Source organism: Corapipo altera, unplaced genomic scaffold, assembly GCF_003945725.1.
Source record: "Corapipo altera isolate COAL_440 unplaced genomic scaffold, ASM394572v1 22b, whole genome shotgun sequence".
NCBI classification, from domain to species: domain Eukaryota; kingdom Metazoa; phylum Chordata; class Aves; order Passeriformes; family Pipridae; genus Corapipo; species Corapipo altera.
The window spans coordinates 7976862-8048950 of NW_020884876.1; the positions used below are offsets into that span (position 1 = coordinate 7976862).

The 72089-nt window shown below is 42.2% G+C and overlaps 2 protein-coding genes across 6 annotated transcripts in view; one reads left to right on the forward strand and one right to left on the reverse strand.

The window, feature by feature from the left end:
• The first annotated feature begins 3034 nt into the window (after positions 1–3034).
• ENPP6 (ectonucleotide pyrophosphatase/phosphodiesterase 6) lies at positions 3035–33199 on the forward strand. The gene is made up of 8 exons (XM_027636004.1): positions 3035–3290; positions 13755–13934; positions 19946–20057; positions 24303–24444; positions 25450–25629; positions 27911–28048; positions 32016–32139; positions 32943–33199. Exons 1-8 carry the CDS (start codon positions 3035–3037, stop codon positions 33164–33166), a joined length of 1356 nt encoding a protein of 451 aa, XP_027491805.1. The 3' UTR covers positions 33167–33199.
• Positions 33200–48998: 15799 nt separating this feature from the next.
• The window catches only part of STOX2 (storkhead box 2), a 146921-nt gene continuing 123830 nt past the window's right edge, over positions 48999–72089 (reverse strand). For 4 of the 5 annotated variants that reach the window (XM_027635698.1, XM_027635699.1, XM_027635701.1 and 1 more), the window contains 3 exons: positions 68271–68423; positions 59122–61387; positions 48999–54720 (listed from right to left, as the gene is read on the reverse strand). In XM_027635698.1, the coding sequence (XP_027491499.1) occupies positions 54525–54720; positions 59122–61387; positions 68271–68423 (2615 nt within the window). In that variant the 3' untranslated portion in view covers positions 48999–54524. Of the gene's footprint in view, positions 54721–59121; positions 61388–68270; positions 68424–69254; positions 69277–72089 lie in introns of those variants that run through there. The other variant, XM_027635702.1, reaches the window with a different exon arrangement.

Genomic DNA, 72089 nt, shown 5'->3' on the forward strand with positions numbered 1-72089 from the left:
CTTGCACCAATTGTCCCTCATGTCACTGTGCCATTTCAGGTAGAGCTTTCTTTTAGGAGAGAGCTAGAAGATTGCAACCCTTTTGAAAGGAAGGCACTATTTCTTAATGACATGAAATGTTAAGAAGACATATATTTTGTACCATCTCATGATGGAAGCCTGATTTCTTGGCCTAACCACCTCAATCAACTGATCATCCTTTCAAGGTGGGAGTCCATTTTGGACACTTTATTGTCTCTCCTTTATTATCCCATTCCTTCATGGGCAGCAGCTGTTGTTTCTGCTGAGCCCTGCCGGTAAGCCCAGAAGCCACCCACTAAAAGACAAGACAAGTCATCAATGTGAATGTCCTCATGGGTTTGCCAAGAGGTCTACCATAATATTTCTCTCCGCATTTTTGGACATGTTTCTGAATTCATTCAACATAAGTACGGACATAAAAATTACCACAGTGGCTTGACCAAGACATGACATTACAGGTGGCTCCAAGCCCATAACATACATTTTTTGCTTTACTGAAAATCCACTGTAAGCACTGGTAGAAGTGCTGTCTCTGAGCACAGATTCTGCAGGGCCATGTCTCATTCTTCAAGTCCAGAGAGGAGCAGCAGGAGGAGGACGTGCATATTCCCTTCAGGAGGCGGATGACGTGGCAGATCCTCAGCTGAGACCCGGCTGAGTCTGGAGACAGCCGAGCAAAGTGGTGACTCTGCATAGGTGTGACACACAGCACGTGCTGTCCCTCAGGCAGGCAGCTGCCCACACCACTGCCCAGGCTGTCACGTCGCCCAGCAGCCTGGCGTGCAGCTGCAGCCTCATCCCCTGTTTGCAGGGCAATAGCAGCCTTGCACAGGCTGGGACGCCCTCAGAACACAGACCGGCTGCCTGGGTCACGCAGCCTTGTGGCCTTCCCTCTCGTGGCAGGACTTGAGTGTTTTCCTTCAAAGTTCAGGCTAGAGCATGCCAGTACCGCCTGGCTCTCCCAGGCAATGTCTGCTCAAGGCACCAGGACCTGTTATCATCCCAGCAGACTGAGGACCACAGTCCAGATGTCCTTCCAGGCATGGAGCTTTACGGATGGCCCCAGGGCTCAGCTGTCTCTGACACGAGGTGCAGCATGGCTGTGTGACCCTGGGTTGGTTTTGCTGAGAAAATTGTTGCTACACTGTGAGAAAATACGTGAACTAAAGCCAAGCAAGATAAGAAAAGTCAAAACACAGAATTAAAGTTGTCAAGATGATGATAGCTAGCAATGCAAGGCTTCAAAAATAAATGCTATGTGAAGAGGGATAAAGCCCTGAGGGGCTAGTTCCCTATGTTGCTCTAAAGATCCTTGGGCTGGAGCTCAGAAATGCTCCAAGTCCTTGTCTCAGGTGTAACTCTTATGTGAGGGTATGTCTCAAGTGCTGGGCTCCAAGATGGGAGTAGAAAAAAAAATAGGGGAAGAAAAGAGTAACTGGGTGAGTCATAGACAGGGAGATGTCCATGCGGAATGAATGTAGTCCAGTGGAAGAGGTGTGAGAAATTTTACTGAGAAAATTAACACAAGCACAGGCAGCTGAAGGGCCTGAGCAGTTCTGCTCAGCTGCAGGCTCCCACTTCATCCTCTTCCACCTGCCTGGAATTACTCCCTCCTACAGAAAATCCCAGCACACCTTCCCTTGGCAGGGTACCTTGTTTTTTGAGCTGGAAGCCCCTTGGGAGAAGGGCAGGGACGGCACCTCTCCAGCCATATCCTGGGAGCAGTGACCTGCAGGCAGCAGCTTTGGCTCATGGGCACTAGCACACAGTACAGCACTGTGCAAAAGGCAAGCCAGGACATGAGGGGGTTTGCACAGGGGTGAGTAAGTGTTTGGGGCAAAGGGGGCTGAAAGCCATCTTGCTGAGATTGCATCAGCCTGGTGTTTGGTAACAGGCAACTGGACATGCTGGATGTGCAACTGGGAGCTTTGGAAGGAGCAAACAGAAGTTCAGACATCCACAACGGGGTGGTGGCCAGCTATCGCAACCTTCCCCAGGTGTAAACATCTGCAAAGGTCATTTCCCACTGTGTGTGAGACAACATTATGAATACTATGAAATTATTTTATTTGGGAAAAACAAAATCCATTAGTGAGTTAATATGCAATTATGGTGTACAACAGGTGCTGGCATTGCATTAGAGGTATAGTCAGGTTCCTGTGAAGGAGAAGAACCTCACAGTGACTTGTGACTAAAATGTGACCAGTTTTTCATTTTTAATATGAATTTGGGCATCATCCAGCATTTAATATCTAAATAATATCAACAACCATAAATGTATCATTTTTCTACTAGTGCATCGGGAGCTGGATTAGTCTCAGTGCAGCACAGAGGAAGCAGAGAGGACAGGGTCCTTTGCAGGGACTCGCGTCCTTGCAGAGGTGAGCTTGCTCAGCTGGTGCTCTGCGGTACCGCCATGCCATTGAAACACTGGACCTCAACTCATATACGGCACTTCCCAGCTGGAGAGATGCTTTGCCTTAATCTCAGCCTGAGTTTCTACCCCAAACCACCGCCGGAGATAGGAGAAGAGTGCGCACGTTCACGTTGCTAGAGAAGTAACACTCTCTTTTAAAGAAAGCAGCCCTTCTTTGTGAGACCTCCGCAAGCCGCAGCCCCGAAGCGGAGCTGTGTGTCCGCGGAGCGGGCTCCGCTCTGTGCCGGCAGCGCTGGGAGGGTGGCCGGGCGCCGCGGCCCCTCCTCGCCAGGGTCACGGGCAATGTGCCCTCGCTCGCCTTCCTCGGGTGTGTCAGCCCAGTGTCCCGAGAGCCTCCAGTTACTTTTGTGCCTGTGTTTTCCCCATCCTTGCGAAGCATTTTTTCCTGCAGCTGGGGAAGTATCGAGCTCTTCGCTCAGCTCGAGGTTAATCATCTGCTTGCAATTACTCTGTGACCTCCCACGCCCGCGGCGCGGGGCAGCGCTGTAGCTTTAACACGGGCGCTGGAAGCGGGACAGGGACAGCAGTGCCAGGTCCGGCCCCGGAGCTGCCGCAGATCCCTCTCTGCTGCCTGCCATGGGGAGCCACAGCCTCCTCGCCGCCCTCCTGGCCGCTGCCCTCGCCGCCCTCCTGCCGCTTCCCGCCGCCCCCTCGGCCCACCGCAAGCTCCTGGTATTCTTGCTCGACGGCTTTCGCTTCGACTACATCGATGACAGCGAGCTGGAGGGTCTGCCGGGCTTTCGGGACATTGTGAACATGGGGGTGAAGGTGGATTACATGACCCCAGACTTCCCCAGCCTCTCCTACCCAAATTACTACACGCTGATGACGGGTGAGTACTTGGATTTCTGTGCTGTGATGCTCCTCGGAGCTGCTAGCTCCCTGTGCCGAAGCAGGGGCAGCTCCCGTGACTTTTTCCTCCAAAGAAGATGTAAAAATGCCCCAAGTCGTGCTTTTAGTTGGGAGATTAAAAGCGCTGTGGCATTACAGCCCAGTATGGCTTTTCTGAAACCTGCCCCAAACTTGGAAATGCCGCTTGGAGCTGATTTTTGAAGTTCCTCTCTGCTAATCCACGGTGTTGCTGGGTCCCTACCTGCTGCCACTGCAGCAGCACCACCAGCTGGGGTTTCCTGGTGGGAGCACTGGTGGGGGCTACTGCATATATATAGAACATAAAAATAAGTGGGAAATGCATGGAAAATGAATCCAGAGCCTGCTCAAGGACTTTTCAGTTAATAAAAAATGTGTATAAACTCAGTGTGCCTACAAGAAGAACTGAGTCCCAGTCAGTAGGTCTGTTTTGGGAAGTTCAGCATTACATTTCTGTTTAAACTTAGTAGACTTTCTTTTCACAAGTTCCTGTCTTAACTTTGCGCTATGTCATCATATCTGTAATAATCTGAAATACCCAAATACAAAAACATTAAGGATTTTTGCTTTTGCTCCCCTGTAGTTTTTCTGAATGCCCAGGAGGGGCTTTCAGAAAATTGAGAGCACAGTTATAGTTTTCATGATGCTGATTTGCTTTTAAGTGGAGAACACATGATTACATGATTACAGTGACACAAGGAAGCTGCACAGAGTACAGCTGGGCCAATTTCATCAGAGTCAAACACGCAGGAAACAACAGTTAAGTGAAAAAAATTAAAAACAGTTTTTTTCTGGAGTTTCTGATTGGATTCTACTCTGGAGTTATTTAACAAACAAGAACTCCTACCTAATAAGGAGGAGTGAGAAAATCTATCCTCTCCTAAGATATGTGGCATCTTCCACTGTCCTTGGAACAATGCAGTGCCCAGTGATCCATATACTGCTTGCTGGGAAAGCAAATAGATGCCATTGTAAAACAGATATTTGACATCAGTTGTGCCCAACTAGTTTTAGAGATGCTTAACCCCTTCCTCCCTTTCTCTCAAGAGAAACACCTTTCTCTTGCTCATCTCTGAACAGAAAAGAGTGCAAAACCACCACAAGTTTTTGGCTTTTTTTTTCTTTCATGACTTGGTGCAAATATATGTATGAAGAATAAATGTCATGACTGAAAATAGAGATGTTGTTCCACTCCAGACCATGTTCTTTAGGTGTACATAGGCAAACCAGCCTAACACTTCATGGGTGCAAAAAAGTCTTTGGATGGAGCTGTTAAAGAGAAGAGGGAAAGTGAGTGACACATTTCACTCCTTACCACATTTAGAAATATGTCCTTTTAAGTGTGTATGAATGGAGTGAAGTCTATAATCAGTCTCTTCAGGAGCTTTGAAAACATCCTACTTTGTGCTCAAAAAGGAGTTTTGTTTTAGGTAATGAAATACCACTAGTAGACTTCACATTTTTAAGGTGCCAGAGTTCTACACCCCAGCCTGAAGCAATGAGATAATCTGTGAGATCAGCTTTAACTCTTCTTGCAAGTCTTCCAGACTTTATGATGAGGATATCAATGCAAATATAACTTCATTGCACATAGCAATTCACCTTCCTATCATGTGAGCCACAGTAGCGTTAAATAGGCCAGGAACCAACAGAGGACAAAGTTTAGGTAATAAACATGCCCAAAGGAAGGCTCAAGAGTGCCCTTAAGCCCTCAGAGTGTTAGTGGACCCCACAGTTCTGTCCTGGCATGACAGCAGGGTAAGTCCCATGGTTTGCACTGTTCTTACCCTTTGGGGCCATGGTGCTGTCTCCACAGAAAGGAGAGGTTGGGCTGGGAGTTTGGGGCACGCAGCAGATGTAGTGTTAAGCAGTGTCCAGTCTGTGCATGTTCTGTTTACAAAGTTGGGACAGCTTTTGGAGAAAATGCAGCATGACAGGGTGACATGAGCATCATGCCATAGTGACCTGCTTAGGGCCTGGCAAACTGCCATCTCCCTTTTGCTGCTGTACGAGCATGGGAAAGCTTGCACTGCGTTACACCAGCTATGCATCTCCTCTGCTGGGGAGAGACACAACTGTAACTGGTTTTGTTTGCATTTGTGACTGGGATGTCTAGAAGTTGAATGCTGCCATAATTTCATCTGGGAAATTAGGGACAAACTATTTTTCATGTCTTGTCCTACATTGCTGCTTCACGAGCTGTTTAGAAATTCACATTACAACCTCCAAAATGTTGTACTTAACATTTGTGAATGTGGCTTCAAAGTATATTGACTTCTTGCAGCTAAGTCAGCTTAAGATATTTCTGGCCCCACTAGCACATTTCTACCCCTAGCTTGTTCATTATATCCCACCTTTTTTTTTTTTTTTTTTTTTTGTAAATACTTCTGTCCCTTTTTTCTCTGCTCATTTGCAAGGCCTTTAAATTAAGGAGCGTACATGGTTGCCAGGTCTAGGACAGTGTGTGCATGAAAATGCTGCAGTTGGCATGTCTGTCTTGCCTTTATTCATTCTTGTGAACAAGGCCTCTCCTTTCTACCTACTGCCCTTACCCCACATCTGTGACTCTGGAAAAGTTTAGTTGATACTGAGGGAAGCTCTTCTTCATTTTGGTGGCTTTGGAGGAGGACACTGGACTCTGCTCCTCAAATATAATCACTCTTGAGACAGGTCAGTCTCCTCAAACATGAACTCACCTCTTGCTCCTGCTCAGACCTGCAGGCAGAGGTTATGGATGTCAGCAGCATCCGTAGCATCCGTCCCTCTGCCTCTGAGTGCAGATGCCAAACTGCACACTTCAGCCCTGCCAGAGCACAGCTTTCCTCTGGAATGGGCAACTAGCAAGCGATGGCATGCAGCACAGCTGCCCAATTATCTGCAGGATCTTCAAGTCATTATATTTTACTTTACCACTGATTTCAAGAGGGCAGCCTTACTGAATTTAACATTCATGGAAATGGCAAGCGTACTCAGATTTTCAAAGCTATAACCAAATAGATGCAACTGTAACTGTTGACCAAAAGCCCTGTATCTAAAAGCAAATACTTAGTGTATGCTAATGAGAAGCACACCCTGTTTTGCTGAGGCAAGGTGCTTGGTGAAGCGTTGATGCAGCGGGATGAATAGGGCCCAACCTGGGTAAACAATTAGGATAAATTTTGGAAGGGAAGCATAGGAGGGAGGTGACTTGCCTGTGGTCATGCAGTGCTGCAGGGTGATGGCAGAGCTCTTCATGGGTCCCCCTCCTACTTATGTCTGCTGCTGCTGTTAAGATACGAGAAGATACTTGCTGGAGCTTCACGAAGTGACACAGAAGGCCTCAGAGCAAAGCTGAGGGCCTGTGTAGTATAGAGATCTTTTCCCTTTCTCCACACCTACAACAATTATGAGAAAGAAAACCAGAGCACAGAATTAAGAAAAATGCTAATGGTTTACTTTCTTTATGTAAAGTCACTCAATGATTCAGAGCTTGAGATGAAGCTCCAGTCTTCCTGCAAGCCAGGTAAATGGCATCATAACCTGCTATCTGCTTGAAGAAGCACCAAACAAAAGCTAAGTCACTGCTGGTCCAAAGGGATCTCACTGACATTCAAGCAGAGAAGTTGTTTTGTTACAAAAATCTAGTGCTGTGCAAGGTAGCCCAAGGATGTGTTGGCTCAAAATCTGAATCTTTGAAAAGCAATCTTCTCTAACGACTTCATTCATTCTCAGCTTTGGCTTCCACAATGGCATAAAGGCTTGTTCTTGGGTGGTTGAGTTGCTTTCTGAGCTGCTAGACTGAATCCTACCTGGTGTCCTAGCTCTACGTGGTGCAGTTATGACATTGCAGTTGTTGGCCTGCAAGACACAAAATGGAGAATTAGGTAAAAGATGTTGCTGATGACAAGAAAGAGCTTTTGCAGGGCTCTTCATGGTCTTGGCAAGGGAGGGAAGAAAGAGTCCAAATATGTGTATCCCAGAAAGCTCCCTTAATCACACCATGTGCTGTTTGTTTTGCAAAGGAAGGAATTAAGACCACAAGCCACTAGGGTTGTTATCCTGTGGAGAGCTTTTAATTTTTCTCTTTCCCTGCTGTGGCCTGGCACTGCAGGGAGCTCTCACACTAAGCTCAGTGGAAAGTCTGAGGTCTCCCCTGCAGCAGCTGCAAGCATGAGTTATTGCTTCAGAGCCTTTCATGCCATATCTGTCAAGCAAAACTGCGCACAGTGAGGGTTTGGGTCTCCCTCACCTGCCAACCCACAGTTGTTGGAGGGGTGCTGGAGGACTGCCTGTAGCCCAGCTCTCCTGAAGTCCCACCCAGCTCAGGGCACACAGGGCCCCCTCCCATTTCCAGCCAGCATAAACATGGGCAGACAGTATCATATCTGAGGTGGAAACCCAGAGGGGATTTGTTTTCCAAGATCCTAACAAGAAATGAAGTCTTTCTGGCAGGTCCTCCATGAGGATGTGCCAGCTGCCTGGTCAGCTGTGCAGCCCCACGTCCAAGAGCTGTATTTCACTTGGCCTCCATGAAGAGCAGAGGGAGTCCCTGATTTGCAGAGGTGGGGGGGAACTTCTTGGAAGAGGAGCAAGAAAGGGGCCTCTATATCCCTCTTTGGACAGAACCTGATCTTAAGTAAGTGGCAGAGGGGCTGTGAGGTCCCATGAAGTTTGTGGGGTGGAGAAGGAGGTTGAATAGAGGACATTTCAGTCTCCTGCACACAAAGTGAGGGCTGTGGCCTTTGCAGGGCTGATCCAGACTTGCTGTAACACAGTGATGGCAGTTTGGGGCTTCTTTAAAATACCGGGGTGGTGGGTGGTGCTTTCTCAGTCACTGCCGCTCATTCCTGCATCTGCCATCACCTCCTCCTCTGGGTGCCACGAGGGAAAGGGGCAACATGGCAGAGGTCACAGGGATGCTTGACATCAAGGTCTACTCTGCCAGACTGAAGGTTTCACCCATTTCATGTGTCCTCCCTCCACTCCTCACTCTCGATGTTGGCATACTTGACTGCTGAGGGGCTTTGGTGGATGATGCTGAAGGTTAATAAATAGCCAGTTTACTTCTGTTTTCCCCTGAGCACAGCAAATCAACACACACCGCCCTTCATTTATTCCACGTTTTCTGGTAGCAAATATTCTTTGGGCTCCCACCCCTGGAATCCTCTGGAGTCTGGCTGGTTCTAGTGGATGCCCCTTTTCTACTGCCCATTTAATGGTATCCAGATTCCAGCCTAGTCCAGAGGAGGATGCTGACAGTTTCTGTTTAGCAGTTAAGCAAGTTCTTAACTACATAAACAATACTTGTATGTTGTTTGAGGCATAAAAAATGAAAGGATAGGAGTACAACAGGGAAGTTTATTATTGCTACACATGAACTGGAACTACCTCTACTTCACTGTCCAAGCTTAGAAAAAAACCAGAAGGACATAAAGCGCATAATGAGTGACAAGGGAATAGGATTTTTTTCCTTTTGTTCCTCTTTAAACAATTACAGATGCCAGCAGCAGCAAGGATTTAGAAGGTTCTGTTCATGACATACAGTTTTGAAATCAAGTCCCTTCTTTTTCTTGTATTCATTAGCTTTCCATTTCAAAAACTGTGTGTTGGGAAGCGAAAGAGCATGAAGAAGTCTGTGGTAATACTATTAACTGGCAGGGAAGGGGTAGGGCAAGGCAGGCAAGGGCAGGCTGGAGAAGACAGTGGGAACCATGAGGATTTTAATTTTCACATTCTTCCTCTCACTTTGTTTACTCAACGCCTGCAGAAAGGCTGTAATGCCAAGCACCAAGATTTTTCTCTTCCACCTATAGAAAAAATATTTGTTTGCTTTCTACCAGTTAGAAAAATGGAAACACTTCCAAAGTGGAGAACAGAACAGTTTTCTCTAACACAAGTTCACATGCTAGGAATTGAAATATGGAGTTTTTTCCTTCTTACTAGCTACAGCCTCACAGCACACAACTAGTGTGCCTACTACCAGATATTAGTGGCAGTGAGTGGACATTCACGTATCAAGGTATTTCTTTGCCCAGAGCGAAGTCACAGCTGACTGACAGAAAACTGCCAGAGGCTCATACTCTAATGGTGCAGGCAGCAGCTTTGCCCACTGTTTTGTTCTGGCCTTCTGTAGGCTTGGAACTGTGGTGCCCTCGAGTCGTACCCAGCTGTGGGTGGTCGGAGGTCCCAGAGTGGTCCCTCAGCCCACCACTGTCAGTGGAGGGTTCAGGAGGGGAACTGACAGCTTGAAGCCCCTGCTCCTGAGGGACAAAAGATCTGACTTCTCACACAAGAGGGCATCTGCAAAACCTCAGCTGGATGTTTTATAAGCAATTTTTGTGCACCCCAGCCCTGGCCCCATGATGAAAGCACTGAATTGAGAGTTTCATACTCTTACTAAATTAATCTCCTTCAGGGGAAAAAATTAATGCTGTGTATAGCAGAGATTTTTCTATGCCTTTTGATGTGATCCTACTTGGATTGCAAAGTCTTGCCTGATGCAGGCTAAGGTGTTTATGCTTTGGCTCTGTCTGGTATTGGAGGTCATAAAATATTGGAAAGTCTTTGCCAGCAAGCTCTTTTGCGAACTTGAATTGCCTGTGTGCATCTTGCAAGTACTGCTTTCACTTGGGGATCTGCAGATGGCAGGGCCACTTTACCCAGGCCAGTGCTCCCCCTGAACTTCTCATGAGCCCTGGTCTTCTCCAGGCCACGTAAGGTTTCGCATGTGGGTTTTGTTTTTTCCTGTGGTTTTTCTTTTCAAAGCAGAGCAGATGAGACCCATCAGGGGAACAGCAGAGTAGGGCATATATCAAAGCTCAGCCCTTGGGGACAGCAAGACCATGGTATCTGCTCCAGAACAGGAATATGGTGCTGGTGACTTTATAGTCCTGCTCTCTTCCTCTTTATGGCAGGCAGCCATATAAGCAGAGCAATTCCCAGGACAAGTCATCCACTGTTTGCATGGAGGAACTTAATTCTTTCCCAGCCTGTATAGCCTCATGCTATACATGCCTATGCTTGTATCTGCCCTCCTGACCACTGACCACAGAGTGAGGACATCATGCTGGGACATGAGAGAAAAGGTGTCACCATAGTGGCAAGGTATGTATATAATATCAGAGAGTACATTTAGCTACATTCAGCTACATTTAGTACTGATGTCATCATCAGATTCCAGTACCTTTGCTGTGTTGGCTAATACACACACCATGAGTTCTCTGATAAATCTCATTTGCTCAGTGCAGAGATAATTTACCTCTGTTTTGTTGCCCGATGCACCTAAGTATAGCATTGCACGTCTGTCACACAGGGCCCCTCTTGTAAAGAAAAGATTGAGTGTCTCAGAAGTGCATTTTCTCTTGTAATTTACACACAGGTGGTCACTTTATGATGTTTCGTGCCTACTTGACATGCAGTAATCTTGACATGCAGTCAGTGAAAGACCACCAAAGAAAGCAAATGCTGCAGGAGCACATGCTCTGGTTTCCAGATGTCACATACAGCCAATGTAGGGTGCACAGCACTCAGAGTTACTGTGCTGCTGTTTTGCGTGGCCAAATGGCTGTGTGTTTTGTTGGTTTTTTTAAATTTCATCTTTGTTTTGCAGAGATTCATTTGAATGCTGACAAAAGTGCCTGGAGACATGGGAATGTGATTTAGACAAATGCTGTAAGAAGTGTAGTGTTCAAGTAAGCTGTAGCACGCAGACTTGTAAATGCTTTTGCTGGCTCTCTTCCAGAAGGATACAGCAGTTATCATATTGCTGGGAACTACACCCTCTTTGTTTTCCTATACTGCTTGTGGAAGGGGTAATTTTTACTACAATTGCAGTGTGTTTTAATAATGACATCTGTATGCTGAAACTGCTTTTTGCCCTGATTCTGTTTGAAACTCTTAAGATAATGTTTGATTACAGAAGAAAGCTGCTGTAATGGAAGAAATAAAAAATTCGGCATTTTATGGTGACTCTCAAACACCATGATGCCATTTTGATAATAATCCAAAAGAAGCTCACCAAAGGTAATTTTCTTAGGCTGGAGAAAACAAGTTAAAACAGGGGATGTAAAGAACTAGGATTGTACAGGTGACCCAAAAGAAACTTGAGAAGTGATCTTAATTCTTCTTAATTAAGAAGAATGAATCAATTATTAATTAATTAATTAATTGGCGGGGGCAGAAATGCTTGTTATTGGAGGGCTTTTTAATCTAGTGAGCAAGGCTCAGAATAGCCATGGCTGAAGATTAACAAAGGTCAAAAATAAAATTAGAGACCAGGCATACTTTTTGAACAGCATTTACTGATGATACATATCGGGATGTGCAACTCAAGGAAGAGATTGATTAGTTGATTATTGATGATTATTGACCAAAGAGTTCTGGGGTCTTTCTGGGACACGGGCCTCAGGTAAGCAGATGTGAATGGCATTAAATGGTCATCTCCTTTGATCTGTCTGCTCATCTGATTTTATTTTCTGGCCCTGTGAACCAGGGATATCTGCAATGAAAATTGATGCCTTGCAGTCTTCTATACCTCTTTTTCAATATTAAAAAGAAAGACTTGTAGTCCATAGAAAGTCGAAGTCATCTAATGTGGAGATCAGAACACTGTCCTCTGTATTAGTGCAAACCATTAATTAAACTTCCCAACAATACTACAAAGAACAATCTCCAATTTCTTCCTTAAAGACAGGGGACAAAGAGATAGGAGACCTTAAGTCCTACAGGATCACTGGCAGCTAGAGCTCGTTGATTCTATGTGAAGACTACACTGTAATCATACAGATACCTAATCTGTAGGTCTCATGCAGATACAGCTTCAGTACTGAACTACAAGTTTCCCAGGCTGGCACAAGTTGCCTGCCTGCAATTTATTAAGTTGATAGATGCTTAGGAATACATCAACTTTAAGAAGCTGAGGTTGCCCTCTAAGTTTAAGGCTGCGTTTTTGATGCAATATAGAGACTTCCTTCTATCTCTTTTGAGACAGCAAGGAGAGCACTTGGCAGCCTGAAGAGGACAGATTACTGCCCATCCAATCCACCAGTTCTCCTGTATTAAACCTGTTTGGCTTAATATCATAAATAGCGACTGCCACAAACTGGGACTGCTTTTCTCCTCTGGGAACGAGGAAATGTTTTGCATAATTGAAATACTTTGTAGTAGAGAAGGAGAGTTCAAAATTCATTTCAAGGTCACATGTACCCAAAGTATACAGAGTCCTCTGCTTGAAATGAAGCCTTTTCAAAACAAGCATACCAAGGTTATTTCAGTTCTGATCACCATGCTCAGGCTCACAATAATCAAAGCCTGTTATCTGGATCCCTGCAATAACATGATTCACCAGCTAATGATGACAGTGTCTAACACATGCTTCAGTTGTTGCTTTTTAAGATATGGAAATCAGGAACTTCCAGTACAACTTAGTCTTCAACGTTTCTTTTCCCATTTCTGTTAATTCATCTGCAGAATAATTCTTAAAATATAGTCTCTTCTGACAATGACAGGAAGTAGGAGGCATCTCTCAGTTATTATACACTAGTTTCTTGTAATACAAAGTTGCCCAAGGGCCCCTAAGATACAGTAAGAGGGCTGAACATGCCTGATGAAATGATTGCTGTGCCCATAACCAAGAACAAAGCATGATCATTACAAAAAAAATAAAATATAATGATAATGGAAAAATAAATGTAACATAGAAAAGTTTTTGCCTAGTTTTCGCTTGTTTGCAGAAAAACAATGTGTCCTATGGAAAAAGGAAGGAGAAATGCAAGTTTCCCGAACTTCATTCAATGTTTTTAGATTGTGTTCTTATCCTCTCCTGGTCATAGCCTGCTTCCCACAGCCCTCTGATTCTGAGTGCTGGTGGGTACCTTAAAATGGCCTCAGACTTGGTAGGTGCTGCGTGTATCGGAGGAGTCAGGTGGCCCCCGCGCGTGTTACTGCTGACGTGGTTGGTGTGCTTGGGCTGGGTGCAGGATGGTGAGCAGGCCATGGGTGCGGGGTTTGTTTCTTCTGGCCTCAGCTGTCTAAAATTTGGCCGCCTGAAATTAAGAAAATGCTGTGATCTTTCACTACCGTTAACAGAGAGCAATATGCACTTCCAGATATCTGAGACGCCTGTCTTGGGGTGGCATGATTTGTTTTCTAGACATGCCTCTTCTTATCCACTGACTGTGAAGGCAACACAGGGGGCTGACAAGTTTCAGCAACTAATTTTTAGGTGGCTGAACTGTGAGATATAGCAAGCTAACTAGAGCACCTCAATAAAAGGTAGCAGTCAAGGAGATTGTATGAGCAGTTGCAAGGTAAGAGATCCCTGAGTTCAAGTCAGATCTTTTCAGCTGATTTGCTGGATGATCCAGTAGTAGCAGCAGTGGTGCTGGTGGCATCCTTCTGCTGCAGAACACCAATCTGATTGTGCTGGTTTTTTTGTCCATCCCAAAAGGTCGCCACTGTGAGGTCCATCAGATGACTGGAAACTACATGTGGGACCAGAAGGCAAATGTATCTTTTGATATTGGTGTGAATAAAGAAAGCTTGATGCCTCTCTGGTGGAATGGATCTGAGCCTTTGTGGGTCACAATGACGAAAGCTAAAAAGAACGTTTCCATGTACTATTGGCCCGGTAAGTATGTGAAAAATTGCTGCCATTTTAACAGTGCATCTTTACATCTGAGCACTCCATATTCTTTAGGAATGGCTCTCTAACACAGTCCTGGAATACAGACAAGAATGTTGAGTGCTTTGCTAACCACTCATATAAATGAATTATCTTTTCTTGGGTCATGATAATTTGTATATGCTTACAAAGGAAAAGACTGAAGTGTCACTGGAGGCAGCTTTCCACTAAACGTTACCTTCAGGAGGGCACTGGCTTGTAGAGCATCCCCTCCTCCAACGACTGCTCATTCCTTTTGCCTGCCTGTAGCTTCTGCTGTGCTGAATGGTTGCTCCATGAATGGTTCATGGTCCAATTAAAGTTAAATGGTAACCAGTCTCCCACAATGCTTGTTTGGTTTTAATCTGGAAATTAGTATCTGAGAGCTGAAGATGATCTGTTCTGTGGGGACAACAAAATCCGGCTGAAACCAAAGCATCCTTGTCCTCTTGTCCTCCTTCATTGTTGATTGAGTTGAGGTCCCAGTTGCTCTGAGTCTGAGTCATTCTTTTAGAGGGACTTGGCCTTCCTGTTCCTCATTTTTTAGATATTGGGCAGTTGAAATGACTAGAGATGTATAAAAATGAGTCCTTTTTAACAAAAAGAGGTATCTCCTTAGACTATCCATTTAGGAACTCACATGGAAATAAATGTTCCAGCTCTGCAACCAGACCAAATGCCTTGCAAAGTACTGAGATTCTCAACTTTTTTACCTTTTAACTCTGCTACTTATACTAATCAGTATGCAGATATCCTCATATGTGCAAGTGCAGGCTAGAGGACCACGGAGCTGTTAGAAGAGCTGTCCTGGATACAGCCAGTGCCAGTAGGGCAGTGGCACTGGGCTCCGTGGGCTCCCGGACTGCTCGTCTCTGCATCCCGGTGCACATGTGCCTGGCCACAGTCTGTCCGTGCAATGTGGCTAATGGTGTTCCAGATAAAAAGTCCACAGTTCTAAGGAATGGGAAGAAAGATCAAACCAAGATGGAAAACATTGAAAAGCCATCTAGAGCGTTTCTATAGTAGTGAAGAGCAAAAAGACCTGAGGGTGACAATATTGCCTTATGGACTCGGAGGCAGTCAGGGTGACTGACATATAATGGTTTGGATCAGCCCTGAAAAAAATGCTGCTTGTTACTGAAGATCACCCAAGTGACCTAACAGCAATGCAAATAGTAGTTATACAAGAATGTAGGAATTCTTCTAAAAATTTACAAAAGACTTCTTTCTATAGACTATTCATTTTTACCCACTAATATAGTTGCTCTCAATAGGTATAATTATGTACTGAATAGATGTAACAGGCTACAGAGAGATGCTGAAATAAAAAACCCAACAGTATCTCTTTCCATTAAATGCCTTTGGACTTTACCTAGCTCCTACATGTTGCCCTTTGAGAAGTGTTTCCCAGGGAGAAGACATAGGAGATGTATATGTATGTATCCTTGCATACATATGTATACCCTTCACTCTTCTCTGCCTGCTATTTCCAGTTGAAAATTGCAACAATAGAGCCTCCCTTTTCCCAGTGCTTATGCTGCCAAGTGTATGCATTGACTCTTACGACACAGAGGGGGAATTTTTTGTGGATCTAGTATTTTAGCTGTGGACTGTGACATGTACATCTGTCTCTCCTTAATTATTTATCTGTGATGAGTGACCTTTGGCAAAGCCATCAGTGCCTCAGTTCAGCAAACAATTAAGGACATGCTTATTTTAAGAGTATTCATGGTCTCAGAGGACACATATACCATACAAAGTCAGGCACAGGGCAGGAAGTGGGGTGAAATGTAGAACTATTGAACTAAAACACAGGGTTGTTGGGCTGCAGTAGGACTCCAGGTGTATATGGGGTAAACAGAAGTCACTCCAAATGCAGTAGCATTTATTACATTTCCCCTATACAAGTTTTTAAACTGTTTTCTAGTTCCATAGTAAGGACAAAGTCCTTTATAAAAATTCTAGATCTATCATTTTAAAACTTTAATTCTTAACAAGACATTTGACTTGGAAGCACTACTAAACAAAATGAAAATAATAAAAAAAAAGATTTAATAACCAAGGCAAGTAGAGGTCCCACAGACATTTGCACTACATATAATCTGCTGTTAGTGATTATCTTTCCAGCCTGAGGATATACTTCTGCTTAGTAATGAATCTTACAAATATGATAAAGAACCAAACAGGAAAAGTTTCAGAAACTCTTCATAAGAACAGCAGTATAGAGCCAAATTCAACACACTTTGTTCTGGAAGATGCTATTTTCTCTTTAGCCAGCATTGAAGACAAATGAAATCAATCAACCATAGCAGAAATGCCAGCGAGTTGATTCCCAGGATTAACTTACACCACTGCCATTTCCTCCTCAGGGCCAGTTCCAAGCTTTGCAGTCTGAATGCAAAATCTGCTGCTTCATATTCTTCCCTACATTCCTCTCTCATGTGTAGTCAGTGCGTAAAGAAGTAAAATCCAGACCCCAGCAAACAGGAACACAGAGCAGGAGGGCTGTCGGATGCAAATGACCATCCATCACAACTTTATCTGTGAGCCCAGTGTAAACCCAGCAAAGACAACTCATGGGCAGAACTCATCTGGGATCTCGTGATGCTGGAACAGAGGAGCCAAAATATCACCATACCAGGGGTCCCAAACACCAGTTCTGACAAAATGTAAGACCTGGGCTTGTAAGGACATTTTTCTCCTTTCTTCACAATCTACATGAGGTGAAATTCTCAGGCTCATGCCCAGGTTGCCCGTCTGAAGCACTGCTGCTCCAGTGGATGGAGAATGCCCAGAGGAGTGCAAGAGCATCCCAGCAGTCTTGGCAAAGTCAAAGCTTTGGAGTGATCCTCAGCCCACTGGATTGTGTCACCATAGGTGCTCAAACTCCTTTATTTTCCAGCAGCCTGTGCTAACTGCGTATGCAGCTGCTTCAGCTGAAGTGCAGTGACATCTTCTCTAAACACTGAAATGAAAGAGGGAAAAAAAGGCTCTGAACTCAACTTTTGCCATTTAAACACAACATTTACCAGATCATACAGCTCATCTGGAAAGTTTTCAAAACTTGTTATGACATGAAGTGTCCAACTCTTAAACAAATGTTTAGAAATGCAATTTAAAGCTGGCAGAGGTTCAGGTCTCCATGTCAGATAGATAAAGAGGAGCCTATATATCACTCTGAAAGAAGTCCTTATTCCTGCTCCAGTAGTTCAAGTTTTTAAATAAAGGTTTAGTGTCACACAAAACTGTGAAAAAGGTATCTAACATCTTCATAAATATAGCTTAACTATTTCTAGTTTAAACAAGAAAAAACATTCCCTTTTTCTGTCTCCAAATCTGTTTAAATTTCCTTTCCCATAATATTTAAATGAGAAGATTTACCATCTGTCCTGGCCTCTACCAAAATGAAATCTAAATATTAAAGGGTCTTCGTGGCCAGTATTTTGGAATTGTAACAAGCCTTAACATCAAAAATCCAAATTTAAGTTCTGTTTATCATAGAGGCTAAAAAGAAACAGGAAGCTCTTCATATTTAAGCAGCCTGAATTTTCAGTGGTACTGCCAACGAACTGCATACTTGAAGACCAATATTTAGTGGCCAAAATTATTTCTAATTGTTGCTATGTCTGTAGTCTTTTATGTCATGCTCATCACCTGACAATCTAGAAATAGCAAAGATATCGCAACAGCTAAAATATCCCAGATCCCCAAGAGGTTAATGCTTCCAGTTATCCTGTGAGTAGTTCTGAGGGATGTTATGTGAGAAAATTACAATCTGATGTCAGTATCTGAAGAAGAAAAAAGAGGCAAAGTGGTGGTATTAGTCACTGGCTATGAGCCGTCCTACACCTGAACAAAAATACTAGGTGGTCCCAACATCTTTCCAAGTGCATCCTTAACTTCTTGCCTGGCTTTAGAGCCAATCTGTTCCCAGACTCAAGTGTCAGACAATTGGCTCCAAAGTTCCAGTTCAGTCCTGAAATACTAGTAAAGCCCACAGAGGACTACTGCATCACTTTTAGCATCTGAGTTAGCTGTAAGCCCATGTTTTGCTGCTGGTAGCACCCAAGACATCCTGCAAAAGACCGAAGCTGCATGCCCTCAGGGCAGGGGGCTCCGTGGATATGACTTCAGGAAATTTATGGAATACATTTTTTTATGATTTGGTTAGGTAGCAGCTGGGACCTGTCTCTGTTGCACAACATAATGTCTTGGGGGTGCTGTGTGCAGATGTATTGAAGTTTTACTGTGGGATGGTCAAGTAATCTACAGGCTCTTCAACCAGGCTGCAGATTAGTTTCATGGTGGATTGTGGTGGAGAGATAAACAGTAAAGTATCTTCATACAGAAAGGGGAGGATTAGATCACATATGTTTGGGGCAACGGGAAGAATTAAAAGCAAGCATCATCACACAGACCCACAATTTTAATATAAATAAAATTTAGATAGAAGTTTAAGATTATGCAGATGTGTTTTAACAGGAAAATAAATTATTTTACTACATTTTATGTTTATTATTGCAAATAATTAATCATAATAGATGGAGTCCCTTAAAACACGCAAACTGTGTGGAGACATAGGAGTTGTTGCCACAGGTGAAGAGACTAAATCTCCCATGTGTGCTAGGGCTCTAACTTTTGGAAAGGGTAATTTCCATCTAATTTGTCTGGCTTTCTGCAAATCAGTGAAGATTTTTAAAAAAACTTCCTAAGCTTAAATATTTAAGTTTTTCTAATCTTTCAGTACTTTTCAGTACTCCTAAACAGTCACAATCAGAAGTCTCTTAACCAGCTTAGCCTGCAAGTGGTGTGCCTTTTCCTTGTGTCCCAGCTCTGGACCTCGGCAATGTAAACTCATGTGGGCTGAATTGCAAGACACTGTAAAATTCTTTTTATTGAGCATCCCAGTAAGCAAACCACTGTAAATCATCTCTTATAGTAGTTCTGCTTAGTGTAGTGCCCTTTCTGTACTTAAACCTCCTGTGCAACCTTCTACCACCCCAAACAATGAGTCAACTTATGACAGTCCTTAATGCCTATTCCTTTCATCCCAAAGAGAAGCAGAGGAACCCAGATGTAGACAGATTCAGGCTTTGGCTTAGAGTTGCCTTTTGACCTGACTGTGTTGCTGTATACAGAGACAACATTGCAAAAGATCTCTTTTTTATTTTCTTCCTTGTGCCCAAGGAATACACCGGAAAATGCCTAACAGTGATGGGAGGACTCGAGGGCTCTGGAATAATAATTTACCTGAATCCAGTGTTTCTGAAAGCACACTTCTTTTAAATATTAATGTTATTCTGCAGCATAGTAACTGGAGAGCAAAAGGGCAAAGAAACCTCACAAAAAACATGTTTTTCTATGTTCAGGGCCATGTTCTCCTGTAGGATTTGTTGCTGTAAATTTTTAGGCCACAAAACAGACTGTATTTTCCAAGGAAGGCTGCAAGTTACCAAGAGAGTTAATTGGTTTATGCTGTTTTAATAAGACCTCCTGGGAAACAGATTTAATAGTGGAGTGCCAGTATCACATAATAAAATATGGTTTGTAAAGGATATTACAACATAAGATACAGCGTGTCTAACTGGAAAGCATTTGCTGAATTTTTAGGGAACAATATCTAAATCTATTATGTTGGAAACCTGGAAATGAGGCTATGTGGCCACAGTAGTTAAAATGAAAACAAGCTAGCAATTTAAATGGAAACAGTCTGCCACAAGGGAATCAAGAGTTTTATTGTGGGAAGGTCACACAGAGACCTTCCTTTTACAGAGGGAAATTAAAGGATCCAATGTACAGTTTGCTACAAGCACTCATCAAACCAGCCTCTCTCCCCTTTTCCCTTCCCAACCACACGGTTTCCTGCAGGGAATGTGTAAGGTAAGTAATCTTGGAGGGAATTTACAAACCTGAACTCGGACCGAAAGGTGTGGTGATCAAGGTGAAACAGCAGAGTTTACCACATTTTTTGCTCATAGGTTGTGAGGTCGAAATCCTTGGAGTCAGACCAAGTTACTGCCGCGAATACTTCAGTGTCCCAACAGACAAAAACTTTGCGGATGCCATCAGTGATGCCCTCGAGACCTTGTGGTATGTCACTAGGTTTTTGCAGTATGGGGTTTCCTCTCTCAAGGACAAGTATTGGGGCTTACTATCTGGGATATTTTCAGGATTGGCTCCCAGGTACGAAGATGGTGCTGAGGCTGCTTTACAGTACTGTCACAGAAATACCACCATCACCACAGAAACAGGCCCTTACATTAAGATTGGAGGGAAAGATGTGCTCTTTTGCTGTGTAGGTTACAACAAAGAGGAGACATCCTGACTTACTACTTTTAGTTTATTGTTTCAAGCAGCTTCAGAATGAGTCTCTTCATTGCAAGAGCAGACTGCAGTGCTTGGATTTAGAGAGGGAATTTGGAAATTCTGAAATTTGGCTTTGGTCACTTGTTTACAAGACTGATGCTTTGGCTTCTTCTGCATTTTAGAACATCGCAGGCACAATATTTTTGGAGTGGGCATTCATTTTGTGCAATATGAGGATATAACAGAGTAAAATAGAATAGTTCAGTTGGACAGGGCCTACAACAACCATCTAGCCCAGCTGATGGGCATATATATCTCAGGCAACTCCTAGAAAAAATGTATGCCCCACACGCAGCTTTCAAGTTTCACTATCTCTCATTCAAACATTAACAAGGGACAATTCCACATAGGCTGTAAAATCAGGGAAGATTGCACCACCACATGCAGAACCAATGCCTTACCTTAGCTATAACTAGGCTTCCTCTTTGAAAACCTTGTTGGTTCCATAATTTATCCAATCCTAGGAAACATTTCTGTTTTACTACTTGTAAACTGCCATAGCGATTTGAATCCGAAAAGTTTTGTATTCACATGCTGAGTGTTGATTGTTTTTGAAATCAAGTCTCCAAAATTATGAGAGTGCTGCTGGAGATGTTGCTCCCAGTTGCACACTGAATCCTGCTGCTCAGAAATCACGGTGTTGTTTGCATCATGGGGCTTAGACAGAAACTGCCTGAGACCACATGAGATGTTTTATCTTGAAATGATTTGGCTTAGATTTACAGAAAGTTATCTGCATGTGATATGAGGAGGTCATATATGACATAGGAGGCTTTCTGGAGCTTCTGCAATGCTTTTAATTTAGTGAATAAAAAAAGGAATGGAAAACTGAATACAGACATCCGCTCTGACTTACCCAGAATTACTGTAGAAAGCTTTTTGGTCTGGTATCAGTTACACTTGACTCCCTGCCTGGTTTCTGTGCAGCACAGTGCGTAGGGCTGCTCAGGGTGGTTTGCAGCTTTGTAATGGTTAAAACAAGGCACAAACGGTTAAAAGGTCCAGTGCTTTAAGGTGTTCTTTTGGGTAGCTGGATCCCCTTGAAAACATCTCAATAGCTAATTCACCCTAAGCTACAAGGCTGCCCACTGCTATCTTTGGTGGAAAAGAAGAAAAGGGCAGGAACACAGCAGTGTCGGTGGAACAAATCACAAGAGATGAAAATTCTTCAAGAAAAGAGCAAATCCCTGCCATGATGCCTGCCAGAAATACCAACTAAAGCCTGCTGAAGTGCCCAAAACCTACAGATCATCCCCGAGCTGCATGAGGTCCTGTCTCTGGTATCCCTTTACACACCCCTTCTTGAATTTCTGCCTAAGTTCCTTTTCTTTAAACTATGTACCTTGTCTCCAGCAAGGCAGGAAAGAGCAAAAAAGGATGATCATAGATAAAACTTGGTTCAAATATTGCAAGGACTTAAAATAAGAAGGGAGAGTAGAGAACAAACAGGTGTAAAAAAACTAGGTAGGTTTCCTTATTCTTTCTCTCATTCATCCTCTTTGTTTATTCCTTTAAGATTTAGGAAAAAAAATTCTGTGCTGTTGGGCCAGCCCATAAGAAGTAAAGCCTCTGAAATGCCTTTACTGTAGGTATACTCAGTTAGCAGATATTAGCATGTCTGATAGTAGAGTCTTCAGCTTGTCATTTACATCTTTTGCAAGTGCTTTTTACCCTTGAAGCTGTTCAAAGGCTGGCAAATCCAGTGTTTCCTTTCCACACACCAACTAATTGGAAAAGCCCATTAGGCTGAGACTGGCATTAGCTATATGTGGGAAAACAGCCTGTGGCGAGGGCAGTCTGTTGCCTGTAGCAGTGCCTTGCTCAGTTGCCCCAAGGGCAGGTATTAGTAGTTAATGAAGTGCACTTTGGCTCCCACCATTAGCAAACCTTACAGAGACTCCAGGATAGAGAGAGTAAGCCCTTTAATATGGCATAGCAACCTAGAGGTTAACTTGGGTTTGAGCACAGGAATTCTGACCCATCTTAACTTCACTGAAGTTGAAAGTTTTAGCAATCGCCTCTGCAGGGACAGAAATACCTAACTCATCAGGGAACCACTGAGCTCTTCTTGCAACCAAAGCAAACTATCCTTCAGGAATATTCTCCAGTCTCTTCAAACAGGTGCTTTAAGACCACTATTTAGACAAAAAATATTCAAAACTAAGTCAAGCATCTCTTTTTGACAAGTGAAACTAAAACCTTCCTTGTGTCTTTTCCACAGTTATAACTTAAGGGCTGTTGTGATCTACCTACTTTCCTGGACAGGTGTCATGAAGTTTGCACAATACTTGCAAAGTGTGCTGGTAAAATACAAACCCCTTTTTGGTATTGCCATCAATGCCATCCAACTTTCTTCAGCAAGCTTTCCTTAGTCATTTACTTGGAAACTTACTGGTGATGGAAGAAGACAGGACGAGCACATAGTTAGACAGATTATTTCTCCCACGCAAGCCATGATCAGAGATGCCTAGTTTTGTTAGAAGAACAGGCAAAAATGGACACAAAGTCAAATTAGGTCTTAGAAGCTCTGGATGTGCTGTACCAAGTCCTGCAAACTGCAAGCTTAATTGGAGCTTGTCCCATTGAAGTAATTGAGTATTCTTCCTTATAGCACTGAGCCCTCACTGAGAAATCTCGCCATAGCCTAAATGAGAGCACTTGTTTTATGCAATAAATCTCCTTCTTGGCTTCTGTCTTGATCAAAATGATCACTACAGATGAGAAGACATAAAGTAGTCTAAGTAGCTCATTAATATAGGCACTGCAGCAGAAGAAAACTATTTCAGTAGGTTCAATGAGTGTGTATGCAAAAGGGAAATTAGAGGGTTAAATTTTAGAAATAATTTATGCCCAATACAGATGGAAAGTAATGCTTAAAATCAAACTGGGAGAGGGCTGCTTCATTTGAATTATTTTAAAATCTTTAAGAATGAGAAACAATACTATTTTGCAGGGCCAGCAGTGCACAGTAGAGACCTTCAGCTTCTTACAGGACTGCTCCTCTGAGGCCTTCCTCAAACTGAAAAATGCAAATTACAGACCCTAATTCAGTCAGTCAGTTCCTCACTTCTGATTTTTCCTCTTCTCTCTTGCTCATTACACCAGACTACTCGAGTGTCTTTAATCAGAGAAGCTGGACCTGTCAGGACATGACGCAAAGTCTTTTTGCAGGGATCTTGGTCTCAATGAGAGCACGTATTATGGATAGCACACTCTGTCATATATTAAGTACAGCAGAAAAAGACTGGGTTTGAACTTCATGAGCATAAGTTTGTGATTTTATCCACACAACTGTTCTCAGAGAGCTTTACAGTGGTCATGAAAATGTAATTAAACACTGATATATGTGTCATCTCCACTAATTAGGCTGAGGGCATTCAGTGCAGAAATCTGTGATCAGCTAAACTTGTGCAATGCTGAGATTACTTCAGAGATTACCTTTGTTTCCCTTTGGTCATATTCCTGAATAAAACCCCCATCCAAAATTTAATCGCAATTCCTACTGCTCAGTATTTTGCAAGAAAGAGCACATCCTGAGTTGACCTCGGTGATTTGGAAGACCTCATGCAGAAGAAAGCCAGAAGTGCCAAACTTTAATTAAAGTATGTTTGTCTGGTAATTCCCACAATCCTTTTAATAAGGGCACTGAGCACAGAAATCAGTGTTTCTTTGTCATTAAAGGGAAAGCTGCCTTCTTAATTCAAAGAGGTTAGTAGAGGGCTGCCAGGCCAGCCTGTGCTTGCACATAGCAGTCTCTACTACCACCTCTGAGAGGAGTCTAAGGCAAGCTCAGGAGACTTTGGGTGTGAATAATGAGCCCAGCTGTGCAACAGTAGGTAGGACAGCACAGGCTGGAAGCAGAAAACGGGGTTCTGTGGTTCTACGTGCTGGTGAAGGCAATAACGCCGGCAGTCAGGAGGTTTCCATGTGTGCCGGCCTCTCACTCCTTCCCCTCCCTCCCACCTCCAGCAACGGCAGCGCTGAGATGGCCGCGGTGTACTACGAGCGCATTGATGTGGAAGGCCACCACTACGGCCCTTTGTCCCAGCAGCGGAAGAACGCTTTGAAGGAGGTGGACAAAGCCTTGAGCAACATGATCTCACTCATCAAAGTGAGTGGCATCCAAGACCCCAGCTCCTGAGTGCCTTTGGAAAGGTTTTTAAAACTGCTCTTTGTGGCATTGCCAAGAGCCTATTTAATACCTGTCACTGAATGCATTGGCTGTAAACTTTTATTTCCTGAGAAACAGGTTACTGAGATCATGTGGAAGTCAAGGTACCATTCCCTGGATTATTGTTTTCACTGATGGCATTATAACCTGCTTGGTGGATTTACACCAATAGCCCCAGGAAGCCACAAACCAATATACAGTTTATAACTGGTGTTGCCGGCTAAACTTTATTGTAGGCAAACGAATCAAAACCGTGTGCTTCCTAAGGTTTGTGGAATCAGACAATTAACTTATATAGCAGTTTTTATGGTACTAATCAGAACTCCTTACTTTAAACTCAGTTTTAAAAAACATCATCTAAATGAATTTTCAGCAAGAAAAGGATGCCAAGCTTTTGGGTAAATGGCAATTCTGTGAATCTTTAACAATGATAAATGCATGTTGGAGTTTTTTATGTGTTTCGGTGAGGAAAGGAATATGGATCTCCAATTTCACTAAATTATCAAAGTTCTAATTCTAAGTGTTTATGTTTTCAAGGGGAAGAGAGAAACACCCCTGCCACAGGTAGTATCATGGCAAAGTTACTCTTCCCCATCTGTTTTGGCCAATAGATTAAGAATAGTTCAGTAAAATCCTGTCTAAGACCAACTGGGACAACTGCTTTGTCGGTCTGGGATGTATCATCTGGTTTAGCAGGGGGGTGGATTTATTTTGGAAAAACTCTTTGGTGCTAACCTCTCAGACTCTTCCAGAGCAGCAAGTGAGAGTGGGTTTCCATCATTACAGGTGGTGGCAAAGCACATTGCAGGGCATTTGCAGATGTGCTCCTTCTGGCGAACTTCCACTAAATTGGTGGAGGCCAGACGAGGATTTAAATTTTCAAGTGGGCACAGACAGTGCAAAGCTCTTACCAGCCATAACTGCTGTCATGCACTTGCTTTACAGAGCAAAGGCCTTCAGAATGAAGTCAATGTCCTCCTCTTCTCCAACCATGGGATGACAGACATCTCCTGGGCAGACAAAGTGATTGAGCTGAACAAATATATCAATATGAGCGATACTATACAAATGAAGGACCGAGGTCCTGTTGTGAGCCTCTGGCCAGCTCCAGAGAAGCATGCAGAGGTAAGTACAGTTTGGTCGTACTAGTCTTTGTGTTTCCTCAGTTTTTTTGCCAATTGTGACTTCTCATAACATCCAAATCTGGCTCTCAGAGATGTGTATAAAAATCAGCCTGAGGCTCTTATCAGGAGTCAGACTTGGAGCCTGTGACGCTCTTGTGCCGCTGGTTTCTGAAGGAAAGTCACACTAGGCAAATTAGAAAGCATGAACTTTCATCATTGTATGGCAAGGACATGTGCTTTCAAACCCCACCACTATGTGCTTTTGATAAACAGCTAAAAGATTTTAGCTCAAAATCCATTTTTAGGATTTTATATATATATCAGTCAATTTATTGACACCCTAGCTGTGATTTTCAAATGATCTGGCATTCATACTCCAGTAAACTCCCATAGAGTTTGAGGAATTAACTCCATTAGACCAGAATTACAAAAAATAATTTTTTTACAATATTTTCCTTTGAAGAATTTTTGGCGAAGCATGTTGGATTGAATTAACTATAAAAGTCCAAGGTTGGAACTGTATGATTTTGAGGGATAAATTAAAACAATAGAGAAAAAATTGGAAATTACTTGAAAAGAATGAGAATGCAGTATCTGTAACTAACAGACTAGTACATTATAGTCTAACCAGAAACCAATGCATGAGAAGTCATCACTGCTGTCCTCAGAATATATATATGTATGAATGTACAAAATGGGCAGGCCGTGCCCATTTGAATAATCTTGTTTTCTATATTATATTTCTATATTATATTTTAGCCAGTTCCAGTATATTGTAGCTTGCAAAATTTTTAAAAAGAGAATATTTGCACCCAGTCTCTCCAGGAACTGTGTAGCTGTGGTATTGTGAACATTTCAAATTGGTGCCAGGACTGAAAGTTGTCTTAGAGGCATGCATAAGCAATTCACTCAAAGTGAATCTCAGGGGTTCACAGCATTGATATATGCTCTCCTTGGTCTTAACCCAGAGCTTCTGATTTTTGTAGGCCAGACCTTCAAACAAGGGCAAGTTGCAACTTCACACAGACATGGGGTTTCATCTGACAAAGTTTTTAAGCACATGCTTCTCTCTTATTAAACAGCCAAATACCTCTAAGGAGAATAAAGTGCAATGCCTCTACACTATGGTTTTGTTTTCTTCCTTCCTTCCTTTCTTTCTAGCACTTCTTACTGGACTACTGCTTTTTAAGTGAAATCAAGTTGGTTTTCAGTTTCCCAATAGAGCTTCAAAGAGCTATGTTTAGGAATTAAGAGTGTATCATAACATGGTGATTATCACCTTTAAGAATTATCCCATTTCGAAGAAGTACTGGTGAAACACCAGGATCACTCTAGTCCTGGTCATGAGAGGGTCTGGCTGGATTTCACCATCACACCCTGGTGCTGTCCTTATGGTCACTGCATATTGATGCACATCTCTGGCACACATAGGCACACAAGGGTGACTTAGCTAAAAGGCTAGTGAAGAACCTTTCATTCTTTGCAGAATTGAGCTAATTATTCCTGAAAATTTTTTATATTTAAGCAAAAGAACAATATAGAGTTTGAGGACTCCAATAATGGCCTTTTTTATGGCATATGAACATCTCCTTCAGGCATTTAAAATACTTTTTCTGAACAATTTGGGGTTTAACCACACTTGTGTGATTATATTCAAGACAGTATGATTAATATTAATAAACCACTTGTATATCATTGTGCAGATTCAAGCTGCAGGCATTGGCTAATTAATCTCATGGCATCCTTATGAAGCAGATAACTAAACAATATCAATCCCTTTGTTAGGAACTGACTGGTTAAGTGCAAGAAGCACAGATGAGGTGATATTAATTCTTCACTCAAGCGCACAAAAAGAGAATGAATGGCAGAGGATAAAGAAAATATTCCTTTTCCACATCTGTACACAATCCACATGGTGCCTTTGAGCATCTTTCACCACTTTACTCTCACCACTGTCTCCAGTGATGGTGTGGTTCCTCCTGGTCTATTTCTGTAGGCTGGTGTACTTACATGCATACATGTGTGTATCATAAATATATATAATACCTGAATTCACGCATTACTATGTGTTTCTGATCCAAGTTTTCAGAATCTCCTAAACTACATAAGTAGGTTTTGTCCAGCCATCATTTTTGGACAGGCAGAGTCCTGGTTTGAATGTGCTAATGGTTAGCCATTAAAGGGGGTTAGCCATTTTGCAAATTCAGATGTTTCAATGTACCCATTGGTGCATATATGTTCTTTACAGACATATGACGTCCTAACATTTGTTTTCTTTGCAGATATATCAAAAATTGAAAGCCGTGGAACACATGGATGTTTATAACATACAGGATATTCCAAACAGGTTTTTCTACAAAAAAGGAAAATTTGTGTCTCCACTAACCCTTGTGGCCGAGGAAGGATGGTTCATAGTAGAGGTAAAGTATAGAAGCAAAATACATTGACATGAATGTCAAAAGGTGCAATGTATGAAAACAGTCAGAAAATTGTACAATTCTGTGCTGATCATTGAGTTCAACGGGCTGACTGCAGAACTGCTGCTTAAAGGGGCTTAAAGGTTCTGCAGCTATCCTATAGGTAGACAGTTAAATAGTCAAGACGGTGTTTTTTCTTCTGTTGTCATAACACAGAAGTAGTCCTTGTATTTCACATTCCAGTTCTGTTGCTTTACTCTTCTTCTCCCTGCCATCTACCTTAATTTCAGATACAAAAAGAGTGTTTCCATTTCAAGTCCTTACTGTCCCTCCATTCAGCAGTACCTGTAGCAGCCTTTCATTCTGCCTGGCTTCCTACCCACTAGACTAAAAAAGCGCCATTTCTCACAAGCCCTCCAGTCTCAAAAGGGTCAGACTAAAGGGTCTCCTCCTCAGAGAAGCCCTGTCCACACTCTGAAAATCTGAGAATTTCTTAAGCAAAGAATTCACATGTGAAGAGATTTTTCATAGTAACTTATTTTCTTACTATAATTTGCTGTTGTTGTTATTTTGTATTTGTAACACTACTGGGCATCTCCACATTACAAATACTAACAGTAAGTTGGCAGAACCAAGATGTCCTGGGTTTTTTTAATGTCCCAGCATAGTCATTGCACATTGTTGCCTTGCAGATTACTGTAACTCAGCTGAGCATCTTCTTCCATGACTTTCAGAGCTACTGCTCACCAAGCTTTGCTCAGGACATTTCACACCACCACATTTCTCACTAGCCAGATTGAATTTAGGATAATAATTTCTACAGCTGAATAAAAATGCACCTCTAAAAAAACCCAGTGGCATTTGAGTATGTATTGATGAGCACATTTCTGGTTAAAAAAAAAAAAAAGCCAGAGTTAAGATTTAGACATGTAAAGTAGGAATCTGAAACAATTTCACCAAAATGATTTAAAAAAATTACAACTAAACTCTTCTGTACAAAAGTTCAAAACAGAACATTTTTACATATTCTGTAGAAAATAAAAAAGGTACTTAAAAAAGTCATTGAAACTCTGACAAACCTTAATAACAGTGCAGCAAACACTGCTGCTATGGTAATTATTTCTGTCTCTCTGCCCATTCCTTCCCATTGTTTCTGATTTTCAAGAGTGTCCTCTCATTAATACAGTCAGATTTTCCTTCTCTTCAGTACATTTTCGTTATCCATGAATGGGATATGAAAATGAAAGTTTCCTGTCATTTTTAAAGCAATAATTGAGCCTTCTGTTGTGCTTCCTGCTCAAACCACTGAAGAGAGGATGTTCAGCTCTTCCCTGTCATGCTCAAGGGGTGTTTTAACTCTCTGTTGGTTAGTGGATAGCTATAAGGTGTTTGAAAAGGAGATTTTTTGGTTGTTGTTTTTTGAAAGGGATAAAGAGGATGTATCTGGAAAATTGTTGTTTCTCCCAGCAAGGAGCTGGGGATCTATAACTTCTAAGTAGGTAAACTAGAACTAAAGCCCATCTACATTTCAGTTAAAGCAGGATGAGGAGGGATTTCACACACCTCTGGCTATATCGAAGCCTTGTTCCCTCCACATGAGTGAGTGGTCCCCATCCTTTGAGCAGAATTTTCCCCAGCTACTCTCCTATGTGCAACACTGGTGTTAGCCCTCAGGCCTGTGTGCTTGCTCTGTACCTATCCCAGTGTACTTTCCCAAGATTTAGGGAGCAATTGCAGTACATTTTCTAAACATTCACATGCAGGGAAAAGTCCACTCTCAGCAGTCCCAGACTTGCCTGTTTCATCTTTGAGGAGCAGCACTAGCCCAGGCTTAGGCTTAGCATGAAAAATTATGTCTCAGCTCAGTCCACCATCCCATTTGTATTTGTCAAGCAGGCACTTCAGGGTGCTGTCAGTGCCCTGGCCCCAAAGAAACCCCAGGATTTTATGAGATTTGCTGTAAGGCAGAGCCTCATGCTCTAGAAGGGCAGCGTTGGGGTGCTTGCACAGCCCTGTCTCTCAAGCTACTGCTGTTAGTGGCTCCATTTCATGAGCTCTCACTTCAGCTGCAGTTGTGAAAGCAAGTAGTATGTTTTCTGGCCCAATTAGCAGCAAAAATGATGGAAATGACTGTGCCTTTGACTGCACAGTCAGTTGTGAGTGGGTATCTCTTGCTGCCTGGGAGAGTTATGGAAAGGCACACATACCTCCTGGATTTAACATTCCTGGGGAAGCAACAGCGTCCAGGACATCTGACAGGACCATGGAGGGGTGTGGCTTCATTGATGTCATGATACTGCCAAAGAACCGCTGAAAATTTGACGTGGCTTGACTTGTCTGAAGCTGGTGCTAGCAAATGCTGTACAGGTCACCTGATGGTGAGCAGCACAGGTAGTCTCCAGGAACTGCGGTAAACAGAGCCACAGCGTAAGGAGGTGCTATGGTAGGAAGAGAGGAAGGCTTGCTCTGAGCTCTGTCAGGGAAATAAATGGGGGAAATAGATGGGGACAAGAAAAGAAATTTGTCAACTGAAATAGTTTAATTTAATCTGTAAGAGATTACCAAGAGAGATTGTGGAATCTCCCTCATTGGAGATATTCAAGGACTGTCAGCAGACAATTCTGTGCAATGTGCTCTAGGATGACCCTGCTTGAGCAGGGAGGTTGGACCACATGATCTACTGTGGTCCTTTCCAACCTGACCCATTCTGTAGTATTTTGGAATTATCTGGTACATCTCCTGAATACTGCATGTGAAGAAACACGAGGGATAAAGGGATACTCTGGGGGTTCCCCTAGAGAGTAGTTGACCTCTTAGTCATAACTACTGCTGTCCTCACTGCACAGTCAGTTTTCTTTCTGGAGGAGGAAGATGAAAATCAGACAAAATCAATGTTTGTGAAAGGAAAGACATCCTCGGTTAATCTACTTCATCATCTGCAGGGGTTATGGCACCACTTGCCCAGGGTGGTAATGTGGGAAACTCTTCTGGGGCATCTTCTGTACTTCTGTGCCTGGGTATGAAGCCCAGACCTCGTTGCTTTAGAAAACTGTGTAGATCCTTCTCTGTAACCATCAGAGAAATTAATGTCAAGGGTCTGATGAATATCTTAGTAAAATTCCTGCCATAGTTTTGGGGCTATCTGGAATGCTGCATCTGCTGCCATCCCTAAGGAGCATGGGACGGGAGAAACTTGTGGACAGGGTTGGTCCAGCATTTTGATCAGCCCCTAGGGACTACTGCTCTGACAGGTATGACACTATTGTAGATAGTCTGGTAAGAGCTGTTCATATGAAACAGGAGAAAGTAAGGAAGGAATTTAAAAGTACTACTTAAGTGCAATATGGGCAAGGAAGAACAAGACTTATAATGACAAATTAGTAAAGCATAGATCCACTGAGCAAGGAAAGAAAACAGAGTGATCTAGGTCAGGGAGAGAGGGACTGTCTCAGGTCAGAGCCAGTGTTCCCTGAAACAAACCTGATTTCTTCAATACTAAAACAAGTAGGGAGAAGAAGTAATAATTAGAAAATATATAGTAGGGGTAATACTTGTATTGTTTAGGCTGACTAATCAAGTGGAGCAAAAATGGCTTATTTTTCTAAGGTGCCAGTGGCATATGGGACAGAACAACACACCAGCAAATCCACAGCATGGTGCTGGGTGGGAGAGTGGCACTGCTAGCACGAGTGGGGAGAGGGACACCACCTTGCTTACACATGTCACATACGGCTGTGGTACTTTGGGCCTGTGGCAGAAATTTAGATGAGTTGTCCTCCCCTCTCAGTGCAGAGATGGCTACTCACTGAGGCAGCTAAGCCAGGGGTCACCCCTCCTGGGGAATGAGCTCCCGTGCAGCCAACAGCACGGGGGTGGTCCTGATGGGTCCTGAGACACAGCATAGCACCCCCCAGCACCCCAGCACAGCCTGGCAGGCAGGCACTAACCACGCTCTGCTGTTGTCACCCAGAGCAGGGACAAGCTGCCCTTCTGGGAAAACGGGACGGGCAAGAAGGAGGCCTGGCAGAATGGCTGGCATGGCTACGACAATGAGCTCATGGACATGAGAGGCTTCTTCCTTGCATATGGACCAGGTACAATGCCATCATCCCTGGTGTTCCACTTCCCCTGCAGCACCATGGTTCCTACCCCTGCAGCCCTGCAGCCCCTGGCACATCAGGACCCTGATGTGGCACTCTGTGACGCCTAAAAATTACAAATAGATGGCAGGATTTCCTCACTGCAGAAGGTTTCTAGCTCTGTTTTTTAGCTGGAGAAACAGGGCAGAGAGATATGAAGGGATTTAGTCAGCCTCCTTCTGATGTCCCAGCACAGTAACTCTGTCCCTTTGCTCTTTTTTCCTAAATTTTGGCCTAAATTTTTAATTCCATTTGAAACACACAAATTCTTCTTCTGTTGGAGGATTTGGACTCAATAACGCAGAGCACTTTATTTGGGAAGGCTGCAGCATACCTCACCCACCTGTCTGACGAGCAGACACAAGCCTCCTGGTTTCCACTTCATCTGGACCTTTAAACACTGCAAAGCACCAGGGTGCAACCACAGACAGGAGTGAAAACAAAGCAGAATGTGCAATAGAATTATGTCAGGCTATTAAATCTACCAAGCACACCCAGTAAAGTAGCTCCTTAAAAGTTTGGGTTTTTTTTGGTTTTCAGAATAAAATTGGACTAGAAGTAAAAAATAATGCACAAAAATTTTTAAAATGTTTTTGCTGAGTTATGTTATCCTACAGCTATAAATTGTATAGTGTGCCACATCCCAGCCGGCTGGGAAAGTCCCAGGAAAGGCATAGGAGCCCTTGCCCTGCAGCGCCCCATATTTCAAGCACTGAGCCATAAGCTGTATGATGTCAACTCCTCTCTTTTGCCTGCAGATTTCCGATCCAACTACCGAGCACCACCCATCAGATCCGTGGATGTTTACAACATCATGTGCAGCCTGGCAGGAATACAGCCACTGCCCAACAATGGCTCCTGGTCCAGGGTGGAGTGCATGCTCCGAAACACAGCCCCCTTGGCACCACTCCCCCCGTGCAGCAGCTGTGCCCTGGCACTAGCTGTGCTCTCCCTGTTCGCCAAGCAGATCTCCTTACTGTGATCCCTGAACAATGTCAGTCAGTGTCACCAGCAACTCCATTCTTCTCTGATTTTTTTTTAAAGTTCTTCATTTGAATAATAGCTTCATTAATAGAGTGCTGTCCCCCACTCCTCCATTGTGCTCCACCAGGCATGAATCTGACCCATCCTGCATTTACAGCAGTTGTAACATGAACATGTTCCAAACAACATGCTACAAACACAGCCAGGGAAGTTGGTGTTGTTTCTCTAGATTTACAGCTCTGGCAATGAGAGCAGAATCCTGGCTGGCTATCCACAGTATTTTCTGGCGGGTGCACATGGGGATCTCTGAGCATCAAACACATCTCACACAGCATCTTTCTCTGAGGTGCTCACCCTGGCTCCTGGTACTGAGAAGCTCAGGAGTAGAGACTGACCATCTCTGCATTTAACTGCGTTCTTCCTGCTTCACTCCTTCATCTCCAGCTCCATCACCAGCAGGGCCCCATCTTCTTACAGTGCCAGCCAAACCCTGTCTATACTGACCCATTCAAAGTGCCAAGAGCTTTGGTGAGTTACCACAGTGCTAAGAAAGGTGGGCCGGCAAGAGAGCAGTGAGAGCATCCTATTTCTCTCAACCTTTCCTTCTTCATTCTCCCCAGTGTGAGTCCTGGCTGTGCATAGAATCATAGAATCAGCTGGGTTGGAAGGGACTGCTGAGATCATCAAGTCCAACCCTTGATCCACTACTGCTGCGGTTACTAGGCCATGGCACTAAGTGCCACATCCAGTCTCATCTTAAAAACCTCCAGGGACGGAGAATCCACTACTTCCCTGGGCAACCCATTCCAATGTCTGATCACCCTCTCTGTAAAGAAATTCTTTCTAATATCTAACCTAAACCTCCCCTGGCACAACTTGAGACCATGCCCTCTTGTCTTGCTGATAGCTGCCTGGGAAAAGAGACCAACCCCCACCTGGCTACAACCTCCTTTCAGGTAGTTGTAGAGAGTGATGAGGTCTCCCCTGAGCCTCCTCTTCTCCAGGCTGAACAGCCCCAGCTCCCTCAGCCTCTGCTCATAGGACTTGTGCTTGAGTCCCTTCACCAGCCTCGTTGCCCTCCTCTGGACCTGCTCCAGGACCTCAATATCCTTCCAGAATATGCTTCCAAGGCCTGGCTTTCCTCATGGGCCACAGCAGTGGGGAGGGCTGAGAAAGGGGAGAGCAACAGAAGTCCTCCACCTCAAACAGTGGGAAAACGAAGAGGCATCTGGACACGCAAGGGTTGGGAGCAAGTAGGATGAAGAAGCCTTGAATTTAACAGTCTCTTTGCTTTTCCTGGTGAAGATAATACGATCTGCTCAGGTTTTGGTGTTTGTACTCAATTGCGTTTCTGAAGGTTTTCTGAAACTTGCTGCTTTTCTACCAGCTCTTGCTCTCTACACCTCTGCCGGGTGACCAGCATATTCCTCTTTATTCTGCAGCAGGGAAAGAGGTCTACACTGATAGGTGTCCCACCCTCCCAGCTAATCCTAGCAGTTATTTCCTCCACAGGCTATCAAGCACAAACAAAGTTGTAACAGTAAAGTTAGATTAAATAGCAGGAGATGATAGAGCTGTTGCCAGAAGTGCCTTTGGGAGTGCCCACTGCTTTATCTGATATACCTCTGGACTGGGAACTTTCAGCAACAAACTGCCTTTGGAAGGATTTAGGTCCCTCTCCATATGAAACAAACCTCTAGGACTTACTACTCTTATGGATCCAGAGTCAGGCATGATCCAGGTATGTGTGGTACAGCACATTTAAGAGTGAATGATTACACCATGGAAAAAAACCCAAACACCAAATTAAACTTCACAAAGACTTCTGTAATAGCTGTAAAGATTTATGTAATGTGTTTTTAAAGCTCAAGTGAACCATCAAATCAATTGGGAAAAAAAAGGGGAGAAAATCAGTCTTTGTTATTAGACTGTTGAGTATAAAAGACAGTTTAGTGCTTTCAAAACATTTGCAGTAGCTGTAAAACAAGCACCTATTGTTCAGAGTTCCCTGTTGCTCTTTAATGGACCATGCTCAGTGAAATCACTGGAGCACATTTTTAAAACAAGAAAAAAAAATCAGCATATCAGCATGCAAGATAACCAAATTACCAAGTTTTGTTTGAAAATCAACAGGCTAGATGCCATCAGTGCCTGCTAATCCCTCCACAGCCTGCCATTTTAACTCTTACCAGTGAACAGAACCCAAGGTCTTCTTACAGAAAAGAAGTTTCTGAAGGTATAAGGGCATATTCAGCTTCTCAGTTATACAAGCAGAAATTGGAAATAACAAATTGGGTCCATTGAGGTGAGCCATGACACATGAAACCAACATTGATCCTTGGGAGCACTTTGTGTAACTAATTTTTGTCAGTGTCCACATGCAAGTACTGAAGAGTAAATTTTCTAATTGCAATATGATTTGTTCGGCCTTAATGCAAGCATTGTGTGTATGGTAAAAGATACTTGGTCTGCAAAAGGGAAATTGATAGTAGACCTCCAAGAAGCTCATTAGTTTCAGGAGAACTACAGCTCATTATTTTTTGAAAAGTGCATCTTTCTTCCTCAGAAATGTTGTACCTCTGAATCAGTTCACATTCTCATTCAAAAATCAAGTGTCTTATCTCTCGCCTATTTTTCTGTATACTATGCAATGGAAGTGGGTGTATTTTAAAACCTATTTCTGAATGATGTTTTTATACAGTGACTGATTGTGAATGAGTGAATAATCCTAAGAATGGTGTTGGGAAAAAAATGCATCTTTTTGTAAATACTGTAGGATTTTTGAAAAAAAACACAAAAAACACACACAACAAAAAAAAAACCCCAAAACCTGCCCCATAACACCTTGCCTGTCTTGTCTTCGCTGCATCAAAGTGTGATAAACAGTGTTTGAAGCTTGTGCTGATTAATTATCAGAAAGATGAATGTAAACATTGTTTAGAAATGGCAAAGTTGTCAGCATGTAAATTAAGGACATTAAATACATCACATAAGATACTGTAGCTTGTATACGCAGTCCTTTTTTCCAGATCTACTTCAGTATTTAATCTTTTGAACATCCATCCAGGGACATGTAATTCACACTAGCCAATGGACACGACAAAACATTTTGCTCTGCTAAGAAGAGAGGTGAGCCCTGGATGCTCTCTCTAGGCCCACTTCTCCAAGCCCGCTGTGTTACCATCACATCAGCTGCTTGCACAGAAATCAAGTGCATTGTCACTGGTTCAGGCTTTCCAGAGCCCCCACTTCCCAGCAGGGGATGGTGCAAATGGCAATAAGACCTTGAAAACCAACACTACGGGTCTCGAGGACCAGGGACCCTACCCACCCTTTAAGCTTCACAAACCAACAATGTTCAGTGGAGAGACTAATTTAATAGAAATAAGTCTCCAAACCTACTCAGTGGAATTTAGCTTGTTTTCCTTATGCTAACTGACCACAGGGGCAGGGAGTAGATGCTGAGGAGAATCAGTTCAGGTATGCCAATGAGTCCTTTAATTCTCAGCAGGGCTCCCTTCAAACCAGCAGCACTGGCAAGGTCTGCCAGAGATACTCCCCTCGTGTTCCATGAGCATGGGTCCTGTGAGCAGGAGGATGCTGAGGGCTTGCCTGCACGGAGACAGCATGGGAATCAGCCTCAGTCAGCTCCCTGTAACAGTGCCAAAAATGGCAATTTCACACCTAAATAAACTAAGCCATTTTATCAGTGAGCTTGGTGGCCATGTAAATGGCATAGCTGGCCAAGGCTTAGTAGGTGGGCCCTCCAGCATCCCTCAGGATGTAGCCCACATTGTCTGCACAGACTGCAGCCTCATGGAGACTTTCCTGTTGGCCCAGACACGGGCCTGAGCCCTCCATAATTATGGGGACTTCACAACTAAGGGGTGAATGAAAAGATTTTGTGGTGTTGGTCACCTTACTTGTCTCCTAACAGCTAAGTCAAAACATCTGTCAGATGTTAAACCCCACACCTCGGGGGGAGATGCAGACCAAATGAGCTCTGGGCACTGGGAATTGAAAGGCATTGGAAAAGCCCCTTTTGTAACATTTCCCCACCTCATTTTCCCTGTGGGGCTGTGGAGAGAGGGCAGGCGACAGCAAATCCAAAGAGAATTTTAAAAGAAAACATAGCCTAATGAAGGGAAAAATTTTAAACCCTCCATTTTAGCATAAGGAGGGTTTAAGGGCTGTTCTGAAAGACAACTTTCACCTACATGGAAAAACATTTTTTCTTCAGGTATTGAAACACATTTAAGTTAAGGGAAGGTTATTGGGGAGTGCCCAAAAATAAGAACATTTCAGAGTTACAGTTGACTGGGCAGTGTAATTCTTAAACTTTATACAGATGTTTACAGCTCTATGGATTATTCTGATAACATTTCAAATACATGGAAGTTGCCATGGACTTGCAAACCAGTATGATGGTATCCCAAATCTGGCAGATCTGTATCAATGACACCAGTTCCACTCTGCCAGGCCAATTTCATCTGGAAACCACCATGAGCTGCCAGCAGGCCTGTCCTGGTCTCTCTCTACCCCAGCCAGGCATCTGCCTGAAGGCTGCCCAGGATGCAGGGAATGCTTTGCTGCAGCCGCACCACTGCACCAAGGCCACTGCTACTGCCCTGACTGGCCAGAACTTGCTACCTGTGGGGTCTGAAGATACACTCCAGGGTAGAAGACACCCACCAGCAGCAGCCCTGGAACACCCCTACGTGCTCCATCAGCTTGGCAGGCTGGGGCAGGCTAGGGACAGGTGGCGGCGGGTGGGGGGAAAGGCCTGACAGGCCCTGGGAGTGGAGATCACGGATCCACAGAATGGGTCAGGTTGGAAGGGACCACAGTGGGTCATGTGGTCCAACCTCCCTGCTCAAGCAGGGTCATCCCAGAGCATGTGGCACAGGATTGTGTCCAGATCATTCTTGAACATCTCCAGTGAGGGAGACTCCATAACCTCTCTGGGCAACCTGTTCCAGTGCTCAGTTCCCTGCACAGTAAAGAAGTTCCTCCTCATGTTCAGGTGGAGCTTCCTGTGCATCAGTTTCTGCCCATTGCCTCTTTTCCTATTGCTTGGCACCACCAAGAAGAGCCTGGATCCATCCTCTTGACATCTTCCCTTCAGATACTTATAGACATTGATGAGGTCCCCTCTTAGTCATCTCTTCTCGAGGCTGAACAGGCCCAGCTCCCTCAGCCTTTCCGTGTAAGAGAGATGCTCCAGTCCCTTGACCAACTTTGTCGCCCTCCACTGGACCTGCTCCAGGAGCTCCATGTCTCTCTCTTGTGCTGAGGATCCCAGAACTAGACACAGATCTCCTCTCACGCTGCTTTTACGGCCTCTCTTGCCCTCTGCAGGGCGAAGGCTGCGAGGGCTCAGCCCCCAAGGGCGGCGGGCCCTGCCCGGCCCGGACGGAGCAGCCCCGGGCCCCTCCCGGCGGGCCCGGCCCGGCCGCGCCCCCTGCCGGCTGACCGGCAAACCGCGGATCTGGGATAAAAGTAATCCCTACTTTAACGAGGATAGGAAGGATCGGGACTTTTCCTTCATTCTGTGTGTCTCATGGCAGCTTTTCCTCTTTCTCCCCTTTGACTCTCTCTGTTGCCCTTTGCTCTATGGCCGATTCCTCCTCGTGCAGTGCCCCAAACCCACTGCCTCCATGTAGCAACCTGAGCAAACCTCCCGCCTCCTCCTGCCCTCGTTTCCACAGGAGGATGAGAGGGCTCGGTAAGACCCACGCGTATACGTGGCCCTTAATGACCCGTGAGAGGAACTACCTGGATCTGCTCCCCACTGTCAGGACTTGGGCTGCACCTCGAGCTACCTATGTTGTCGTTAAAGCCTGATCTCACCAGTGGGAAACAGAAAATGTACATAAAAGCAGGGAGTAGAGGGCAGCAAGGGTAAGTGACGTAGCTCTTGCTTGTTTACTCGTAATCACTTGCAGCTTGGCGCAAGGTTGAATGCAGCATCCTCAGGTCAGGTGTCCCAGCAGTGCCTCAATGAGGACTCTGAGTCTTTGTCAGCACAGGGGAACTGAATAAAGCAGTCACAGGCAGCAAAGAAATGGTGAGGAGAGATGAGGCGAGTGGGCTGAGATGGGGAAGATGCAGTGCCCACCTCCCACACCAGCACAGATCAGGACTTAGCTGAGCTTTGGAGAGCTCATTTTTTTCCTCCCTTAGTCACAGCAAATGAGGCATTTTAATATCAAGATTGGAGCAGTCTTCAGGAGCAAGGGGCACCAGTGCATGCACAGGAGATGTTTCTGTGTCCCTCACCAAGAAGTTGCAGGCAGCCAGCCCCAAAATGTCAGCATCCTTTGCTGGAACCATGTGGGCATCTCCTACATGACCAATTTTCTGTGGTTGCAGGAGTGGGCACTGACAGCTCTTGAGCAGCCTTCTGTTGTTCTCAAGAAATTAATAATACACTAAAACATTACTCAGCACTTAGATATATTGTTTGGTGAATATTAAGTAAGCCTCAAAATTGGCTGGAGACACTGGAATTGCTTCCTTGCCAGACAGAAAAAGGGAGGCTGAGGTGGCACCAGCCATTGCAAAGGCTGCAAAGTGCAGGTAGGGCTCACAGGGGATCATCCACAATCCGTGTTGAACACCAAGCCAACCTGCTGCTCACACCAGGCTCCCTCCCTGCGAGGGCTCCTGGCCATGTAAATGTATACAACTGAGCCACGTGTCCATAACAGGTAGTTTTAGCCTTTTTTCAGTGGTCCCACACACTGCTCATCCTACATTACTAGAACAACCAGTACATTTGCCTTCATTGTTACGTGGTCCCCTATTCAGATTAGTTTTACTCCTGCAGCCCAGAACTATACAAAGTGACTCAGGAGGATCTGCTTCTGATTTCTGAGAGGTGCCTCCCACCCTCTACATCACTCCTGGGCAGAAGGAGGCTCTGACAAATTCAAAATGAATTTTTTGAAAATGCGTATTTGCCTGACTAAGTAACCAACCATCCACCCATCCATCCATCTGTAAATCTCACTCTTTTAATATTCTTTCCATGTCCTCCATATTGGTGGAGTTTTGGGGTATAAGATTTTTTCTGTGTTTGCCAGAGTAGGCAGCAAGGTGGTTTTCAGCTCATTAATTATCCACAAGGATCCAGCGGGTGGCAGAAGGGTAACCCATGTGGGGTAGGAGGCATAACCCCATTGAACACATCCCACACCTCACGGATGCCTCGACTGAGAAGATGCTGTAAAAGAGAGGGAAAGCACCCCTTGCCCAGCCGTGGAGGGCTTCTCTGAGTACGGATATAACACAGAAATAATTTTGGGCTTAAAACTAAGATTTTAAAGCAGCATTCCCATAGCAGCCATGAAAGAGGACAAAAAAAAAACCCCATAACCAAACACTTAATGTTTTTTAAGGTGGAGTTCAAGCAGTTTAAGAGCTGGATTATACAACCTGCTTGCTTACACAACTGCGGGGACTGGGTGGGATGACCTGGAACATCCTCTCCAGCCCTAGTCTCAAATGTTTCCTTACATGAACAGTTTTGGGAAAGAAAAATAACTATTTTCCCCCCTCTAAACAGAATAAACTTGAGAGAGCCCTGAGCTTTCTTTTTGTTTCTCACCTTTTTCCACAAGAACAAATGGGATGAACAAACCCAAGTCCCACTGACAAGACGATATTTAATATCCATGATGTGGGGAGCTTTTCAGCAAAAGACAGACTATGTTTTATGCCGAAATAGCTGAATGCAGCCTGAAAAGGCCCAGCAATTAATCACGCATTTGAAAAAATACAACACACTCACAGAGGCTGAATATTAAATGCTTGCTGCTCCAGTTTGGACAGTGACAAATTTAGACACACACAAAAGCAGGTGTGGCTCTTGAAGAAGCCCTCTGAGGGCGATTAAAAGTGGGAAACCAGCTGGCAAGTGTGCAGATGTGACAGCTAGAGCAGCTTAGGAAATGGATACAGAGTAGGAGGATGGAAGAATTAATGGTGTAAGAGCTTAGGCGACTGAAACATGACCTGCTCTTTGAAGGGGGTTGCTCCATGGAAGGTGAAGTGCCTTGTCATGTGGGATGGGCTAAGCAGTGACAGCCATGTGTCTCCACTGCCCTCAAGAGCTGCCCCATGCCTTCTGCAGACAAGCTCCAAATGAAACACTCATTGAAGGACCCCAAGAGCTGCAGGAGCTGCTGTTCCATGTATCACATGGCTTCCCATGGTGCCAAGGGGATAGCTGCAGTCGTGGATGTCTGGAGCAGATGGCCTGGGCACCTCTGAAAATGTCTGCAATGCCCTGTGACAGAAAACGCAAGGAGCTGAGATCAAGGGTGGATTTTCCCAAATCAGCTCCAATGAGAGCTAGGTCTGCTCCAATCCAGCAGGCAATATCCAGCCAGGTGTCACATACAGTGCTTCATTGTTCCTGATCAGTCCACCGTCTCCAGCGTTCACAGCTCTAAATAAGTCAAGAAAATGGTTATTTTTCCCACTGAAAATACATAAAATAATTCAGACACATGACCAATTATGAGGGATATGTAATTTGCCATTAGGGTTTCCATTTAGGAACTGTGAGCAGATTTAAAAATAGTGCCATGCAAACAATGAATCAGTACAAGCCAGAGCTCCTCAACTCATTTGGAAAAGGAAGCCATCATGATTGTCATCACAATTTCTCAGTGCTGTTACTCCCACATTTACTCCTACCCTGCCTCTCTCCACATATCCAGTGGGTGTGAGGTATCACCAGGACAGCATTTTGTAGAAACTACCTTGTACCAAAGTGCAGGCTGGGGGACTGGTCCCATTTGCCTCTTCAAAGTCTGTTCTTCCAAAGTAATTTGCTGATACAAATCTCTTTTGTGTTGTGAATTGTATGGACTACTTCTCAGAGATAGCTGTCAGCACAGACTGATCTAGATGACTTTTTTGGGGTTTTTTCCCCCTTGTCCCCAAGAAAAGGATTGTTCCCACTAATGTTAAGCTTTGGCACCCTTCCAGGAAGCTGAGGAAAACAGCATTTCATTTGAGGCTGCTGATAACATGGCAGGGTGGACAAGGTCTTTATCAGTTTCAACCTCTAAAAAAAAATATCTCTAGTGAAGAGCTGCTCAGCTGCTTGCCTGTCTCTGCGAAGCTGAGTATTTAAGCCACTTTTCTTTAAAAAATATCTTATTTCATTGGCCCTATTTTCAGCACAGTGTTGATGAAGCACAGGAAATTTTCTGTGTAAACGGAGCTCTTTTTCTGTGTTCATCCCCCATCACTAGCCTTGCTGCTTGGCACCAGCATGGGTTGTGACAGACCTAAAAGTGCCATCCTAGAGAGAATTTCAAATAATAAGGCAGACAGGCAGCTTCACTGTGGGAAATAGCCATTCACAGTACTTCTGTACCTGAGTACAGGTAGTCATTGCAGCACAAGACTCTCTTTGGCCTAAGAGCTTTATATAAAAAACGCATCCTAAGACTGAATAAATTATTTTATAATGAGCTCAGCATCCAGGGTCTCGTCCAGGGAGGAGGGCCTCAGCTGGCTGGTAACAAACCCAGCCTCAAAACACAGTCCTTGCCAAAAATCCTGCAAGGGTAGGAGAAAGGAGGCAACCAGAGAGAGCCACTAACACTGCTGGAGGCTATACTGAGCACACAAACAGCAGCCACAGGGCCAAGACGATCTCTGCCAGTGCTTTTCTTCTGTTTGAATGGACAGGAACAGGCTAATTTGGAACTGGCAGCAGGTAAAAAAAGACAAGATAGAAGATGAATCTTACATAATAATCTGAAACTGTTCTGTGTCCCCCTTCCAGTTCTCCATGACAATCACAGCTAGAAATGGAGATGCCTCTGAGTGATGTTGAAATGGTTTCATATACTAGTGTGGCAAACAGAGCCAGTACTAAAACTTCCCTGCCTCTGAGAAGTGGCAAGAGGAGAGGCAATTGTTGGTTGCCCATCCATCTTCCTTCTGTTATCTGTTCTATGGAGACTGCTGCCACATGCAAATATCTGGGATACATCACAGACCTTCTCCTGCTGGAGAGAGAAGATGCAAAATATAGGATGCAAAATATACTTGGAAGTGCTCTGCAGCCTTCACAAGGGAAGAAATTGCAAGCTATTGCATGTATGATAGGAATGGAGGGGAAAAAATGAGAAGTTTTTATTCCAAGACAAATATGGGTGCCTTGAGGATGACCAAACCTTCAGGAGCAGAAACCTCCTGTACACACAGGAAGGGGGAAGGCTGATATGTTGAGACAAGCAATTACAACTTGTGTTTTAGGGGGCTGCCTGAGTAGAGGGAAATATCTCCAGGAGTGCTGAGCATCTCACCAGTTTTGCAAGATGTGGCTAGTTCCTAGTTAGTGGGTGAAGCATGGCAAGTTGTTCTTCAGACCAGGAGCTAACCAGGAGTAAGGAGGGCCATTGCACTTGGGCAGCAGAGAGGAGGATCCCCATGGCAGCACTCCCAGGTGGCCGTGCTGGGATCTCTCTCTACCCCTTTTTCCATGACCCCACTCTGCCTGTGAATGGGGCACCTGCAGGTAACCCAGCCCCTGCTGCCCTCAGTGGCTGCACTGCCTCCTGTCTCTTGCCTCCTGGCTGGACATTGCTCAGGGATGCCACATCCTTACAGCACGACTACAGACATATGTCAGAACATTCCAGTATCAGTTGCTATTTATTTTAGGTTTGTATAAACCATGAAGGCAGGCACATGTAGTTCCCTGCCTCAGCTGGCTTTTGGGAGCCCAGGATCCTTCAGCCTCCATATAATGTAAAGATTTTTTTCTTCTGTCTTGAATTGACATCTTTCTTCTCCAGCTGCTGGTCCCAACTATGACTCCCCAGCTACTGAAGTGCAGCCTCACATTCCTCTGCCTTTGCGTTTTCCTCTTTGTTTTAGTGAAATCTCTTGAGTTTTGAAGCCCTTATACTCCAATTCCTTTTTTCTCATTCTGATGAAAGGTATCCACCCTCCTTCTCTTCCCCTCGAATTGCAAAGATACCAGTTTGGAGGAAATCTGGGTGGAAGCTGGTTGCCTGCTGACCAGTATGTTCATGGAGACCCATGCCAGGGTTGCATTATCCATGGCACAAGGCAGCAGTCATGAGACACAGAATTCACACACTATGTTTGTATAATCCAGAGATTACAGTCTTCTTTTTTTTAACCAAAAAAATAAATGCCAATAGTCTTTGTTTTTAGCCTGATGTGGGACTAACTCAGTTGCTTTGCCCTGCCTTGAGACTGAAGCTGGTGGTTTCAACTGACTGGACCACTGCTGACTGGACCACTACTAACCCACACTAACAGTGCCAAAAAAGGCAACTTTGTCCTCAGCAACATCCCAAGAAACTAATTTTCATAAAGACAAACTGTTCAGAAATCTGCAGTGGTCTAAATATTTTAAGGCAATACTCTTTTACTAGTTTCTGGATCAAGGAAAGTCCGCTCATGTCCAGGTGAATGTTTTAAATTCAATGAAAGTTTTTCAAAGCTGTTTGTCATACTGTAAGGCTTTAGTTTTCTGTGATTTTATTTTCTTATTTCTGTCTGCAAAAAATAAGTGGATTTCTCACTTTTTTTTTTCTTATACAAACTGTGATTTGGTGAAACTGTTATCTGCTGTCTAACAGCAAATCATGAGATACCGTCTCTCCATACTGGATTATAGATAATAATAAAACCGCAAAGGCAAAGTGTCTATCTTTAAGGAGGAATAATAAATATATTGTCTCTCTTAGGTCTGGGGACTCTTGAGTTTCTTCATCATGAATTAATAATAAATCTCTGGGGTCCACTGGTGAGTATTTACAAATAAAACACTATGGTTAGAAGATAAAATTACTTTCTCCAGAAATAAGTGGGGAGGAGAAGATGGGAAACTAGTACAGCACATGCTGCCAGGAGGGCTCCCACGGAGCTGTCAGCCTGCCAGATGCAGGAGCCAAGGGACAGCAGAACAACAATAGAGCTGAGGAGCTTTTTGGGTTTCCTGTTCTACTTTGTGGGCTGGATGTGTCCTTCTCCTCTGTGGGGCAAGGACAAGGGCTTCAACTGGAGTCTAGCACCTCTGTTCCGTGGGGCTGGTCACCAGGGTGGCCTTATGTGTTTGCACCATGATGGACAAAGTGGCTTCTGCACCTCTCCTCCTCATAGTGCCTCCTGTGATGCTTCTGCCACAGATTTCATTTGACCTCTGCCTCAACCCAAAGTTCCCTGGGAAGTTTCAGCACTCCTTCAGAAGAAAAGAAAAAAATATACTGCAATGTCTAGGTTAAAAAAAAATAAAAGGAGAAAAAAAAGGTGGTTGCTGTTTTACTGAGAAGCTCTGCCAGGGTCATGACTTAGATGATGGTTACAGCTGGACCAGTTACAAGTATCTGAAAGTCATCACCAGCTTGTGTCCCACAGAATCATGTTAAATTGCTGCAGCTGGATGCTAAATAGGACTTCTCTGGCACGTTCATTTTGGGCCTCAGCCAGAGGCACGCACTAAACTGGACAGAGAAGAGCCTCTCCCCCACCATGGCCTCCCCATGCTGAGGGTGAGCAGCAGCAAGGGGCTGGAGCCCCACAGCTCAACAGGAAGCTGAGACTGGGGATTTGGTTCAAGGCTACTGGGTACTGGGCTGCAAGGAAAAGCAGTGCTGAGGGAAGAGGGGGCTCGCTGTGGAGGCAGGGGCAGCATTCACCTGCCATAGCCAGAAAGACAAGTGCCCTTCTCTGCTGTCCTTGTCCCAGTCACCGCCCACAATCCTAAGACTCACCTAGCCTGGAGGTCTGCACTCCTGAGTCATCAAGTTTGCAAGCTTGATGGCTGCTCCTGGCAGTCAGTGCCCAGTGGTATATGCGTAGTGATGTGCATGGTGGAGACACAGTGAGGGCAGCTTCTACGTACGTCGGTCATGGGATGGGGTTTGCATTCAAACTCCTCTGATGCAACAAGCTGCCCTGTAAAGTTAATTACCTAGGTCCTCATTTTCCAAAAACCGAGGTAGTAAAACCCAAAAGGGCTGCAGTGCTGTGGCTGTGCTCCTGATGTGCATCCTCTGGCACAGAAGTTTTATCAGGAAGTCGTGCAGCCTCTCTGTGCCGAGACTGACTGACTGCAATTGAACTGCAGCACAGTGAGCATGGGCAATCAGGACAGCCCTTGCTGCAGCACAGTCCTGCTTGGAGCTGAAGTGCCAGTGCTGGTGTACCTTATAACTGCTGCATGAGGAAAGCCTACATCCATGGGAGAGACCTGGCTCCTGCTTGTCCTCTCGGTACCAGCGCACTACTGAACACATTGGAAGCTGCTACTTTTGCAGCTTCCTGCCAGATTGATCCTCTTTAGCACTTACTAGTTAATTTTACCAGTGTCAAGCAGAGGGACAAGAGGAGAAAAATGGAGAGAACTCAAAACAAAAGGGTTCAAGTTTCCTTAAGGAAGCAAGCAATCAGGCAGAGTACATAACTATCTCAGTGTACGCACAAACATGCTGGTAGATTCATTTACTGTTTGCTTACTTTCACATAGCTGGCAGAACAGGGTTAGGTTTTATGTGCTTATTAGGATGAAAGATTAAAAAAAAAAGGATGCTAAAAAAAAGTAGTTGGGATTTCCCATTCCCAGTCCCTATTCATCATTTCTGTGACAGCTGTGCTAAAAATACTTCGCTAAACATGAGGACCTACAGGCACACAAGGAAGTTGCAAGCTTAGCCATCTCCACACAAAACCATGGGCAGCTATTGAAGTCCCAGCATCTTGTACTGCTACAAAACCCTTCTCCCTTCAAATATCAGCTATAGTCAACTGAAGTGTCAGAGCTGTGGGCTACCTCCCTGCAGTTTAGGAAAGGCTGGTTAAGTAGAGGCCATTTTCCTCCCAGCTGTTCTGTGAAGCACAGCTGGAGGAATCACTTTCCTAAGCATTTACCTGGGGCCTTGCTTGGTGCCCTGAGGAAGACAAATGTGACCTGTTGTTCCAGTGCTGTTTAGGGTTATGGGTCTCATCTTTGAGCCCTCAAAGCACAGACATGATAGCCAGAAAAGAACAGCCAAAAATGCAGAAGCAGCAGTCAAAAAGTAGGAAGAAAACAGAAAGGACAAAAAAAAGGGGGCATATTTACATTCCTAAACTTTTTTAAAATTAAAAGGGAAGTGCTGACAGGAGCACCTATCCTGAAGCAGCTGAGCACCTTTTTTTCTCTAAGGTCCTTCTGATGAGCAGGGACAGTGAAAAAGGGTAAGTATTAGAAAAGTGGGAAAAGACACTATAGAATTAGGATGACATTTTGAGAGGGGAGGATGAGAAAAGGGGCAGAGAGTATCTCATGTCAAGTAACATGTAAAAAAAAACACCCAACCTGAAGGAGAATAAATGTCAAAAAGGACCAGAAGACAAGGGGATTCATTGGAAGAAGGACATTATAGAAAATAAGTTGTGAGGAAAACAACTAAAGAAACAGTTGAGAGGCTGATGGAAGAAAAATCTGGAGAGATCTTTCAAAAATGTTATCTTATAGAGTAGATACAGAGGGATGGAAATTTACTCAGTGTTATCAGCAGAAAGGCATGATCTAAAATCAAGAGAGTACTTCTGCCAAGCAACAGCCCTAGACATTTTACAAATGTTATAGGCCATGTTTCACCAAAAAGATGTCACTTGCTGAAGATCTTCAGTTTACCTGCCAGCAGAGTAGGCATAAAGAGAATTCAAGCCAGCCTTCCAAAAAAGTTTTAAAGCACAAAGTGTGATGAAAAGTGAGGTGACTTTGGACAATAGTACTTTTGATCAGCCTAATACAAGCACACTGTAAGGACAGAAACAAAAACAAAGCTCTCTGTGAGGGGGAAATAGTGCTTGCAAACTTCTCCAGCTATACTGAAAAGGCTGTAAAAGTCTAATTCTGACCAACATGCAAAACTGACTTTGCCTGTGCAAGGCACTAGGACACTGCTAGCATAAAGCCCTAGCCAAACCCTGCCTGGCTTTGGCTTTTTTCCCCCTTGTAATTCAAAATGCACAATTTCATGGAGATGAATTACAAAGGAAGCAGATGGATGAAGGGGAACCAGCAAAGATTACAGATAGCATGGTGGTAGTATGTGCCACTGGCAGGTGACAAGACAAGGTGCTTATGACAGCACCTTCTTACAATAGATGCTCCTTTGTTTATCTTGTAAATGTTGTAAATACTCATAGCTGACCTTGGCAAACAGCAGTTCTTGTGGCACAACTCTGGCAAATCTCCTGAACCCTAAACCTCCTCAAAACTTTCTTTCAGGTGGTGACAGAGAGTGGAAAAATGGCATCTGCATGTTACATTGTCCACTTGGGCCTTTCCCATCAGCTTTTTTTGAAGAATGTGAAAAAATATCCTTGTTAGAGCCCTTTCTCTTGGCTGTATGCACTAGGTCCTCTTTTGGCTCATGAGGATGAAGAGGAGAGGAAAAGAGGGACTTGACACCTGTTGCTCTTGGCAGCAATGGACTTCTCATTTCCTGGAGCTCGGGTGCATCTCAGCTGTGCACTCATGCATTCAGTGGAGATCACACTCCCCCTGCACCTGTCACCTTCATGTCCAGTCCAAACCAGTATGTTTCAAATTGATGAATTTTCTCCCTTGCACTCTTATTTAATGGCCCAGAGCGCTTTTATAAAGTGTCGGGGAACACAGCAAGTTGTTATGTCCCTTGGTTTTCTGAGATTTCTGGTTTGTTGTGCAAGGTTTCTAAGTGAAGGAGCGAAACAGCATATTAAATGGAAAAGTAAATATACTCTCTAAATGAAATGTAAGTATATCCTAGAAACACCGATGAGTGCAAAGAATCCACTTAGAACATATAACCAAATGTTATTTAATATCTTAAAAAGTAACACAATCCAAAATGGATATTTCACACAACACTACATAAACAACATGAACACAATATTACCATATGGAGGGACTTTCAAATATAGACTTACAAAAATCCCTGTCCTTTTTTTCCTTTAAATTATTATACTAAGCATGACAAGTAATCATCATTTACAATATGGTACACTGACACAATAAAAACCATGTTACAAATGTGCTGTTATAAATCAGTAACGTTAGGGAAGACATTTCATGAACTGCAATTATTTCATATGAAATACTATACAATATAAACAGAACATCCATCTTGGATGACCTTTACAGCAACCAGAGACCAAGTAATTTTTTAATTTTTTTTTCAGTGCAAACACATTTATACAAGGCAGTCTTGGCTGCAAAACTCCCTTCTAACATACAGTAAGTCCCACTTGCATTTATTAACTCATTTAAACCTAATGCAACAGCCACATTCAGTCACTCACAGAAAATTACCTGCAGAATTATGATCCCTTTAAACTTAAATCTCCTCCACATATAAAAGTAACATCTGTGCCAATTACTCCAAGGGCCCTTTCATACTTCTGGGTGGGTATCCTTCGGGTGGCTCTAACCGCTATACAACTCGAGGGCAGTGCACCACATGGGAAATCACCCTTCCGATATGGGGAACACGTGGCAGCTGTCACGGCATCCCAGCTGGGTGGCTGTGCGTTTCAGCAGGGATTCAGCCCAGGCTGCCATTCCAGAGCCAGGTGCGTGTGCGTGGCCTTCTGCTCCTTCTCTGCATTTAGTGTCTTGGGGCGGGGGGAGGAACACGGAAACCCTCAGCTCAGAACTGAGCTTCAATGGAGTTAACGACCCATTCCCATCTCAGATCCGCAGGAGATCAGGGGAGTTAAGCCAGATTTACACTCACATATCTGAAACTAACATTTAGAGCGCCGCTATAAAGTGTGATAGTCCCATTTTCTTCTAGCACCAGCTTGGCTTTTGGTGGGTCCACTGCATGCCTCTCATGCAGGAACGATGCACGTTACTTATGCTGGGGGAAACATTTTAGATATATACCTTTTTTTTTAAAAGAATTTTGTAAAAAATAGAACTTTTCTCTCTAATACTGTACAGTTTTCTTCAGAAGAGTAAAGAGAATTGTAAACTGTGGGTAGGACGACAGATTAGGAGTGCTATTTGCTTTCTCAGCACAACAATTTGAACGATTGTGTTGGGAAAAGCACTGCAAAATGTATTTGAAAAACAGATTTCTAATTAACCACTGCTAATTTCTAAAACCACTGCTGGCAGTACTTGTATGACTGAAAACTTGGTTTTGGCACTGCTAATCCAAGAATGTCTGCAGGCCTGTAAAGCAGTTTCTCTCTTAAACAAAGTGAATGCATCAAAAGAATAATTTCGGAGTATAAAAATGGAACACTTTGGTTAACTATTAAACTTACTCCAGTAACTTTAAGAAAGCAACCAGTTAATAAATTAGTCTGCAGACTCTTAGCCTTAGCTTTTTTCCAATGGGCCTGGACAAAAAGCAGGGTCAGTGAACTCTGCCTACTTCACAGGCTCACAAGGGTTAGCTGGTACCATGTCAAGTGCTTTGAGGCCCTCAGGCAAAAAGGTGTGATTTAAGTGCAAAGTATTATCTGTGTTTATGATGGCCTCTGGATACTGGTTTGCTTGTTCTCTTTTCTAAAAATGACTACTGCTGGCAAACACTTAGGCCACGGTTTTCATTAAAATGTTTGTTTTCCAATACATTTTTACTTTTCAAAGTTGAGTGAACACTGTTTCGCATATAACAGTCATTTTACAGTGGTGCATGGAGCCAAATGGCTAATGACTTCTAATTTTTAACTGAAATACTTAAAATGGCAAAATTAGCTCAATTGATTATTGTATATTAATTTGCACCAGGGTAATGGTACTAGGTTTGCTGAAAAGTGTTCATAAATTGGGATTTGTATATAAATGCGATCTGCTTAGGTTCAACTGCCACTTTCTTCCTTTGGTTTTTGGAAAAATCTTTCTTTCTTCCCTCTTGAAAGGTGGCTTGTTGCAGCTGGCTACTTTTCAAAGTCAGCTTAATTCTTCTTGGAAACTTGCCTGTGTTCTTCGAACAATAGGCACATATCTTGAGTAGGGACCCTAATACTGCTCCCAGCAAAGTCAATTAAAGGCTCTTGGTAATTTCTATAGGAGCAAATGTTTTAGATGCACACGATCTAGAGATCAGAGTGCATATCCTTAAAGGAAGAGCTGTTTTAACACCCTTGCCAGTTCAGAGAAACCATGACGTACTAATGTTGACAAAGATGGAGGCAGAGTAGGGCCCAAAGTACCTGAAGGCTGCCAAGAAAATACCCACAGTGTCTTCTGTTAAACCTCGAACTGTCAATCATATTTCACAGACTGTAGATGTTTCTAATTTTCTAAATTACAAATACATTTTCAAGTTCTACCAGGCAGAAATTTAGCAGTAACTGGGGAGAGGATGGAAGGTTTCAGCCTCCCTTTCACTTCTATCCCAATTATGCAGCCTTGTCAAAGTCTTTAAGTGACTCATCTGAAAGCCATCTTTTTAACACTGTAGAAGGAAATCGTGGCAATGGAAACATGATGACTTCATATGCAAGCATTGACACACAAGAGAACGCCATGACCTAATGCTTCGAAGTTTTTAACCTTGCTCTGTACAATACACTTTTTTCATGTTGCTGCATCTCATCAAATTCATGGAGGTAGTTATATGTGTAAAAAAAATTACCACAAAAGTAACATGTTGTATTATAATAATACATATTAAGTGTGCAAAATGCCGACAGATTTGTGTTGACCCTTCACAGTTGAACACAATACAGATTCAACCTAATCTAACTCTGTAAACCTTTAAATTGATACATTAGAAGAATGATAGATAAGCAACCACGTAATACAAGGCTATGATTTCATCAAAGGATTAGGGCGACATAAAGCACTCAAGCTCCACTCTCGTGGTTTTGTTACAAGAACAAGATAGAATTTCCTTATATTCCATTGTTGATTTTAAAAGGAAAAAAAAATAAATCAAGATTAGAACGTTTCTATTTGAAACTTCTGTTTACATTCCATATTCCAAGAGTCACATTAATATTGGTACAATGCCATGTCAACATTAATATGACATTTATGTTGTCTGCTGGTCTCTGGGAACTTTAGGAAATAACATACTATACAGTTCATAAGTATGTACTATCGCATTTTGTTGGAATGATGTCTTCTGTACAGCCAGTTGCCTGCATAAATTCTGATTAGCTTATGACAAACAATTATTTCTCCAAAGGTGAAATCTGTTTTTGCTCTTCACATTTTAATACTGCTGTTAGTACTTCAGATCATCACTGTAAATTTTATCGGTTCGACATTTTTATTTACTGATTTGATACATACTACTGATGTCAGAGCTCATCTCAGAAACAAAATCACAGTCAGCCACTGCATAGTATATGACAATTCCCCACAAAAATTCTGACTCTACAGTTTGCATGGAATAAGTACGGCTGGAGTTACATATTGAATAATAAGATGCGTCATGCAAAGCATTATATGGTAATTAGAGCACATCTTGGAAGGTATGATAAGGCAGAAGGCTAAAGGCCAAGTGACTTTGATAACCAACCAAAAGCACAATAATTTCCTTTATGTGCACTGAAAGGTCTTATTGCTCCTATGAAATGGAAATTATACACTGAAATCAATGAAAACAGACCTGTGCATTGACTGGGTGTTCTTGACAGAACTGGAAACTGATTGTATCCAGAGTTAGAGAGTTGTTTTATAAGTAAATGAACTATATCCAACGGTGTAACATAAGGCTGAATCTTCAGTAAAGACTTCTGATGACAATAGAGAACATAAGTGAAGCTCAAATGACTTTGTATACAGAGTAATACACGTCACCAGAACCTGATGAAAATACTGGATTTTAATATGTACAGTTGGGTTTCACACTTGTGTTCTACAAGAGCTAGATAGGGTAAACATCCCTTTTATATGAAACAATTTGGGCTGTTGCACATTTTAGTATCTTTGTTATTCTTTCACCAGTTTGTCTGTTCTGAAAAAAAAGTCAGTTCGTTGCACTACCAGGTTGCATGAGTAACAGAGCAGAATGTGACCCTATACCTAAAAATTACTCTTGGAGTTTAACTATCCGTAGAATTTACTCTGCAGTAATTAGAATAGTACTAATTACGTTGGAGTAACAGTTTAGGGAGAGCAATTAGGATGTACTGTGCCTACAGGACTTAGATTTCTACTGCAAACCAAGAGGACACATTTAATTTCTAGAAACCAGACATGTCCATAAAATGCTAAATTGCAAATAACATCCACTGAATAAAAAGGCCAGAAGTTTATAATTCTCTAAATTTTGTTCTCTGATAATCACTACACTGTATGCTATTTTTAATAGCCTAATTTAGGCACTCTATTTAATAAGCTACATAAAATAGATTTATGTCCTTCCACTAGAAAGAAATCAATTCTTCAGGCCATACTTGTCATTTATATCATAAAGGATATTTTTGTTCCAAGAAATTAGTTATCCTGATTCTTATATTAATGGCAAGTTGCAATACCAGAAGTGACACAAGAATTAGATTATATTTTGAAAATATGTGAATTATTCTGAAGACATTTGATATATTTTGTGTCACTCCACATTGTGGCTCCATGACAGTTATATCTTTCCCTTCCCTCCCCACTCCCCCCTCTACGCAAAGGCCCACCTCCTCACCGATGACTACGGAAGGTCAGGTAGCAAGTCTCATTAAGTAAACATCTCTCATACTTTTGAAATGAAAGAAGAAGCCACCTCACATCCCACCCTCCATATTTAGCAAAAAAGCAAATCAAAACAAAACCCAAACCTCCTTTTACTCGCTTAAACAGGTATTTGTAAAATTGTGTCACAAAAATGCACAGTGAAAATGACTGATTAGTATTAATAATTCACAGACAGAGCTGAGGTCATCACTTGTCATGTTTGGCATTGTTTTTCCTCATGGTGATCCTGGCTGGTTACTTTCAGCAGTGGCTCAGTTTTTGATAAAAAATTATCAACTCTGCAGCAGAGTTTAGCTTCTGACCAGGGGCATCACACATCTGTGGCATTTTTTTAAATGAACTTGGCAACTGCATGGACATTGAAAATGCAGATTACACTTACAGTGTCTAGACTTTCATATATGTGCTCAGTTACAATTAAGTGAAGCAAAAAGTGTACATATTATCCCTACTGCTATTCTGTTGCTACGGAGCCGCAAATGTGAAAAGCAATACCTCGAAATAAAGATTTCTTTGTTGCCCCTAGTCTACATAGCAGCACAGTTTAAGTAAACACTAAAACTGTGGTTGAGATGTTTGTTTTATTTTTCCCCAAAGATGTAAACATCAGTCCCAGTGTCGTAAACTTTGCTGTATAGGACGAGACAGACGATCTGAGGCAGGATGACTATCAGACACTAGTGACAGAAGCTTGCAGGCAGTTAGCAGGTTTCTGCAGTTTCTCAGCTTCACTTGTGGGTGGGTCTGCAGTGGCTCGGAAGTTGAACGTTGGGCCTGCGCCTCCATGTGCAGGGCTCAGAGCGGGGTTCTGACGTCTGTTGCTTTCAACAATACTTGAAGTGTTGGATGCCAGGCTCTCACGAGTACTGGAATGGAAAAGAAATATATATACACACTCATATATGACATGTCTATATATCTACCAGACAGGAAAGGAGAATAGAGTGTTTTATAATAGGTTTCCTGTGTTTGCATGTAATGTCACATCAATGAGTCACCTCGTTTTGATGCTACACATATGTTCCTTCCAAATGCGTTCCAGAGGTGCTCAGCAGTCATCATACTGTAACACACAGGTACAGCACTAAGCACAGCTGAAGTTCTCACACAAAGTGTAAGCTGAACCTGTATCAAGCATCTAGATTTTTCACCCAAATAAACAGCTTCCATCTTGCATTTGAACATACTAATTTTCTTTCCTGACTGGTGCATTTTTGCACAAAGTAGCTTTATCAAATCAGCTCTGTGACTAAGCAGAGCCAGGACAGCAATCATGTAACACAGCATCCTCTGTTGTCTCCTTTTCCACCTATGTTTTTATACAAAAAATATTAACTAAAAGTCTGACTTTACATTAAACCCACAATGCTTCTGAACATAACACTTCAATTTTGCTTTGCAGCTGAGACAATTGCAACTTACCAAGATACTGAGAAATCTTAACTGTCTGGTCTGTGATCATGCCCTGAACGACCAGTGCTGCTATTTCATCAGAAAATGGACAATGTTCCTTTAGTTCTAACATATCATTTATTCACAGGAGTGATGGAACACTTAGCACTTTAAAAGATTAAGTCTTTCAATACATCTAATTATGAAGGCAGAGAAGCCTGTATTTTAGTCTACACTTTTAAAAAACTCAGATATGGCATGCTAAGACTAGTTTTATCACTACTACTCTTTTTGTTCTCTTTACACTCTTTAGTAATTTTTGATCTTCAAATAATGTGTTCCTGTGCAGAGACATTTGCTTTCAAATAGCCATGAGGCCCCCTGGTTATATAACCTTCACCTGTATCCCTATTTCTTTGTAAAATGACATCACCACTTGCTATGGAGATGTTTACACAATACATTAGAGGACTAAATGCAGTTGTTAAATAAGCACTAGAACCAAAGATACTAATGACAAGAGTTTCATAGTCAGTTTAAAGTCAACCTAAATTTACCTGCTACTGAAAAGGGCAGCTCTTGCCTGCTTTGTGTGGACCTGACCCTGCCACATGTTTCTGCTGCTTCCCTGATACTAAGCCTTGCAGTCAGCCAGATCAGGGACTGCTCTCAGTTAAATACTAGCCTTCAGAAAAAAAAAAAAAATTAGTGCTAGCATCAGGAGAAGATTAGGAATGCACAGCTTTGGATGTGTCAGGGGAGAAATGTGTCAGTGCATGGCATAGAGGAAGGAAGAAACACCTTGCCTAGTTGTAGGGCAGATTTAAATAATCTTAAACTGATTGACTCTGGAAAATCAATGATGCTTTTAGGAAAACTCCCACAAATCTTTTAAATTTATCAAAATGGTACTGATAATCTTCTGCCAATGAGTGTCTTCCTGTCCATAGTTCCAAACAGCTATGATGGGTGATGTATATAGTATGTGATTTCTGTGAGCTGCAATGACATATGGTGCACTTCTGTTGCTCATTTTTTGATTCTTCTCCCTCTGCTTTTTAATGAAAATAGATGCAAACCTTGGTTTTCAGAGATGATTCAGTACTGTATCATTCCTTATGGGACCACTAATTCCAGATCATTTTCAATTCTGGTATTACAAACTGACCATTACAACATGTACACACAAAGACTGCAGCAAGAATTTTGCATGCAAAGTAATGTCAAAATTATGACCACCTCTTTCTTTAGATGACAAAGGAGCAACAGTATTATATAAGCTCTAAGAATAAAGGAATAAAATTAATCTTGACAGCTAACATTTACTATATAAACTTGCATAAAAGCAATACACAAAATATTGTGAGGATTTCTTCCCAATGGTGATTGGTATGCTCACAAACTTTGAAACAAAATACTTTGGAAGTCAAATAACAATTGCAAATCTCTGTAACTACATCTGGTTGGTTTCTTTGCTTTTGTTTGTTTGGTTGGGTTTTTTTTGTTTTGTTTGGTTTGGTTTTTTGTTTTATTGTCCTTTTTTCAATTTGTCACACTTTAAACATATACTTCTTTCATAGTCTGGAATTGGTAATTTTGATTCCCTAGCAATGTTGCACACTTAGTTTGAATGAAAAGATACCACCTCACCTCAGGAAGTAGAGAGTCACATCATCAGTGGAGGCAGGAAGTCGAAAGTTACATCATCAGTGAACGCTTAAAGAATATACCTGAGGAACATCACTACATGCATGTTCTGTTCTTATACTCTTCCCTAGGTATCTGCTAATGGATGCTGTCAGATCTAGTTGGATTTTAGCAGATGGATGCTGGATGGCTATTTTGTGTTTCCTGGAAAAGGGCCATGGAGTACATTTTTTGTTCTAATGTAGGAAAGTAATAACAGCATGGTAATTACAGCCAAAGAGCTGAATTCACCCTCAGTTCAATTTATTTTTATAGACTCATACCAAGGAATGGCCAAAACTCAGCAAAATCATCAAATTTAATAATTTTGATGTAAAGCTCATGAAAAAGCCTTTGAAATATCCAGACTATATGCTCGCATATTCTGTTCTCTTGCTAGCTAAGTTTATGTTAAACAGAAATTTTAGCTTTTGTGTAAATAATTAGGGAAGAAAATGTCTACCTTTGCATTAACCAGAAACACAAGTTTGATATTCAGTTAGCATACAAAAGTAGTCCAAGAACTGATTTTTAATCCAGTTGATATCCTATCCTGGAGGTGACTCATACTCTGTGGAGTAAGGCAGGCTGAGCAAGAAGCAAACACCATGACATACTCCCCCACAAAAACCAGCTGCAAGTATAGCACTTCAACTAAAGGAAGAGATTACATTTAAAAAAGAACAGTGCAAACAGCTTCATACAACAGTTGTATGTGAGAAAGATGAGAAGCATCTGCAGAACAATCAATAACACAAATTCAAAACCTTCTCAAGTTTCTTTTTTAGGGTGAACTCAGTGTAAGTGGTACAATTTACTCAAATTATTTTTCATTATTTTACTCAGAAAAATTACACATTTGCTAAAAGCCTGCTCTAGTTTGATAATCACTGCATGCTGCATGAGGCTCACTAATTGTTGCCTTGTCATTGAAATCAAATGGGAGTAGCCATCAAATCCAAAGGAATTTATTTCACAATGACAGGACTTCAACTGAAAATGAAATTTAGTCCTGTGTAGAAACACAAAATTTTTCACATGCCTTTCTGGAAGCCTTTGTACAGATGTAAAACCCCACATATTTCTGTGGAATAAGAACACCATTTACCAAGGGAAAAAAAAAAAGGCAAAAACCAAAACAAAAAACAAAGCAAAAAAACCCAATGTTTTTTCACCTAATACAAACCCACTCTTGAAGGTTTTATTGTTAAACACAGGTAATAAATAATTTAAGCTTAAGTAACACACTATAAGAAAACTACTATGGTAAATTATTTCTGTGTTCTTAGAGTCATTCTTCTGAACTCTGATGGGTTGCTATCCAGGCCAAACAAAACTGGTCAAGCTCCATTCCGTCAAGGAGCTAGGACTGCCAAAGGTCAGAGAGACAAGGAAAAAGGCTCCAGTAAAGGATTCTAAACCTGGAAATGAGCTTGTGAAATCTCCAGGGCAGGGAACATACCAGCAACTCTCTCCTTCCTACACCTGTAAGACTTCTAGCACACTGAGACTTCCATGATGTCTGCAATCTCTGGAATGGAAATTACTAACCAGCACCACCACATGCAAACACCTGGACTCTTTTCCCAAGCATCTTAGGCAAGGCACCTCTCTCTCAGCTGACGCAGCGTTGAATCACCTCTGAAGTTCAAATATCCTGAGTACTTTAAGCATTGTAGGGGGAGTGGCTGTTCCAGTCTCACCAGTTTGGATGATAACTAGATATACTTCCAACATTTGTGAAGAAAGCAAACAAAAAAGACCAAACACAAAACAATATAATTTCCAGTTTTTGTCTGAGCCAAAGATTATCCCACCTAATCATGCCTAGTCTTCCCATTAGTCTCGTTGATAGTATCTTAGAGGGAAAGGGAAGGGGGCAGTAAAACGAGCTCATCCCTTCTATTCTAAATGCAAAACCAAGTTTAATACAGAAAAAAAAGATACAGGGAGGTTTTCAGCAAACAGAAGAATGAACTAATACAGAGTCAATGCCGCAAATGGTCATTGCCTTCTTACGGTATGGTGGGAAACCCACACATCTGAATAGAAGATTCCAGAGAAAACACTGTCTGAAAATGTGTGAAATTGTTTAATACAGCCCTACATTCTGTCACCAATATCACACACATATAACTATAAATGGAACTTCCTAGTCTGTAAAGTTGCAATGAATGTGACAGTCCTACCGTGGAGAGTTGAACCCGCTGTCCACAGTAATGCTGCTGCTGTCCATGCTGTCCAGGCGGGCTGAGTGGGTGGCTCTCTGGTTGTTGCTATTTTCTGTTTCCTTTGGGGTGAGAAGAGTAAGATTCTTCTCAAACTTCCGCTGCAGATCTCTCTCCTTTTCTCTCTCTAGGAGCCACTGCATTGTACCAACATCATCCCTGTTCTTTTCTTCCTCAGCATTTTTGTTTGTTCCTTCCTCTGAGTCATCATCATCAGATACGTTGTAGTAGTCAAAGGAGGCCTCCTGGTTCCCGGCTGTCTCTTGCTGTCTCTGAGAAACGGGCATGACTTGTGTGACTGAGGTTACTATCGCTTGTTCAAGTTTCTCACATCTGACTGGCAATGTGTCAGAGGGGGTCTTTTGATGGGGCTTTAGCAGAGGTGTGTTAGACTTATGATAACTATTCACAGAAAGAGTGTTGTGCAGAGGTTTAAAGAGTGTATCCTTGCTAAATATTTCTTTCCTTTTATCAAGGCTACTTGATTCAGCACTATGGTGTTGAACCAGCCGCCCATTTGCAATCACCTCTGGAGTTTGTCCGGCAACCGCTGAACCACTGCTTGGGCCCTTTGGGGACTCCTCCTTGTGCACTCCAGGCTCCCTTGTAATATGTTGAGCCTGTCTTTCTGCGGGAGTCATTTTTTTGAGCCCATCTGTCCCTGTGAGTGTATCATGATCCTCTTTATTCTTTCCCAGTGGTGATGGAGCAGTCAGCACAGTCTCACTGGATGTGTTGCACTGAAAATAGTCATCGACTGCAGATTTTGTTGTGCAGGAGTTGAGTTCACTATACGATGGCAAATTCTCTGTAAGCTTGCTTTGTTCCAATAAGCTACAAGAACTGGGGGTTTCTACACTGCCACTAGCTTTTTCAGGGATGCAAGTCTCTTTGTAGCTTGCAGATGAAATCAGAGCCCTTTGATGACTGAGCGACTGAGATGGCCTTAAGGTACTATCATCAATGTAAGTTTGGCTAGTTGTTTGGTCATCTGGGCTACAGCCTTCACCTAGATCTTCAGGTGTTCCTAAAGTTGCTGAGCCCAGAGGTCCCTTGGAGTTATCCATGGATCTAGACCTTTCTTTAGCCTTACTGGACCGCTCATTCCTTGATCTTCTATCCTGTGTATGGCTGTGGCTCCGATGGACCTTGGAGTGAGAGCTTCCCCTGGAAGGTTCAGGGAAAGGCATTTCAGTTCTTCTTTTGGCCAGCTCACCAGACACATCCCACTCTGGTGTCATGGGAAAGTGAGATTCAATCATGTTAGGATTGCTGTGCATTATATAATTATCTCCCTTGTGTTCTATTATAAAGCAGCCTTCCCGCGGGGATCTAGTCAAGGGATCATAGAACTCATACTCCCTCTCAGCAGGTATATCCAAATGAGAGCCATCTGATGGGTCTCCTTTGGACACCCGGGTCTTGCTGTGCGACCTCGATTTCCCATGAGACTTTCTGTGATTCCTGCTCTTTTTACTTCGTCCACTGTGGTGAGCTGAAGATCCTGCTTTGCTTCGTTGAGCTTTTTCTTCTTCAAGTTTCTTCATTAGTGCAGTGTGTCTCATGACATTTTCCACAGTCAAGTCTGGGTTAATGCGCCTGATAATCTCCATTTCTACCTCTCTAGGTATAGTGGTAGGGGTGTCCTCGTCCCTTAGTGGCCACTCCTCTGGAGGAAACTGGGCAGAGAAATTTGCCAACTGTTTTGTCTTGTCCTTCTTAAAACTTAACCGGAATAATTTGAGTCCAAATTTCTTAGACTGCTTTTCTACATCCTTAGGCTTTGTGAGCGTCTCTGCTTTATACGAAAAATTGACAGTACTTTTACTTTTCTCAGTAGGTGGGACCTGACATAATGAGGGAGGACAGTACGAGTCTTTACAGTCTTTTGCTGATTTCCTCTGTAGGGTAGATGCATGCATGCTGTGCATGTCTTCTCTGCAACAATGGCAGGAGTCGCAGTGGTTTTTGGGTAGTGTTCGGTCCCTGACGCATCCCGAGGTGGAGGGAGTTATAGTTCCTTGTTGTGGAGAGGTACATTGAGACCTGTCAGGTATCCTCTCATCCAAATGGTACCATTTACTGTTAGTTCTTATGAGAGATGGTGTTATAAAGTAAGTCTGCGGGGTTACAATGAAATAACCATCCGGAGTTGGGTATATTTTCCTCTCCCGTACAAGCATATTCAAAGTATGTCGAAGGATTTCTGGACTGGGTGTTGGAACTCCTACAAAAGACAGTAAACACATATCAGGGACTGCATAAAACTGCAGAACTCTCTGGTTTCCCCCTCCCCAACAAAAAGCTGTTTTTCCCAACATACAAGGTGGAATATGCTGAGCAAACAACTCCAGTAAAACATTTTGTTAGGCATTCTTTTCTCTGTTTGTTTCTCCACTCATCTCCTACCCTTCAGATATATCAATTATTAATTAAATAGAAAGGAGGCCATTAATAAAATGCTAAAAAAAAAAAAAAAAAAAAGGAGAGAACTCAAGAATTTCTAGTCAGTTCCATTGTGCAGGTGACCGTAAGGTATAAGATGGAATCACTGAAAATAAGAGTGTCAGGGGAAACATTTCACTTCTATTCTTCTTCCAACTAATATTTATATCCCAATTCACCAGAACTGTTCTTAAAATGCCTTGTCACATATAAAGCAGTGGTTATTTGTTACTTTGGATGCCTAAGTTGTTTTTCCACAGAAGAATATTACAAAGAAAAAAAAGACATTCCCTCAAACTGCCCATTCATCACAAACTTGATTGAACTGATTTACTCTCCCATTAAAGCATGTGTGAACTATATCGGCTTCTCCAAAAAAAGACACGTCCTGAATGATTCAGTTCATCTTACCCAAACACACTTTTCCATTATGCTGGAAGTTACAGATTTAGCTATTTGCTTCTCAGAGTTCCTTGCCTTTCTTGTGAGATGCAAGGGACACTACCTAAGCGCATGTCTTGCATACTGAGAAAGGGACAAATACAACAAGCCTGTACCAATGTCATATGGTAGACTCGGCACTGTGAGCCTGGTCCTTCCCACTACCAGTAGGCCTGCTGGGTTCAGAGTGCAGGACCAAGTCTTCAATACTTTAATCAGATAAAATACTGAGTTAGCATGTTGTGTATAGAAGTAAGTTCCATCTAGAGTTAAGGAAACAAGAACTTTAGTTCACAGGTTAATTTAAAAAAATCTGTTTATGCTGAATAAAAAATAAAAATACTTCCAAGTTTTCAGTAGAAAAAGCTATCTTCAATCAATACATTTTGTTGAACTAAAATGCATTTTAATGCTGAGCATTGGTCTTGTTTATATTTTTAGAACTAGAGAAGTGTTTTTCAAATGTTTGTGCAGTCTATTTTAAACTAAAATAGCTAATATTATTTACTCTGGTTTTCTTTTAAGCAAAAGTAATCTAGGGGAAAAAAAAAGGCATCAGAGAGCAACTTAGGTTGGAAGGGAACTCAGGAAGTCATTTGGTCAGCACCCCTACTCGTATCCAAGCCAACTTAGATGGAAAAATTTCAACCATGGGTACCTGTCACAAACACGGTATCTCCAGTAGCAAGCACATAGAGTCTGGTCCCCAACTCTTCTCCAACATGTTGGAGCCTGCTAGCTCACTGATCTCCTTGGGTAAGCAAACAGCAACACCTCCACCAAAAGATTAGCAACAAGAAAAAGAGAAGCTGTACTAATTCCTTAACTCATCCTCTTTCTTGCAACTGGGTTGCAGGCAGCATACTAAATATTCCTTATGGAACGTTGTTTGAACTTAGTGACATGACCATACTGTTCACATCTGTAAATAAAATCTTACAAGGGAAACAGCAAAGTGTTAGAAATAACATGGACACGAGTGAAAGCAGTTACAGCACAGAAGGCATCAGGGAGAAGTACATGGGGGCAGCAAACATTTCATGCACGGTCCATAGAGCTGTGAGATTAGGACCGATACAAACACAGGAAGGAAGAACAGTGAAGTTAGGATATAACTTGAGGGCATAAATGAGACTGAAAATTGGAAAAAATATGAAGAATCAGGAGTGGTTTTGTCTCCTTTTCATGCAGGTGTCCACACTTTATGTAATAATCCTAGAGAGAGTAAGGAAGACCCCCAGAACTCCTGGATGAGCTAATGTACCAGAAATAGCAATAGGTGGGAAAAGCTGAAATCCAGAGAGTTGGGGAAGAAAAGGACTACCCCTCCCTAGCCCAAAATTCCAAATCTCTCTGAACTGAAGTAAACAATATGGTGAGCTTCCTCCGGATTGTGAAGCAGTGGCAACCTGAGAGCAGGCTGTCATCTGTATGAGTTTTTGGTAACACACAGGAACACAGAGCGATTTCAATTCCCGTAACAACCAGTGGTCATCTAATCTCTTCTTTCCTGCAGTGGAGCTGCTATGTCTGCTTGGGTAACACCACCCCTTTTCCATTATGCCTTGCATGATGACAGGAAGTGGATGACTGCAAAACTCAAGCTCATTTGTTTCTCCATTCCATGCTGAAAATGCACTGCAGGGTCCAACCCCGGCCCAATTGAGGTGCACTTACTCTTCCTTCCTCTACATAAACAGTCTGCCCGATCCATTGCATGTTTCCAGGAGCTTACAAACACGTACTTACCTTTGTGAGAACTTGGTTCTTCATCCCTATTTTACTTATAATACTGTTCTTAACATGATATTTCTAAAACATCAGAACAAAAATAAAAGCAATGAAAACATTTCTCCTGTGAGCTCACAGAAAAGTTAGGGAAAGAGACTGAAATGGATGTTCTGAGGTTTTACACTAATTTAGGTAAAATTAATAATATAATACTATTAAAATAATAACATATTTTTCACCCAGTAAACCATAATGGCTACAACGGGGTTAGTGGGTCTCTAAACACTGCATGCACAGTAGTTACACTAACTGACTAACTCCTGTGAATGGAGCATGTGCAGATAAACACTAAGAAAAAAAAATTATTGTGCCTGGACAGTCAACAACACGGTAGACTTAATCATGTCAGCCTTCTCTCTGAAGTTTAAGACTATCACTTTTATTACTCCTAGGACACAGTACATCCCTGTGGTTCACTAAGCCAGCAATGATGATGGTAGATGCAGATCTCTGAAGCTCAGCATTGCCAGCTAAGGGTAGTTATGGGTTTTGTTCTGAGCTCTGTCAGGTACTTACAAAAGCAGAAACAGACCCAAACTCAACTTATGCTTTCCTGCATGGCAAACAGGAGCAATGACGTTATTCTGGCTCCCCTTGTTCCTATTTTAAATACAGTTTTCTTGACTTTCTCAAGACTTTTCTCTTTACAGCAATCTGCCCACATCATGTCTATACACAACCTACCCCCCTGCATTCAAAAGTCTCCTTATGGTCTCCCTTCCTCCATTAATAGAAACAAAGGAAAAAAACCCAGTAGCTTAGAGACTCTAGCACATAAAATATTGCATGACAGCAGTGGTGTTATTTAAGATTATGTAGTGGTTTAATAATTCAAAAGCAGAAACTGTCTGGACACTGAATCATCAGACATGTACATTTTCCGTATCTCAAGAGAGTCTACTATGCCATCCCTGAGCTTCCAGACAGAAGATTATGTCTTGTTTGCTGCTCACAAAGAACACTGACCTAGAGTGAACTCAGTTAATGTAAGACACTTCTTTTAAGTGCTACACATATACTTCACATATTTAGAGAGTGAACAATTATAAAGGTGAATGTCAGAGGAATTTACCAGCTTTCAGAAAACTGTTTGCTTCAAAAGCAACCTACCTAGTTCAATACACATGTATTTTCTACTTTGAAATTTTGAACATCTTAAAATTATTTAAATATGGACAATATATTGTAGACAAAATTGGGAGAAGAAAGAAAAATATCCTTATTAAAGGCAGCATAGACTAAGGCTTGATGTTTTCTTCATTCACGTTCATACAGACAAGAGGGTCTGGTTGCCAAACACAGAACAGAGGTTACATTCTTAGCTCCTTATACTGGATTTCAAAGATTTACATTTAATGTATGGGATTTAAACCATGGTCAATAAATTACAAAATAAGGCTGTGCAAACATCTCATTGTTTAATTCTAAGTGAGAATAATGGGAGCAGGTGCAGGAGCAGCCCTCTTGCTTTTTTAAAAACCTGACAAATAACAGAAACCACAAATAAGATGTGCATTATAATTACAAACTTTTTGAATAAAATAAAATCATGAAAAATATATCTCAAGTAGTATTTAAATGGTGTTAAATCTGCTAAAATGATTTTCTCCTGAGCTGATGCTAAGGCTTAACAAGGGATAAAAGAAATACTCTGATTGGCTCATGAAATACTAGTTAAGGATGTGGAGTGGTTGCTATGTGATGTTATAAATAATTAGCATACCTTATTTCAGATAGAGCCATGGCCCAGATTTATGCCTGCACAATGGCTCAGCAAACTAGAGGGCCAGACTGCAACTGTAAGACCCTGCACTGAGGAAAAAGGTTTATTATTCTTAGGCAGTTTTGAGAATAGCATCTGGGGTCTTAGGAAATTTATCCACACCATGAAACGCAGTGAAGCATCTGTTCATTAAAACACCAACAACACAGGCAGACAAGTGCTGCTACATGAAGAGACACAGAGATGTTACGTGACAATAACAGATATATCTACAGTGGTAATGCTCTCCTCTCCCTCAGAGCATCAGCACCTAATTAGGAAAAATAAATTATCAGAATATGAGACGACATCAGATATTTTAAAACAGCCACAGAGAATACAAGGGCTCCAAAAGCTACAGCTGATTTATTAGAGAGTTTGAGCAGACAAGTGAAAAATATCACTTAGCATAAGAAGTTCTCTTTGCTGGAAAGAATAAATTCTTTAGATAATCCTCATATGCTGAGAGAACGTGTATGCTTGGTATGCTAAACATGTCATGGCTGGTAGAGAAAAGCATTTCTCTAGAGAAGGGAAAAAACTGGACAACAATTTGGTGGATTTTTTTTTTCTTCAAATGACTTTCTTTACATTTTGGGAAGTGAGGCTCTCTTTTTTTATCTCAGACTTGAGAAATTCACATGTCAATGGCTAGCGGAAAAAAAAAAAGGCAGCAAGAAACTATGTGCTAACTTGCCTTAGGCTTCTTCTGAGCAGTGTCTAGAAAATAATCCAGCCTGTTGAATTATTTTTCATGTTTGGTTCTGTCTAACAAGAATAGCACAACACATTAAGTCTACTGATAATCATGCTCCCAGGAAACTCAAGGGATGCCACCAATAGAGTATAATTTCCACCATGCAATAATATTTATATAAAAATATTGATAGAATCACTGAAAGAATACTTGGAAGCTATGGAATTCTTCTAGTACACATCTATACAGAAAGGATGACTTGGTAAAAAAAATCATCAAAATTAATTAAAAGGAATTACAATTGTGAATTTTGACTTCTTTGTATTCTATCCCTTACCTTTCAACTTTTACCAGTATTTTCAAAATCAGTCAAGCATATGGGAAAAAAAACTACTGATAAACAAAACTACAAACTGGGAGAGAAAGCCAGTATTTACAAAATATGCTTACAGTATTTATTTTCTACTGTCCAATTATTAAATGTCAGATAAAACTGTTTATTCCAAACACAACTCTCAATCCAGAATTACATTTTAAAATCTCAGAACTTACTACCAGTTATAGCAAAAGCCATGTAACCTTCAAGGCTTTAAGTAACTCTTGCTCTGAAATGCAAGGAAAAAAATTCCAGATAGCAGATCATGGCTATGGTTAGGCTGCCTAGATGAGACAGATGCATCAGTAGTTTTCCTGCTGAAGCATTTTGCATTAGCTGCTTTTTGCAACTTTAAAATAGGTACAGTGGAGAAGTTTCTCAACTGCTTTAGAGAATTGTAAATGCAGGCACAGAATAGTTAAACACCTTGCCCAGAATCATACAAAACACAAACGAAGAAGCTGTGCTCTCTCGAAGTAAACCTCTCCTCAATGCTTTTGCACCACAATTAAAATGTCTCTGTAAGATGCATTTTGCACGATTCACCAGCTCCAGATACAGAGGGTCAGTAGTGAAGCAACATATTCAAGAGTACATTCTTGTCATAGGATTCCTCTTTTCGATGTTACAGTATCTTTAATCCAAGATAATTTCCATTTACCATTTCATAAGTATTATCAAGTGCTTCCAAGAATATCTTCTGAACAGTTCACCAGCATTTATCAACACAGCAAGTGTACCTATGGCTCTCCAGACTTTTTAGTTTAGTTATGAAGAGAGTTGTCAAGTTATCTTTAAATCTTTTGTTTTATTATTTTTCAAGCAAGGGTTGTACAGAAGTAAAAGCCAGAACTGTGTCCAAGAAGGATCTGAAAATCCCTGGAAAGCAGGCTGACATCGTCCTTTCAGTCCAAATATAACCTCTGCCTGAAACAGGCACATCATTGTCACTGGACTCTACAACTTGTATCACGCTACACAATGAGAGCCTATTCCAGGTGGAAGAAGACATGCAGCATGTGGGAATCCTGCTCTTTAAGAGAGAATTCTCTACGGAGACCTCAATGAGGTTATCTCTATGGAGATTGGACAATGAACTGGTTGAATGATGTCAACAGAGCTCTTATGAGTTAGCTACAACTGGCTTGAAAGCCACAAGGTGAAATAAGTCTGCTCTGGCTATGACACATCACGCTTTTTTTCCCATAGCTACTAAAGAAGTGCTAAACTCCTTTGACTATGACAGAGAAAAATGTGAGAAAAATCACAAACAAGCTTATTCTGATACTATCTGAAAAAGAAACAAGCCAACAGCTTGTTGTTTAGTACCTCAAGTAATTTTTATTATTTACATAAAGTCAGGAATTAACCCTGCAAAATGCATCTCACAAGAATGACCTTATCACAGAGAACTCAATTCTCCATATGTTTAAGAATAAATAAAAGGTTCTAAGATTAGAACCCTAAGGCGTCCTTTTACTTTTGCTTAGCATGTCAGGATTAGTCAATAACCCCATCCAGAAGGGACTGGGGATTGTTTAACTGCCCTTTTACAGACATGCACTCATCTAACCGATGATTTATTAATGACTGGTTACCTGGGAAGCAGGTGGTTAGGTGCTCCATTAGTGCTTCTTGTGTGACTTGTTTTCGGGCAGAGTTCATTGCTGAGATGGCCAGGCAAAGGATTTCCCCAAGTGGAATAAACTGCGACTGAGTGATGGGAGACATGCTGATGGGTGATACATCACCTGTAAAAAGACAAGAGATGTGCAATGAAGCGTTTTGTTTAAAAATCTGCTCATAGAACAAGGATGTAGAGATACAACTAGCAAGACTTCTCAGAACTCTTTAGTACTGGGCTGGAGATAAAAACCCTTACAACAGAGAACCATCTGACAGCTTACTTCAAAACTGAGACATGGTGAACTTTGGAAAATGGGAGATATATGCTATGCAGACACAGTTTCTCAAAGGGTGCAATACACAGATTCAGAAAAATGCCAACAAATTAGTACTCATGGTTGCAAAACCTCATGCTTAACATCCTACTAGGTAACTGCACAAACAAAATAGTTGCATGTATTTCTCTGGACATAAAAGGGGAGATTTTACTCCCCTTCAAAGGACAGTGGTATGGATCACCTATCATTTCCACTTGACACGATATCTTTTTATTAATAGTAACAAAGACCAGAAAAAAAATGTTGCTCAGTTAATGAATAACATTTTCATTCAGCTGAAAAAGCACAGAACACTCTTTAGAGTCCCCAAACCATCAAAACACCTTAAGATTGATCCTCTGAATAAACCTCTCCTGGATCTACGTGTCAAATGCCTTCATACGAACTACATATTTTTAAGAAGAGAAGTTTCAAAGGTTCCAGGATGGCCCGAAAATTAACTTCGTTGTAACTTTTCTCATGTTGTCTTCACAAAGAATTCACTAACCTATACTTTAAAAAAATGAAAGATCTTAAAAAAAGTTATAGGAGAAATTACAATTTGATAATACTAGCATGACTACACAAATACACGTACACAAGTGCATTTTAACATACTTTATCCAAGTACAAAAATACTTTTTGATTCTGCTCTGTACCTCCTCTTGAAGTGGTAACAGTTCCTCAGTGCAGTTCCCCAATGATGTCAAAGAGGAAAGCAGCAGCCTAAAACATTTTCCTTGCCAGTGGAAAAGGAATAATAAAGAGTAACAGATAGAACAAGGGGTGCTTGACTACAAATCCTATTCTGGCCACAGGTCAGTCAATAATCAGGGATTAAGTTTTACCTAAATAGCTTTGAAATTTCAGAAAAATCATCCTATTTTTGCTGCCACAGAGCAACACCTTGTGATCAAATCATGAATCAAATTACTGGAAATTAATTCAAGTTGAAACTTTTACCCACAATTCAGAGAATCCAATATTTGCCCTATTAATTCTATATTCCTATTGTGTCTACTAAACAAGAGGAACAGCTTCTAAGACTGATTATCAAAGTGCATTTAATCTTGCATTATACTCAGCACTTTGAGGGGGAAAAAAAGAATTGGTGGGAGTAGCAAATTGCATAACTGTCTCAGTGAGACTTGTGGGCAATATTTTTCAATCACCAGCTGCACAATCTGTTGTACAACAGTGAAACACATCACTCAAGACACAACAAAGATTTAAGAATAGACATTTGTGCTATGCTCTCCTGATTGCTTCTGCTTAATCAGGTCTGCTGCATTCCCAACACAGCAGCATTCTTCCAGCTTCAAGCTTCAACATAGTGCAGTCCAAGATCCTCATTCTTATCAGACCACAGAATTATGACCTTAAAATATTACCTTCTCTGGACATTTTTTATTCATACACAGCTAAAAGTTCTTGCCACATGCCTTACAGACAATAGCAAAGAAGATCACACGTAGCTTACAGGGAGACATGAGAGATACGCTTCCACGTGACTTGGGAGCAAACACCATTTGTTCCTTCATGATTTGATAATGGAAAAGAACATCACAGTTATTATATTCCTATTTACTAATAATTATATCTGCTGTCAGCTTAAACTCGTTCATAGCCAAATCTTTGTAATCATCCAGACACATAAGTTTACCAATTCTGATCACCAGCCATCATTCACTTTGTGTAGGGGATCAGTTTCTTTAATGATTAGTTTCATGTCTAAGAAGCATCAGAATTATGATAAGAATTATGCAGATTTAGCTAAGCAATTTAAGAAATTATGCGTCATGGGTATTCTTGTGAGCACTACTAAACTGAGTTCAGTGCAATGTCAAACAGATTGGCATATATTGGCCTCAGTCGAGGTTTAATCTTATCAGGTTCACTTGGCACTGAATGGGCTCTCTGGTGTCCTGGTTTTGCCTGGAATAGAGTACCTTTAAGGGCACCCAGGTGAAGGGCAGCAACTTACTCAATTGTTTTATCTGGATCATCACAGACTTGGCAATTTGTTAAACTCAGGCACCCTGGCAGGAGTATCCCTGTGCCTGCTCCCAGCCATGCACTCACACTGCCACCTACATAAGTGCCAGGATGGGAGAGTGTGAGGAAGACCTCTTTCTTTCCCTTGAATGGGAACGATTCATTCATAGCTAACCAGAACAATACTTAGGATATAAGAAATGGGCCTTAATACCATAATCAACCTCCTGAAGTGGGAAAGGGACTCAAGGAGTTTTATACATGAAGCTTTGCTCTGCAGCCTTGCACCTGCCCCCAGAGGGATGCTTGGACAAGAACTCATAAAACAGTTGCTCTGCTTACTCCCAGGAACAGCCTGACCGCCAAGAGCCTGGAGAGATCCACTTCTGGGATTACTTCCAGTTAGGACTTGTTAATGTAAAATTGGCTAAGTACAAGTTAAAAAAAATAATAAAGTTTGCCTGGATTTTAGTTTAGTAACTTTGCACAATCCTTCCTTTCAAAGCAGGCCTTCAGCATCGAATTGCTTTGTAGGTTAGTGTGCAGAAAACATTCAGTCTGCAGATTTGACCCCCTGCCAGCTGGACTCTTGTCACCAGGAACAAGCCAGGAGTTTTCACTGAAATACTAACTATACTTTACATTACTCATCAATACAAAACATTCAGTATTGGTTCCTTAATGTTAACACAATCTCTAGCAAAGCACACTGTAGTTCCTATGTCAGAGTAACACACATCCTGCTTGCAAATATTTGGGAGCTTAACAACCATTTAATTAACAATAAAGATTACTATAATTGTCCATAAAATCATAATTTAAACAGCTTTAAATGCAATACAAATGTTCAACACATATTGGTTTATGTGAGGGCCTTTCTTTCTGTTTTGTAAGGGACTATCAACAGTTAAGCCATAATCTTTTCCACTGAGTGCTTTTCAACCTTCTTCATTATGACAAGGGCACTCTAGTTTCACCTCCATTGTGACAGAATGATCTCCATAGCTTGTTGTTCTAGCTGTCTGGAGATAGTTACTAGCTCTTGTTTAAAAAGGCTAGCACACATTTTGAGCAGACCTAATCATAGAAAGCCAAAATCCCCTCACTCAGGGAGGCTCTAATTTGCCAGATTTTATCTTGACTATCCTGTGGCTCTGGGAAATTACATATACTCTGTGGTTATAGTTAAGTGAACAAACTTCTTTGATGCACAATAATAGCAAATATCTTGCATCTATGAGATAATATAATATATTAACATCAATTACGCACATAAATACTGTTTAGCCTGTTGAACAGAAGGTTTACTAGAACTCCTTTAGGAAAGATCTGCTTAAAAAAAGTAAATAAGCTTTTCCTATTTTTTTTTTCGAAGACCACATCACTTACATAAAACATCTAGCATATGGCTCCTGTTAGCTCTGACTGATGCTTGTCTCAAGCCGCTTTCTTTCAAAATCAAATTACTAGCCTTGACTT

Excerpts from the sequence above, each read along its gene's own strand:
- ENPP6 (XM_027636004.1), top strand. The coding sequence starts at position 3,035 with ATGGGGAGCCACAGCCTCCTCGCCGCCCTCCTGGCCGCTGCCCTCGCC. Across the intron at positions 20,058-24,302 it reads GATGCCCTCGAGACCTTGTG|CAACGGCAGCGCTGAGATGG; the intron begins GTATGTCACTAG and ends TCCCACCTCCAG. Across the intron at positions 25,630-27,910 it reads CTCCAGAGAAGCATGCAGAG|ATATATCAAAAATTGAAAGC; the intron begins GTAAGTACAGTT and ends TTTTCTTTGCAG.